This window comes from Phaseolus vulgaris, chromosome 8 (genome assembly GCF_000499845.2).
Source record: "Phaseolus vulgaris cultivar G19833 chromosome 8, P. vulgaris v2.0, whole genome shotgun sequence".
Classification (NCBI taxonomy): Eukaryota; Viridiplantae; Streptophyta; class Magnoliopsida; order Fabales; family Fabaceae; genus Phaseolus; species Phaseolus vulgaris.
Window position 1 is genome coordinate 49,358,956 of NC_023752.2, and position 72,089 is coordinate 49,431,044.

A 72,089-nucleotide genomic window follows, 5' to 3' on the forward strand; every position below is an offset into this window, starting at 1 on the left:
AAAAATGAAAAAAAAGGGTAATATTTGGTCTCCCTTTTGCATGATTTTTGTAGATTTGAGGTTTTGTTTGAGACTTTTATGATTAATTTTCTGACTTTGGAGGATTAGGATCCTAATGAAGATTAGAAAAGAAAAGTGTATGAGAAAGTTATAATTAATAACTTTAAATATTAGTAGTTATTTTAATTTATAAAATAATTTCCAATTTAATTAAATAATAATTAATTATTTTGTTTTCTAAAATTTGTAAAGTAATTATAGTTTATGACTTTTATGTTATACAAAATCAGCTAAAATCATGTTACTGTAGTAAAACTTTTACGTATATAAAATATAAAGTAAAATTATATATATTTGACTATTTTTTGTATGAAGTTGTATGATTTATCTAAATTTATAATATTATTTTTTATGTTCAAATCACATGTATAAATAAAATAAATTTTCAGTATAAAACTAACATTTCATGAATGGTAATGTTGCTCCAAAATAGACTTCAATAATTAAATAATTATTGTACATGATTTCGACATAGATTACTAGGTATATAAGTTAATTGTGTTAAAAAAAATATAAAAAAATTGTTTTACTATAAATTTTTTTATATTTTTATATTTATTAATTTTTATTATAAAGATATAATGAGAATAACTTGGTTAAGATGGAGGGAGAACCAAAAAATAATAGAAAATAAAAAAAATAAACATAATTTTAAACAACTACACAAAAAAGTAATAATGAATAATCATATTAATCTTCTTAACACATTGCATAATCAAAATTAACATATTTAAAAGTACTTTTTACCAAATAATTATATTTATTAAATATTTAAAAATAAAAATGTTAGAACAGGACCAATTTAAAAAAAAACATACTTAATTCTATTATTAGAAGTAGAGAAAAGACATCCTTTTCACTACAAATATTAGGGTGAAGTTTTTAAAAGTTCATTGATTTGATATTTTGGGGATTGATTTGATGTTTTGGAGACGGAGAGCTATTAATCATAAAGAGCGTGTGGTCACAACTTCTGGCAGTATATTTGACATCAATGACATCTTTCTTATCATATTTATTCATGTATCAAACTCACACCATGTATACCATCTCTGCCAATACTTTTCAACAATCATTCTCACCTTCAAACTTACTAATTTCTAGTTTACTTAACTTGTCTATTTAAAAACTAACATGTTGAAAAACACTCTACATAAAAGTATAATATTGTTAAAGATTAATCCCACTTGAACATTTGACTGAACTCTTTGATTATTTTGCTGCAAAAACATAAATGTAGAAAAGCATACTGATTACACAAATTTATATAAGTTGTTTGTATGCTATAGCAGATAGTTGAATGTATTTGAGAGAAATATTAGAAAATAAACTTATTTTTAGTCACTTTTATATATTATGAAAATAAATATATCTAATGAACGTGAAATCTACAAAGTGAACGTAAATATTAGTGAAAGATTGGAAATATAGTTAAAGGTACTTTTTGCATAAGTGAAGAAATATCTTGATGGATGCCTCCACGACACTATTTTCTTCAGTGTTGTGGTCCCCCAATCATAACCACCTGCACTCACTCACCTTTCAAAACTCCTATTCATTGGAACCTCACACACACACCACTATATTTATCTTTCCATCTTCACCATGCTAACTTATATTTCTTAAATGTTTTTGGCTTGGTTGCAGTGGCCGCTCTTCATTGATACAAACACTCCAACTAATTAAAACCACACTGTCTTACGGTGAAACTAAACAAAACAGAAGCAACTAAACTTTTTCAAAGGTCAAAAATTGCAAATGAAAATAGGATGCAGCAGAGACAAAACAAAAAATAGAAAAAAAACAGAGTTCATCAACAGCAGCACAAGATCCTTTCACACAACATCCAGAACATTTATAAGAAACAATGAAAAAAGATTGTACCGAGACTAATCAGTTCCAAGAGTTGTATTCGATCCTTGCGAAAAACTGGAGGCACGAACGCTGTATAAAACGCACCGCAGCTTTGGAAATGAGAAATGGAAAAGATGAAAATCAAATTTAAAAACTCAAATAGCAAAAAACGAAAATAAATACTTAATATAACAAAAACAGAGTGAGTAATGAACCTTCTATTCAGAGGAAGAATGGAGAAGCTGAAGATGATTTTTTAGGGCAAAAAGGAAGGGAAGAACAAAGGGAAGAACGGAGGGAAGAACGAAAACGTGAGAGAGCTGAAGGAGGAATCGTGAGCTGAAGAAAAGTGAGCTGAGGAAGAGGAAGAAATGTTTAAGAGTGAGAGAGGTGCTAAACTTTTGAATGAAAAAGTATTGGGGAAAGAAAAAATAAGAAAAAAAAAATTACTTTTGAGAAAACTTTAGAAACTTATCAGGGGTTTATGAAAACCCCATGTACTAATAGGGGTTCTTATAACCTCTTCTAAAAAACTGCCGGTAAAATTAATTTTTTGTGTAGTGTAGAGATAAATCTAAGTTGGTGAACATCATCTTCAAACAAGAAGAGCATGTGACATACGGAGACGACAACAAAGGAAGGATTCTTGGAAGAGGCTCTATAGGAGACAAGAGTATCTTGTTGATTCATGATGTTTTGTATGTGGAAGGACTAAAACACAACCTAATTAGCATTAGCCAACTGTGTGACAAGGGTTATCAAGTCATCTTCAAACCAAACTCTTGTGAAATTTGCCTTCCTAATTCAAAGGAAGTAATGTTGATTGGTAAAAGAATCAACAATGTCTATCTCTTAGATATCTCTTCTCCTTGTTCCATTGGTTGTCTTCTTTCTAAACATGATGAATCTTGGTTATGGCATAGAAGAATAGCTCACCTTCACATGAATTATTTGAACAAATTGATTTCAAAAGATCTTGTGATAGGGTTGCCCAAACTTAAGTTTGAGAAGGACCACATATGTGAAGCATGTCAAAAGGGGAAACAAATTAAAAATTCCTGCAAACTTAAAAATGTTGTTTCATCTTCAAAACCCCTTAAGCTGCTTCACATGGATTTGTTTGGCCCTTCAAGAACCATGAGTCTTGGTGGCAACTATTATGCTCTTGTTATTGTTGATGATTTTTCTAGGTACACATGGACGCTCTTCTTAGAATCAAAGAGTGATGCTTTCTTTGCCTTCAAAAAGCTTGTTAGAAGTTTACAAAGCACAAAAAACAACAGCATTGGCTCAATAAAGAGTGATCATGGAGGGGAATTTCAAAATGAGAAATTCATCAAATTCTGTGAGAAGACAGGGATCATGCACAATTTTTCTGCACCAAGAACTCCTCAACAGAATGGTGTTGTGGAAAGAAAAAAACAGATCTCTTGAAGAGTTAGCAAGAACCATGCTAAGTGAATCTTCCCTACCCAAATATTTTTGGACTGATGCTGTTAGTACCTCTTGTTATGTGTTGAATAGAGTACTAATAAGACAGAGAACGGGTCAGTGACTGACGTGTTGAAACTCAGGGGAGTTTTAACAAAGTCTTCAAAATGATTAAGAAGGCTGGTAGCAACTAGAGGTGGAACATTCAGTTCCGTCGACAGATTACAGAAGTACATGTACAGAGTTGAAGCGCAGGTGAACATTGTTTCGTGGCTTCAAGTGGGAGATTGTTGGGTACGAAGCTAAGACCAATTGGGTTGGGCTGACTAGACACCGTGTTTAGTGAGTGGGCTTAATCATTGTGTCCCCATTATAATTTCTATTTAAAGAGATCATTGTACTTGTAATTGGTGTGCAACAAGACAGAAATAAAACCTAATAGTTGCCTGTGTGGATGTAGGTTGCAGTTGGCGACCGACCCACGTTAAATCTTGTGTTGTTTATTTTATACAGTTGATTCTTGATTATGTGTATTGCTTTTGCATGCGTTTTTTCTCATCAGATTCATCCAAACCCCACCACGACGTGGGAGACACCAACTTTATGTTGGGTTCAATAGTGTCAAAGTTCAAGGGGGGGAGGGGGGGTGAATTGAGCTTTTAAAACTTTCGCATAGATTCAGTTTTTATCACAGTACAAAGAAAATAAATCGATTTATTTAACAACGAACAAATTTATTTTTATACTGCTTATGTACTTTAAGGCGTTTATCTCAGTTGAATGATTTTTTATTTTAAGATTGAGTTAGATGATTTGTAGGCAAAGTTCAAATTGATTTTCACAGGATAAAATCAGAGAGCTACAGCAGTTAATCACAACCTTTGAATACAAAATCAATGCTTGTTTTTAAAACAATTAACAGATTGAATTAACTTTCACAGAACATGAATTCCAATTATGTTTCACAACACATATAGATTTACACAGAAGTTCTTCAAAAGGTTTTCCAAAAAATCAAGAACAGTATACACGTACCCAGAAAGAACATATTCAAGCACAATTGAATAGATTTATTTCTTGACATATTAGTTTGATCAGCGATTATTGAGTGCAGAGATTAAGAGAGAATGAACACAAAACAATTATACTGGTTTACTCAAATGAGCTGCATCCAGTCTTCACCTAATCCAAGGTGAAATTCACTAAACCATAATTCAAAACAATTACAAAAGCCACTGTTCTTGAACCCTACAAGAACATGGCACACCTTGCTGAAAAACAGTATTCCAACACACACAACTCTTCAAGAAACCCTATCAAGAAGAGTTTACAACCACACTTTACAAGAAATTGAAGTATGAAACGAATAAACCTGATAGAGAATGCCGAAATCTACCTTAGACCAGTAGAACAGATTGCTCACACAGTGACAACACCTCTAACAAAGTCTTAGAACCAACCAAGAACAAGCACACTTTGTGGTTTGATAAATCTTTCAAGAACTCGTGTTAATCCTCTGAAATCTCTCATATCTCTGTTGTAAAAACCAGTTTTCTCAATTATGTCAACAACATTTTAAAGCCAGAACAAACTCTCTTTTTATAAGAAATGTTTTATAACAAACTTTCAAAAAATAGTTAAAGCTGTTACAAAAAGAACAGATTGAAAATAAAATGAACAGATTTATTTTCAAAGGCAGTGAAAGATTTTGTTATAAGTAGGAGACTTAGTCAAACACTCTAGTGCAAGGATAAAACTGTGAAAACCCATTTAAGAGAAACATGACACCAGACTAAAAAGAATCTATTCATTTACAGAAGAACAAATTTATTTTCAAAACGATAACAAGAACTCTATAACAAGTGAAACACTGTCATTTTGATGGAATGAAAACTTAGTTAAGATACTTGATGCATAAAACATGATTTTCAAAAACACTTAATCAAAGCATCAGTTTAAGAAAAGAATCTATTCATTTATAGAAGAACAGATTCATTTTCTATGCAGTAGAGGATATTTTGTAAAACATGTGAAAAACAGTTTCATAAAACTTGTGTTTGCTCTTATCACATGGTCAGGGGTTAAGAGGTGGGTTACCCAGCAGAAAGCCTACTTTAAACAACCTCTAATATATACCTAAGACATCCTTAAAGCAAATACAAATACTAAAGAAAAATTTCACATTTGGCTTCATCAAACACTTTGTCTTGAAGGGGCAACTTCCACCTTCAACACTTTACACCACAACCAACTTCAAGTTCCGCTACTGTTATGTCACCACCGATGGCAACACACGAAGCAGAATGCACATACTTATTCTTCTCACTCACTAGATGGCTACAATTCAAGTAAATCATGTGCTTCAAAAGACTATTCCAGTGACGACCAAATTGATTAGATTGGTATTGAGAGGTTAGGTATGGAGCCACGACGTCACCATGACAAGCATCAGTGAAATTGGATTTAGACAAGAAATAACGAGGAAAGGAGGAGCAACTTGGTTCTTCAACTCGCGGATAAACCACTCGGATTGTGAAATTATGGTATTGTATTAGCATTAAACTCAAAGTCTTCATCCATTTTATTTAGAAATTTGAATGGGTCAATAATTATTACCTTTAATTCTAGTTTTGAATGTCATTTATACTATGATTTTAAATGTAATTTATATAGGTTTCATGAGAGAGAAGGTAAAATTTGAAAAGTCTATTGTGAGACTATTTAGAGAGATTGTATTCTTATATGAAAAATAGCAGTGAAGTAAAAGTTATATTCTCTGTTCACAAATTGGTATTGAAGCTATGGTCAGTATAACCAATAATTTATCCCTGCCTCAATTAACAAAGATGGCCAATTATGACAATTGGAGCATCCAAATGAAATTCCTTATGGGATCCCAAGATTTTTGGGAGGTGGTTCAAGAAGGTTTTGAAGAACCAGAAAATACCACTGGGTACTCGGCAATCCAAAATAAAGTGTTGAAAGAGACACGATAGAAAGATAAGGCAGCTTTGTAGATGTTGTATCGAGCTGTTGACGAGGCAATCTTTGAGAAGATTGTTGGTGCATCCACTTCAAAGGAAGCATGGGACCTCTTGGAAAAGGTGTTCAAGGGTGCAGTCCAAGTTAAACAAATGCGTCTTCGAACTCGACGAGGTGAGTTGGAGGCCATGAAGATGAAGAATTGAGAAGACGTATCTAGTTACATCACTTGTGTGCAAACAGTAGCCAATCAACTTAAACGCCATGGAAAAACTCTCACACATGCAAGGGTCGTGGAGAAGATTCTTCGGTCATTAGCCGATGACTTTGAAAATGTTATATGTGCAATAGAGGAGTCAAGAAACGTGGAAGAGATGACCATTTATGATCTCGTGGATTCTCTTGAAGCAGATGAACAAAGAAAGATGAAAAAGAAATAAGAAGTCTTGGAGGAAGCCTTACAAACAAAGATGACCATCAAAGAAGACAAGGTGATGTACATGCAACATAATCGAGAAAGAGGACATGGACGTGGAGGTCGCGGTTTTCATCACAACGGAGGTCATGGTCATGGAAACAACAATGAAGAGATGGGACAAATGAACCAACAAAACTGGCATGGACAAGGTCATGATCGTGGTGTTGGTTCACATAATTCAAATGTTGAATGTTACAATTGCAACAAATATGGACACTATGCAAATGACTGCTATGCCAAGAAAACAGTGGAAGAAAATACAAATTTAGTGGAGGAAGATGAGACAAAAGATGAAGGAATTCTCATGATGGTCAATGAAGACGTCACTCTAGATAGTGACATGATATGATATCTAGACACTGGTGTTAGTAATCGTATGTATGGGCACAAACACCTATTTCTTGATATACAAGAGATAGAAAATGGACATGTATCTTTTGGAGACTCAACAAAAGTTTCAATCAAAGCTAGGGGAAAAATATGTTTTTCCCAAAAGGACGGAAAAGAAGGTACAATGGAGGACGTTTATTATGTACCCGATTTGAAGAATAATATTCTCAGTATGAAAGACCGGATTGTGCACTTGAAGGACAAAAATTAACGTGTTCTTGCAAATGTGGAGATGGTGAAGAATCGAATGTTTAAACTCAACTTAAAGAGTATATTGTCGGAGAAGTCTTTTTGTGATGAAAAAATTGAGCTTGAAGTTTTAAGAGCAAAATCAAGTAGTTTGGAACAATTATGCAATTTATCGACTAATGAAAAGCATAATCTTTTAAATGATATGAGTGTCCTGGTATCACAATTGGAGAGTGTTGAAGCAAAATTTCATAACCTAGAAAAAAGGTTTACAAAATTGGAAGAAAAATATGTTGATATGAAAGAAAAAGAAAGTAGAGTCAATCAAGTAGAAGAACTCCATTTGTTGCTTTTGGCACAAAAAGAAAAGGTGAATGAATTCTTATCCAAATTAAAATCCCCGTCTAATCATTATGTTCCAAGCTCATTGAAGCCAGAATCTTTCTTAAATCCTTTTAATTCAAAAGGTGAAAGTGGAGAAGATTTTGTTTGGAAAATTAAAAGTAATTCAATTCAAAATTTTGCATGGATTAGTGCAGTGAAGAAAACTATGGACACTACTGGAAAATATTGGAGGCAGTTGGCGTAAGGAAAAATATAAAATTGGAAGTTTGAGCGATGACAATCAGAGAAGCAATCTGAATGAAGAATAGGAAAGGTTTGAGTTTAAAGGGGAAATTTGTTACCATTAAACTCAAAGTCGACATTAGTTTTATTTAGAAATTTGAATGGATCAATAATTATTACCTTTAATTCTACTTTTGAATGTCATTTGTACTATCACTTTAAATGTAATTTATAGTATAAGTTTTATGAGAGAAGGTAAAATTTGAAAAGTCTATTGTGAAACTATTTAGAGAGATTGTATTCTCATATAAAAAATAGCCGTGAAGTAAAAATTATATTATCTATTCAGAAGTTAATTGTCTGCACATGATATTTTCCCGAGAACAAATACAACACGATAACATTATTTTCACAATCCAATTCGTACCATTATAAAAAAAACAACAATTTAGCATAATAGTACAACCGTGATAATAAAATGAAGAAGCAATAAAAACATCACGATTTTTCTCCTTCTTAAATATGTGAAAATATATCATATTAAAGTATAAATTTGAAGAAATTTAAAATTTGTTAACACATATTTTAAACTTCAAAATATAGAAGCAAGGAAGGGTAATACATACAAATCACATATTATAGATGAGAAAATGTTCAACAAAGTAAGGTGGATGAAAATAAATAACCATTCTACATAATCAAATGTTATTCTCTATTGCATTAATCAATTTCCAAAGAATAACTAGAAGAACAAGTAAATTCAGTTGCTATTGTTTGTTTAGAGTTTTCTGTCGCATCATATGGATATAAAGAAAAATTTGGAGGGATTTCCAATTTTTCAATGTCTCCTTCAAGCATTTCCACTACTTTGTTCATGGAGGGACGATCATCTGGATTCATTTGTATACACCAAAATGCAACTATGATCATCTTCTTTACTATTTTCTTTTCCTCCTCTGTGAAATCTCCCATTTCTTCCATTTCTATATCTTTCTCTTCTCTAATGTAATCATAAATCCAAGAGGGAAAATAAATTTGGCTTGAATGCTCTACATGGGAATTTAAGTTTTTCCTCCTGCTTGCCATCTCCATTAAAAGCATTCCAAAACTATAAACATCAGACTTATAGGATATTCTCCCAATATTTTTATAAAACAATTCTGGAGCCATGTATCCAATTGTTCCTCCTACTGTTGTCATGGTGACAATGCTATTATCTATCGGATATAACTTTGCCAATCCAAAATCAGAGACCTTTGGAATGAATTTATCATCAAGTAGAATATTATGGGGTTTTATATCAAAATGCAAAATTTGCATCTCACATCCATGGTGGAGATAAGCAATCCCACGAGCTACCCCAATTGCTATATTGTATATTTTGTCATAGCCAAATTCTATACTTTTATCTTTAGAAAATATAATTTTATCAAGAGATCCATTGGACATGAATTCATAAACAAGAGCATGTTTCGAACCTTCAACACAAAATCCAATTAATTGTACTACATTTTGATGATGTATTCTTCCAATGGTAGCAACTTCACTAATAAAGTCATGTCCTCTTCCTTTTGTTTTACTTAACATTTTTATAGCCACACAAGATCCACTAGACAACTTTCCCTTAAACACAGAGCCATAGCCTCCTTCACCCAATTTTTCCTTGAAACCGTTCACCATCTTCTTGATTTCCTTGTATGAGTATCTAATAGGCATCAAGTAATTATGTTCTAGATAATTTTCTATATTTTCATATATTGACAAATGCCTTTTCCTCCATTTGTATACCAAAAGCACAATAAGTAATGTCATCCCAAAAAAAAATCTAGCTGCCAAGAAAAATGGTAAAACATAGTGTCCTATGATAAAGGATACCATATCAAAGTAGTCAATTGCATCAAATCTTAGGTTTCCTTGTATTGTGCCCAACAGTACTGAAAATTAAATCAGAAATATAATTATATAAAGAATTATTAAGAATGAGATACGTAAGTGTAATGAAATATATGAATCTAATTCTTCTATTTGTCTACTAAAGTGAGTGAGGAGAGTGCATGCTAAAATATAACCTATGATATTAACAAATAAATAAAAAAGAAACTATATGAACATTTTAATTAATTTTGTAGTGTGTTATATGACTATTTGATTTTGTCATAATTTCAATGTTGAATTTTAATCAATTCTAAAGTGCACGATTCTAAGAGAGTGAAATGTGTTAGAGAGAGTTAGAGAGAGAGGGAGATGACAAATTTCTCGTTTTTCTTTTCTGACATGTGGAAATTTTTTCAAAGATGGGGCAGAGTGCTCAACGTTTTTATGCCTAGAAGATTAGATGCGAGAATCAAACGTTTTGGGTTTGTTAGGTTCCAATGTGTAAAGGATGTGGAGGTTCTGGAACGAAGGCTTGATTCAGTGTGGATTGGTTTATGGAAGGCTCAAGTCAATAAACCGAGGTACGAAAGGAGGGAGGTTCATATGAAAGAACGGGTTTCTTGGAAGTGTTCATCTGCTCTGAGGAAATTTTTGTATCAAAAGGTACAATTTCAAGGCGTCGACACTAAGGCGACCAAAAGCGGGAGTGTAAGCTATGCACAAGCGGTCAAGAATGGAGGCACGTCTGTTTCTCAAGAAGATATGGGTAAGGAGGATGTGGGTCAGGAGTCTCGAGTGCCTTTTTTCTTTGTTAAGTCAGAAGTTCCAAAATGGTTGGAACACAGTTATGTCGGGAGGTTATCTAAAGCGTCCGATATAAGGGTGGTGCAGGAGAGCTTTATTATGGGAGGTCTTAACTTTGTGCGCGTCTTGCTTTCCAGTTATACGGAGGGCTCGATAGAAAATATTTTAGAAGAACATAAGGAATGGTTGGACGACATTTTCGACTCAATTGTTCCTTGGGTTGAGTCCTTTGAGGTTACGAAAAAACTCGTGTGGATTCGCTGTAGAGGGATTCCTTTAAAGTTTTTGGAATACCCATTGCTTTGAGCTCGTAGGATCTCTGGTAGGGACACTTTTGGAAGTAGATGAAGAAACTGTCTCACGGGAGGTGTTGGAATATGCCAGATTCCATATCAGGATTCCGGAAGGGGCAAAGATTAACTTGGCTAAAGACGTGAAAATTAATGGTATTGTTTACCAAGTCGCTTATGAAGAAGAAAGTTGTTCAAATATCTCTCAGGTTGAGTGCGCTCATTGTAGGTGGGGTAGCGCGTCGGAGGAGGAATCGCAGCTGGGTAGGGAGGGCAGTGTAGGAGATGATTGTTATGCCTCGGATCGTTCTGAAGATGGCGGAGGGGGCGGTGCTTTGAGCAGGAAGGAAGAGTCCGCGCATTTTTCGACATCGGTGGAAGGGAGAGAAAAGGTTGGCGCATGTGTGGGTGTAACTATGGAGAATAATCATGCAAACAACTTTTTTAATCATCCATTGGGAAGTTTAGGCGGCTCTTGGGAAAAGAAGGAGAGAAATTCTGAAGTAATTAAAGAGTTAGGTGTTGAGGTATTTAAGGAGTTAGGTGATACAATATTTAATGAGATGCCCAAAAGTCTGGAGGGGTCCATAGGGGGTGATGCGGACTGCATTGGGGTGTGACCAGAAGATTCAATCTGTGTTGGGCCTGCCTTGGCCCACTCTCGTGAAGCAAGTTGGGTGAGTGAAACGTTGGGCTTAGGCCTTTCTCCAGACTGGGAAAATTTGGTTGGTATCGCAATTAGGGTTCCTATGGATGGCGACAGGTTGGGAGATAGCGACACAGAGGGGTTGCCGACACTCTGGACAACGAAGGCGGCGTAGGCGTTGATGTTGGCAGCGGAGACGTCGACGACGACAACGTTGTTCTCGGTGACGGGGAGGGTTTTGATGGCCGCTCTGGTGTTGACGGCTCTTCCCCTTGGATTGCGGTTCCCTCCTCCGCAAGTGTGGTGGTGCGCGATATGGAAGCGGAAGCGACATCGCTGCCGCCGTAGGGAGGCGCAGTTGATGTCGTTGCTGGCCGTGGGGAGCAAGGTGGTAGCGACATGGGTTTGGCAACGCCACTGGATAGAAAGTCGTGCGGTGACGCCGACGACAAAGGGGCACAACACGTCGACGTGGAGCAGGCAAAGGCAGTCGGATGGGGCTTGGAAAGGGTGGCAGATCAAATGTGCGATGAAATAGGGCCTCTTTCCAAGTAAAACGTAAGGCTCTTTTAGCCTAAAGGAAGCTAGACAGGTGTGTGGGTTTGGTTGGCCTTAACCTCAAACCTTTTCTGGGTAAAATTATCACGTCCTCAATACGAAGAAAGGTTTCGTCTAATTCCTCGGCGGACTCAGGGACAGAGAGTAGTAATCCTTTTATCTCTGAAAGTGCTCTTAAAAATTGCAATAGGCTGTTTTGGATGAAAAATGAAACGTCAGATTCTAGTAAGATATGGAATAACGGGAAGGAGATGGGTTTTTTGGTTTACGGAGAACAAAATGAGGTTCTCCATTCATTGAAGGATATAGAAGACCGGGATTCTAGGAGAAGGAAGGAGATTAAGATAATTAGCATGAATATTAGGGGGTTAGGGCTAGTGTCAAAAGAATATATCTAAAAGAGTTAATTCAGGTGGAACAAGTAGGTATGGTTTGTTTGCAGGAGAGAAAGTGTTATGAGTTCAGAGAGGAGAATTGTTTTCGTTTGTGGGGGCTCTAATGATATCAGTTGGGTTGAAAATGGAGTGAGTGATAACGTTGGTGGGAATATTACAATGTGGAGAAAGAGTAACTTTCAGTTGTTGAGATCCTTTAACGGGAAATATTTTTCGGTTATTGAAGGGGTTTAGAAGGTTGGAGCTAGAGTGCAAGTAATAATTGTGAATGTTTATTGTCAGGGGTCACTAAAGGATAAAAAGGTATTATGAGATGAGATTTGTGAAATGACGGAGAATCAGTCAAACTGAGTATGGTGTGTTGTTGGGGACTTTAACGTTGTTTGGATGAAGGAGGAAAGAAAGAGTTTGGTTTCCACGTCAGATTACAGCAGGGAAAGCAGGGAATTCAATAATTTTATCGAAAGGTCTGAATTGTTGGATATCCCGATGGTTGGCAGGAAATTCACCTGGTATAAACCAAACGACACAGTAAAAAGCAGGATTGATAGGGTGTTGGTTTCCAAGGAATGGCTGGATATTTGACCAAATAGTAAACAGTATGTCTCTAGCAGATCGGTATCAGATCATTGTGCTTTGGTAATTAAAGATGTTTGTTCTGATTGGGGACCGAAACAATTTAAAAGCTTAGATGTCTGGCAGAAAGATGGCAGGTTCAAAGATTTTGTACGAAACAAGTGGATCAATTATGAAGTGCATGGAAGAGGGTTGTTTGTTTTTAAGGAAAAATAGAAGTTGCTGAAACAAGAATTAAGAGTCTGGAACCGTGATGTATTCGGGAATGTCATTAACATTGGGAAAGAACTAAAAGAGAAGATTCAATTTTTTGGATGATCGGGATGATGAAGATACACTTGACGAGACTGGTAGGGGGGAGAGGAGGAGTTTGTTTGCCGAACATAGCAAACATTTGTTCAAGCAAGAAGCTTTGTATTTTCAGAAAGCTCGTCAAAAGTGGCTACAACAAGGGGACTTAAACACTAAGTATTTTCATTCTTCTGTTGCGTGGAGAAGGGTAAGGAACAACTTCAATGGTATGCCTATTGATGGCCAGTGGTGTGAGGACAAGGATGTGGTTAAAGATAAAGTCAGGGATTTCTTCAAAAAAAAGATTTGAAGATGTTTTTGGGCCTCAGGTTAGGTCGGATAATGTTTGTTTTAACTCTATTTCGGAATCAGATAATGAGATGTTGGTTGGTCCTTTTTCTGAAGAGGAGGTTAAGAACGCGATTTGGAGCTGTGACAGTTCGACGAGTCCTGGCCCAGATGGTTTTAATTTCAGTTTCATTAAACATAATTGGGAGGTGATTAAGAAGGATATTCTTTTGGCTGTTGAGGATTTTGCTTGCTCTGGTTCTTGGTCTAGGGGATCAAATGCTTCCTTTATTTGTTTGATTCCTAAGTCTGATAACTCTCGGTCGCTTGGGGATTTCAAACCTATCTCTTTGGTTGGCTATTTGTACAAGATTGTTTCTAAACTTCTTTCCCTAAGGTTGAAAAAGGTGCTAAGTGAGATCATTGATTCAAGACAATCAACTTTTCTCGAAGGTCGGGGTTTATTGGACAATGTTCTCGTCGCAAATGAGGTGCTTGAGGAGGCCAAGAGAGCAAAGAAGAGTTGTATTTTCTTCAAGGTTGATTACGAGAAAGCCTATGATTTAGTGAAGTGGGAGTTTATTTACTACATGTTAGGAAGGCTTGGTTTCTGTGATAAGTGGATCCCTTGGATTAGATCTTGCCTTGAATCCGCATCGAAATCAGTTCTTGTTAACGGAAGTCCAACAAAAGAATTTTCCCCGTCAAAGGGTTTGAGGCAGGGTGATCCTCTCGCACCTTTCCTGTTTCTGATTGTGGCAGAAGGTCTGGCCGGAGTTTCTAGGAATGCTGAGTCGCTAGGAATGATAGACAGTTTGGAAGTAGGGGGTAAGAAGGTTAGAGTTAATATGTTGCAATACGCAGATGATACTCTTTTCTTTTGTCATGTGAACTCTAAAAGTGTGTTCAATGTTAAGGCAATGTTAAATTGCTTTGAGCTTGCTTCGGGTTTGAAGGTGAATTTTTTGAAAAGCAGAATTGGTGGAGTAGGGTCGATGCGTTTTCTATTCGGGGTTTTGCAGCAATTCTTAATTGTGATACTATGAAAGTTCCTTTTAAATATTTGGGTTTGTCAGTTGGTGGTTGTCACAAGAGGGAAGCTTTTTGGGATGGTGTGTTGGATAGAATCAGCTCCAGACTGGGGAGATGGAAAGGTAGGATTTTGTCTATGGCTGGAAGGATTTTGTCTTATCAAGTCAGTTCTTTCGTCTATTCCCTTGTTCTATATGTCGATGTTTAGGTTACTTGCAGGAGTGATGAAGAAGATTGAGGGTATTCAGAGGAACTTTCTTTTGGGATGGGGTTCCGAGGGGAGGAAGATCGCTTAGGTTTCTTGGAAAAAGGTCTGTGAGACGAAGGGAGAGGGAGGACTCGGTGTGATCAATGTCAAGGATTTCAATTTGGCTTTGCTCAGTAAATGGATTTGGCGGTTGGGGTCTAATGAAGGGGGTTTGTAGGAGGAGGTTCTAGAATCTAAATATGGCAGCTGGAGGAATTTGAAAGAGGACAAAGGTGGCTATTATGATTCCCTTTGGTGGAAAGATTTGAGAAGGATCTAACATCTTGAGAAGTGGGACAACAATTTCGGAGATTGTTTAAAATGGGAGGTTGGTAACGGAAAGAATATTAGGTTCTGGGAAGACCAGTGGACTAGTAATAAGGATTTGAAGTCTATTTTCCCAAGGCTTTTTTTGTTATTCACTAAGAAAGAAGCGTTGTTGGATAATTGTGGTTACAAGACAAATTTTGGGTGGGAGTGGTCTTTGGGGTGGAGAAGAAATCTTTTTGATTGGGAGCAAGTACAACTAAAGAAGCTCCTTGAGGAAGTGCACAACTTGTGCCCTGTCTTGGAGAAAGCTGACAGGTGGATTTGGATAAAAGATTTAAGTCACGGGTTCTCTGTTAGTTATGCTTATATGATTCTAAGAGGTGGTAGAGGATAGGAGTGGTCTGGGTTGTTTAATTTCTTTTGGAGGATTAGGGCTTTGCCCTCGGCCCAGTTGACCGCGTGGAGAGTGCTGGGAAATAAGATTGCAACCAAGGTTAATTTACTCAGACGCAGGGTTGCGGTTAGAAATAGTTTGTGCAGTTTTTGCGGGGAAAAAGAGGAGGAATATTTTCATTTGTTTTTCTACTGTAGGTTATCTTCGTTGACGTGGAACCTTTGTTTTGCGTGGTTAGGTATTACGACAGTTGTTCCTTTTCATGCTTTTTCACACTTTTTGTAGTTTAGGTTGAGTAATGCTCCGGAGTCGGTAAATCTTGGCTTGGGTAATATTTGGATAGCAATGGTCAGTGAAATATGGCATCATAGAAATAAGATAGTTTTTAATGAGGGAGTTCTAGACTTGTCTAAAAAAATTTCTCTGCCTCAGTTGAAGGTTTGGGCTTGGCTCACATCTAAATTTCCCTCAACTAGTTTTTCATTTTTTGATTGGTATCTTGCCCCTTTGGTTTGTTTGTATTCGCTTTAGTGGGATGTCGGAGGAAGTTTTTGTCAAGTTTTGTCAGGTTATGTCAGGAGCTGCTCTGTTTTTTAGATGGTTCAAAGGTGTTTTGCAGTTAGGCTGCTCATACCTTTTTGTATAAGGGTTGAATCACCCTGAAGTGGTCCTTGTGTATATATATTCTTGATTGCTGATAAAAAAAGTGAGTGAAATGTAGTTTTTTAATATTCAAAGTTTTTTATTAGGTGAAATGGTAGAGACACTAATGTAAAAGACTCATTTACGACAATACAATTACAACGCCTTTACATATAGACATTGTCCTTAAAAAAGTAGTAATATTTTTAAATTAAATTGGTGTAAAACAACAGTTATTAATAAAGCTGTCGTTTTCCATTAAACGCTTTTGTGTAAAACGGCGGCTAAGACTAGTAGTCATCATTTTACATAAAAGCGTTTTGTCTAAAATCATGGCTTTAGATCATAATCTAAATTACCTTCTACAATGATATAGTAAAAAACTGGTATATAACAAATATTATTTCTAGCATAAAGAAGAGAGGAACTCACTGAAGAAAACATTCTCCAAAAAATCTGCAAGAAAAATATGATTGAATGAGTAAATAGCGTGAAAAATTGTTTGGTCAGGAAATTAATTAGCATCACATATAATAAGTAATATATTTGTTAAAATAAAACAGAAATGTGGTTTGTAAAATTTGATACTAACATTTGTTGGCAATAACATTAAAGGAGAAGTAATTTTGCTTTTAACTTATATCAATAAATTTGAAAGAGGAGACAAATACAAATCCATAAATATGATGTTTGAATATTCAATTATATATCTTTAGAGTTAATTAATTATATAAAAGTATATAATTGAATATTGAAACATCAAAATCAATTCATGTTATGATGCACAAAGCACAGGTAATTTAAGAGACGCTTACATGCTGGATAAGGTAGCAGCTGTGACCATATCCCTCTACCTGAAAATAAAAGAAAATATGATTTTCAGAATTCCTTTTACCACTCCGAGACCAAGAATACTGCATAATGCCATAAAGGTTATACCCATTAACAATTTTCAATTATTATTATTATTATTTGAATTAATAGAATTGCTTGGACATATCTCAAATTAGTTTTAGCAAAAGACAGATGATACATATTGGTGATAATTGGTAAATATAATGAAAATTGAAGAAATATAAACATTGACAAAGAAACTAAAGGAGATATATAAGGTTTCCTGTAATTAAAAATATTAATTTAAGTTGAATTTGAATTCCTTTACCACACCGAACTAGCCGTATTCCAAATATATCTGGGCATAAGAGCGCGCATTGAAGGTTAAGGCTGGAAGTGTTGAAAGAGCACACGTCATAAGGTGACTCTTGACATTGATCGTCACAGGCAAATTGCAACCACGACATCTCAAATCCATAAAGTAGCGCTCTGTTCATATCAGTGTAGGAAGATTCGTCCAAACCCCACCAAGACGTCGGAGACACCAGCTTTACACCACAACCAACTTCAAGTTCCGCTGCTGTTATGTCACCACCGATGGCATAAATGTGGCCTTTCGACTGCCACTTCACACACGGAGCAGCATTCACGTACTTATTCTTCTCACTCACTGGATGGCTACAATTCAAGTAAATTATGTGCTTCCAAAGACTCTTCTCGTAATTACTCAATTCATCAGAGATTTGGTATTGAGAGGTTAGGTATGGAGCCACGGCATGACCATGATAAGCATCAGTGAAATTGGATTTAGACAAGAAATAGCGAGGAAGGGAGGAGCAACTTGGTTCTTCAACTCCCGGGTCAACCACTCGGATTGTGAAATTATGGTAGTTGATTGCCTGCACATGATATTTTCCCGAGAACAAATACAGCACGGTAACATTATTTTCACAATCCAGTTCGTACCTGCTGTCGCCGCAGTGTATTGGATCACGTTTCAATCTGAATGGCCGACTTATGTTTGTGATTTTCCCGCAAGAAGAAGTGGGGCAATCCATAGTTTTCTCTCGCTCATGCGTAGCACATATTTGTTGGACTACAAACAGCAAGAACATCACCAATAACACCATCTCTCTCCACATGACCATGGTTGGAGGCTTTGGATTAAGTCTTCGACCATGGGATTGTTTGTTTGGCAATATTTAAAATTTCAATTGCAGGCTTAGATTTTTTACCAGGAAGCTCTCTATCTGGATTTCTACACTTACGATGAAATTAACAAATATAATAAAAACTGCAGTGCGATTCCATATGGATCACACTTTTTCCCTTTAAGAAAGTTGTGCAATAACATTTAAAAGTTAACAAACGCGGACTTGGATTGACTTTGACCGTGATTCCTCTCCGAATTCCTAGATTGAAGGCAACAAACAAAAATATAAAAATCGTGTAAACATAAAGGAAAATCCGTGGTCTGTGTCTTTCCTGCCTGTAATCACGTTCTTTACCCAAAAGAAAACCAACCACTGCAGTAGTGCCCTTCCAAGTTGATACAATATTGATCACGTTGTCCGCATGTACAGTATTTTTCTCTTTCAAAAGTTTTGCGATGATATTTAAAAGTTAAAACGCGGACTTACGCTGACTTTCACCGCAGTTTCTCTCTGGATTCCTGAACTGAATGTAATAGACAAAAAATTGTTAACTGTGTAAACATATATTGAAAACGCTACGAGTCTGGTTCTCAAACATAAGCTTCTTATTGCAGAAGAAAACAAACTCTTGCACTTGAGACTTAAGATGGCAACCTTTACGTAATTGAATTCACATCTTACATAACCCTTTTGAGCCAGAAACTTTTGTTATTAGTATTGCACTATATTTTCCTAAACATTGGCATATTTAAGAAAGAAGAATATAGATGCAATATATAAAAAATGGAATGGTTAGTTGTTTTAAAGTTTAAATATTTGAGTTGGTTGGAAATAGAAAGAATTTATTTCTATTATTCTTAAAAAAAGTTTATGTTGAAATTATGAATAAGTAGAAATAAAATGAGGAAAAGTGTTGAATATAAAGAAAATGGTGATTAGATAGCACATATGTACTTTAATATGATTGTAGGTATGTTCTTCTTCTTTTAAATGTTCATTTTGTTATCTGAAAAATCAATATATTTTGGAAACCCAAACTCATTATAACCCTCTAAAAGATCTTAAGATTCATGTTTTTTTAATATGATTGTGATGAAAAGATGAAATGAAAAGCAACTGTTATTTGTTAGGATCTAGTGAAAATAGAGAGAAACACTTACCTTGAGAATATAAGAAGAAATTCCTTGATGAATTTTCATTTTATTGTTTTGGTTTTATCTTAGAAGTTGATTGTATCTATATCTTTCTATATTTAAAATTGGAAGCACCATAAGTTTCTAATTCAATATGTTGACAAATGTCATTTTTCAGTAATATTTCTTATTAAAAGATAAGCACTTATGGTTTTTTATTGATAAAATAGATATAATTCAATCCTTAATTTAGGAATTTAAAGCTTTTTACATATTTTGTGATTATAAGATGAATGAGAATGATTTATTTCCAAATTTATGTTAATTTCGAAATTCTAGGGGAAAATGGAGATGAAAGGGCTAAAGGAGAATGAACAAGATGAAAAGGAAAAGTTGAAACATTGGAAACTCGCTCAAAACTCGTCCAAGCAAGTTTACTTCAGAGGAACTCGCCCAAGCGAGTCCACCCTAGTGAAGTTGGGCATTTTCTCGTCAAACTCACTTAAGCAAGTAATAACTCGCTTAAGCGAGATGTCACTTAGCCCAAGTCCAACTGGGTTTAATAGGAAGCATGAGGCATAACCCTAGACATCATTTGGGATAATAGAAAGAGATAGAAAACCCTAGAGGAGGTAGCCATCAAGGAGAAACATCTTGGATTTTCTTTTCTTGCTTTCCATGCTTGTAATGACCAACATGAGTGTATAATTCTTCCCTTTGAGATTGAGATTAATCTATTTAAACTTTTATGTGTTGAGGTTATATTTATCTGTAATATTTCATTTATTGATTGATAATTGGTATTATCATTTTATTCTCAAAAGCTTGAATTATTCATGATTTTGATCCTTAGATTTCACTCGAAAGTACTTCTAAAAATATGACCTAAATGATAATGTTTAACATATTTGAATGCTAGGAATAGATTTGAAATGTTAATTGTTTTATAACATATGTTCGTAATGATAAGGAGTTTTTATAAATATGCGAGGAATTGATATTTAGGAGATTGTCTTAATAATTTTGAATACGAGTAATCGATATAAATAATTTTTATATGTGCATAAATATCAATCAAGACTGAATATTATAATCTTTTGTAAAAATACAGACAAGTGATAAGGATCAACCCCAATCCCACTTTTTCCAATTGAATCACACAAATCTTTTACTTTGCTTTGTTTACATTCTTGAAATTTTATCATACAGAACAAACTTTCCAACAAAATTTTACATATTATTTTCTATTTACACTAGTGCATAAATTTTAAAAGATCCCGACTATTTTTTATTTAAGACTATGGCTTTATAGCCACATTTGTTGTACACGTAGTCGTAAATACAAGAGATAAGAATGTGGCTAAATAGCCGCCTTCTTAAATACCATTAATAAATGCGGTTATGGTAAATAACTGCATTCTTATTTAATTTTATGCAGTTATTTACCCTAGCCGCATTTATAAATGGTATTTAAGAAGACAACTATTTAGCTGCAATCTTAAATATCATTTATAAATGCGGCTATAGTAAATAACTGCATTCTTATTTAATTTTTTTTTATAAAAAATTAAAACTCTAAACCCTAAACCCTAAGGCAACAACGACAGAGGCAGTAGCAACAAAGCAATGGTGACCTTCATCAATACAAGAAAACAAACAAATAAGAGAAACAAAACAAATATATAAACCAATGGTGAAAAAGAAAGAGAGCTCGAAACGTACTTAAAATAGCACAAAGAAGACAATGAAGGGTCGCAGAAGACGAGAGGAAGCACGAGAGCAAAAACATAAGAGAAAACGAAGCGTAAGAGAACCCTTCGTCAATGCAAGAAAACAAACAAATAAATGAAACGAAAAAAATTTATAAACCATTGACGAAGAAGAAAGAGAGTTGATCGAAACGAACTTACAATGGCACGAGAACACACCAGAGCAGAAACAGAGAGAAAAGGCGAAGTGCCAAGAAGAAAGAAACTATGAAAGCGTAAGTGACACGCTTCAGAATTAGGGTAAAAAGTGATTTAAGAAGGCGATTATTTGTAATAGCAGCATCAAGCGCTTGATTTAAGAATGCGGCTATTTGTAATAGTCACATCTTAAATCAAAGCGCTTGATTTAAGAATGTGGCTATTACAAATAGCTGCCTTCTTAAATCAAGTTAATTTCAAAAATGTCACCGTGTTTTGAAAGACAACGTCTAACCCTAAAATCACATTAAATAATGGGTCATTTTTTAAACTTTTGTACTAGTGTTAGTGAATATTATACTTGAGAATTCAATTGTTCTTTGTAGATTCGATATTCGTTTTTATGGATAAATTTATTACTTCTGACATGGTATATTTATCGTAAAATAGTCATCAACGTACAACTTCAATGAAGATAATCTCTGTAAGTGAAGAAGTATAACTTTTTTCAAGGTTGCTTATACTTTTGTAAACTTTTAGTAATCAAATCTTTGATTGAGATTTGTTTACTTTGAATGTGCAAATCAAGTGGTTCTTTATTTTTTTCATAAAACAAAGAAAATTATATTTGATTTGTTTGCGTTGAAGAGAACTTAATCATGGTTATTGATTGATATTCTCATACTTATAGAGTAGAATTTTCTTCTTGTTACTGTTTTTACTCACTTTTCTTTTAAATTATGTTTCTAGCTATTTCATTTGTTTCAATTTAGATTTAATACATGGTTAATGCAATTCTAGTTTCAGTTTTCAACTATACACTATTGTTTTCTTATTTTCGTCAATTTTCTTTTTGAGTTAGTTTGTTGTAATTCTACTTTTTAGTTTCTTGTTTCTTTCATATGCGCATTTCATTTTAACTTCTTAATATGGTTTCAGTTGCAGTATCAATCATATAGTTTTTCAATTTTTTAGAATTGGTAGTTAATTAAGTATTTCAATTAATTCAATTTGTTAGGTTTTACATTTTTTCCAGTTATTTTTGTAATTACATTATTTCAATTTTGCTTTTCAATTCTAGTAATTTTATTTCATTCCTTCAATTCTTGCTGTTACATTCCTGTTATGCACTCCTCAATTTACATTTCAACAATTCAATTTCCTTACAATTTCATTTTTTTGTCTTATTGATTTTCCATACACTACAGTGGTTATCAAAGACAACTTACACAGTCAGATCAACATATAAGAGATTAAGAAGTGGTAATAGAGATTGTTTCTAGAAGATAAAGGCATTACCAACAACCCAACACTTTGCAAGACAATTATTAATTAATAAAGTGGCGACACTGAATAATCTACAAAGAAGGAGTGTGGACGTAAGATGTCAAGCATCCTTCGTGTTTGCTATTAATGATGAAAATTTTGAAGCTCACTTAATTTTCATCTGTGAGGTTGGGGATCGGTTTTGTATACCACACTAGGATAGATGTGCATTTCTGTTAATTTGAACACCCTGCAATTAGTTATAAGGATAACAGAGTATGGAATAACATTATCTTTAGGAATTTGAGAGTTGATTAAGAGGAAATCTTTGTTCGAGCACAAGTCAAATAATGAGCCTGGATTACAAATAGATATTTAAATACAAAAAATTCTCATATTTTGATTGGTGTATGAGTCCATTAACATGTGTATAAGACTTAGAAAAAATGTATGTAATGTCATTTGAGGGATTCAAGGTTGGAAAAGCCTTAATGAAGATCAATTGCTTTAATTTACTCATGTTAGTTTCTATATGACACTAGAAGAAAATCGCGAATTATATATAGATTATTACGCACGGATCAAAATCCGTATATAAAGTTAACATTATATACGGATTTTTACATACATATTTTATTATTCCGTATGCAAATAGATATTACACGGATTTTTTTCGTATGTAATTTTGGCACCATGAAGCGAAAATTAAATTATGTATGTAAATAGGTATTACATTTGGATTTTTCTGTATGTAAATGACAGATAATTACATACTGGCTATATCAATATGTAACTTTGGCACCATGAAGCGGAAACCAAGTTTCATCAGTGATCAAAGAAACTTTAACCACTACACCAGACAATTTTTTTTGTATTATTATGATTTTTATTATACTTATTATTAATAATATAATTTTTATTATTATTATTATTATAATTTTTATTATTATTATAATTTTTATTATTATTATTAATATAATAATAATAATTATTATTAATATAATTTTTATAATTATTATTAATAATAATAAGTATAAATTATATTAATAATATGTATAATAAAAATCATAATATGACCAAAGAACTTGTCTGATCTAGTGGTGATTTTGGTTTTTCTTGTAGTGTGAGTAGTTTCTCTACTAAAGAACTTTGAGTTGTATGATCTACAAGTATATTGTTAGTATTTTGAATAACTAACGATTAAATTTGAACTGCTTTTAGGACATACAAATCTGGTTTGGGCCTATAAAGTAACAATTCTCAAACTATAAGGTCGATAGTCTTTTATTTATTTTTAATGCAGATAATGTATCCAACCAACAAACTCATATGAATGTTTACAAGTATGGGCAAACACAAGGAAAAATATGAGGAATGGCATATGGCTACAGGGGAGCATAAAGAAACAAGACATTGGAAGTAGTTACTGCAATTTTTATCAAGTATCAAGAAATCTTAATTGAAGGATATTTGTTGTTGTGATGTTGTTTGTATGAACATAAGATCCTGTTTGTTATCACATGACTGTCATCACAACGAACAACGACTGGTCATATATGTAGGAATTTTGCTAGATATTATGATGCTTTTATATGCTTATATGTGTAGTTTTGGATGGTTTAATTCTTCTTATGAGTGTTTAGGTTGTTACCTATGGTTTTATGGTATGGTCATTGGTGAGTATTTAGTTACCTTTTGTAAATATTTTAGACTTTTGTATATGCTTGAATAGCCCAAGTACTCCATTCATCTATATATTATTTTTTTTATAAAAAAACAACGATTTAGCATAATAGTACAACTCCTGATAATAAAATGAAGAAGCAATAAAAACATCACGATTTCTCTCCTTCTTAAATATGTGAATATGATTACTCAGATTAAAGTATAAATTTGAACTAATTTAAAATTTGATAACACATATTTTAAACTTCAAAATATAAAAGCAAGGAAGGGTAATACATACAAGTCACATATTATAGATTAGATGAGAAAATGTTCAACAAAGTAAGGTGGATAAAAATAAATAACCATTCTACATAATCAAATGTTATTCTCTATTCCATTAATCAATATCCAAAGAATAACTAGAAGAACAAGTAAATTCAGTTGCTATTGTTTGTTTAGAGTATTCTGTCGCTTCATATGGATATAAAGAAAAATTGGGAGGGATTTTCAATTTTTCAATGTCTCCTTCAAGCATTTCCACTACTTTGTTCATGGAGGGACGATCATCTGGATTCATTTGTATACACCAAAATGCAACTATGATCATCTTCTTTACTATTTTCTTTTCCTCCTCTGTGAAATTTCCCATTTCTTCCATTTCTATATCTTTCTCTTCTCTAATGTAATCATAAATCCAAGAGGGAAAATAAATTTGGCTTGAATGCTCTACATGGGAATTTAAGTTTTTCCTCCTACTTGCCATCTCCATTAAAAGCATTCCAAAACTATAAACATCAGACTTATAGGATATTCTTCCAATATTTTTATAAAACAATTCTGGAGCCATGTATCCAATTGTTCCTCCTACTGTTGTCATGGTGACAATGCTATTATCTATCGGATATAACTTTGCCAATCCAAAATCAGAGACCTTTGGAATGAATTTATCATCAAGTAGAATATTATGGGGTTTTATATCAAAATGCAAAATTTGCATCTCACATCCATGGTGGAGATAAGCAATCCCTCGAGCTACCCCAATTGCTATATTGTATATTTTGTCATAGCCAAACTCTATACTTTTATCTTTAGAAAAGATAATTTTATCAAGAGATCCATTAGACATGAATTCATAAACAAGAGCATGTCTCGAACCTTCAACACAAAATCCAATTAATTGTACTACATTTTGATGATGTATTCTTCCAATGGTAGCAACTTCACTAATAAAGTCATGTCCTCTTCCTTTTGTTTTACTTAACATTTTTATTGCCACACAAGATCCACTAGACAACTTTCCCTTAAACACAGAGCCATAGCCTCCTTCACCCAATTTTTCCTTGAAACCTTTCATCATCTTCTTGATTTCCTTGTATGAGTATCTAATAGGCATCAAATTATTATGTTCTAAATAATTTTCAATATTTTCATATATTGACAAATGCCTTTTCCTCCATTTGTATACCATAAGCACAATAAGTAATGTCACCCCAAACAGAAATCTAACTGCCAAGAAAAATGGTAAAATATAGCGTCCTATGATAAACGATACCGGATCAAAGTAGTAATTTGCACCAAATCCTAGGTTTCCTTGTATTGTGTCCAACAGTACTGAAAATTAAATCAGAAATATAATTATATAAAGAATTATTAAGAATGAAATACGTAAGTGTAATGAAATATATGAATCTAATTCTTCAATTTGTCTACTAAAGTGAGTGAGGAGAGTGCATGTTAAAAGATAACGTATGATATTAACAAATAAATAAAAAAGAAACTATATGAACATTTTAATTAATTTTAAAGTGTGTTATATGACTCACTACAAGAAAAATCATGAACTAGAAACCCAATTTTAGATACCAAAATAATTAGTTGCAATTGTAACTAAATTAGAGATCATTTTAGAAACTAAAAAAAAAAATTGGTTTCTAAATTAGTTTCTATTATTGTTAAATAGTTTCTAAATTGGTATCTAATTAGCCAAGGTTTTTGCTACCAAATTTAGAAACTAAATAATTGGTAGTTAAAACCTTGGTTGTTAATTAGATACCAATTTAGAAACAACTTAACAATAATATAAACTAATTTAAAAACCAATTTTTTTTTAGTTTCTAAAATTGTCTCTAATTTAGTTACTATTGCAACTAATTATTTGGTATCTAAAAATTGATTTTTATTTCATGATTTTCTTGGAGTGACTATTTGATATTTTCATAATTTTCAATGTTGAATTTTAATCAATTCTAAAGTGCACGATTCTAAGAGAGTGAAATCTAATTTTTTAATATTCAAATTTTTTATTAAGTAAAATGGTAGAGACACAAGTGAAAAAGACCCATTTACGACAATACAATTACAACATTTTACGGATAGATGTTGTCCTTAAAAATGTGGTAATAGTTTTGAAATTAAATTTGTGTAAAACGGTGGTTATTAGTAAAACTATCATTTTATATGAAACATTTTTGTGTAAAACGGAGACTAAGACTAGTAGTCATCATTTTACATAAAAGCGTTTTTTATAAAATGACGGCTTTAGATCATAGTCTAAATTACCTTATACAATGATATAGTAAAAAATGGCATATAACAAATATTATTTATAACATAAAGAAGGAGACAAACTCACCGAAGAAAACACTCTCCAAAAAATCTGCAAGAAAAATATGACAGAATGAGTAAATAGCGTGAAAAATTGTTTAGTCAGGAAATTAATTAACATCACATATAATAAGTAATATATTTGTTAAAATAAAACAGAAATTTGTAAAATTTGATACTAACATTAGTTGGCAATAACATTAACTTATATCAATAAATTTAGTTTTAATGTTACTATATATTTGGGTAGGTTGTTTCAGGTTTAAGAGTAAAGATTAAAAACAATTTAAATATTTTTTTATTGGAGTGTTATAAAGATAAGACCGTAATACAGCTAAATTCCAAAGCAAATAGTATTTCGAAGATAAAATAATTAATTTAATAATAATATCTCAATAGACTTATGGTTATGTACTAAATTAATTTTTAGCAGTAAAAATTAAAATATAATTCATTTTTTTGTTGAATAAAGGGTTAAAAATAAAATGTTATCTCTATTTTAGGTAACAACTTCATATTTTACATATATTTGTTAAATTAGGTTAACATGATACTACAAAGTCATTGTTTAAAAATTGTGAGAAATGCGAGTGATTATACTAATTTATATTAAATATATTTTCCCGTATACAAAACATTTTGAAAGAAGGGACAGATGTAGATGCACTATTATCGAAAAATAACATATGCTTAGAAATGTTTTATTACATGATTAATAAATATGAAATTATATATATCTTTAGTTAATAAATTATGTAAAAGTATATAGTTGAATATTGAAACATAAAAATCAATTCATGTTATGATGCACATAACCAAAGCGCAGGTAATTTAAGAGACGCAATCCTTACATTGTAGATAAGTTAGCAGCTGTGACGATATCCCAGTACCTGAAAATGAAAGAAAATATGATTTTCAGAATTCTTTTTACCACTCCGAGACGAAGAGTACTGCATAATGCCATAAAGGTAATACCCATTAACAAGTTTTAAAAATTATTATTATTATTTAATACTTTTAATGACTATAGTTATATTTTTCTAAGTTAATGTAAGCATAAAAAGTAATTTAATTAATAGAATTGCTCGGAAATGTCTCAAATTGGTAAATATGTATAGTTATGATGTATAATGAAAATTGAAGAAATATAAACATTGAGAAAGAAATTAAAGGAGATATATAAGGTTTCCTGTAATTAAAAATATTAATTTAATTTGAATTTGAATTCCTTTACCACAGGGAACTAGCAGTCGTCCGAATAACATATCGTCGCAGAGCGAGCATTTAAGCTTAGGGATGGAAGAGTTGAAATAGCAGTCGCCATGAGTTGAGTTTGGACATAGATAATCACAGGCGAAATGCAACCACGACATCTCAAATCCATAAAGTAACGCTGTGTTCATATCAGTGTAGGAAGATTCATTTGCGTCCAAACCCCCCCAAGACGTCGGAGATACCAGCTTTACACCACAACCAACTTCAAGTTCCGCTGCTGTTATGTCACCACCGATGGCATACATGTAGCCTTTCGACTGCCACTTCACACACGGAGCAGTATTCACGTACTTATTCTTCTCACTCACTGGATGGCTACAATTCAAGTAAATTATGTGCTTCCAAAGACTCTTCTCGTAATTACCCAATTCATCAGAGAATTGGTTTTGGGTGCTTCGGTATGGAGCCATGGCGGCACCATGATAAGCATCAGTGAAATTGGATTCAGACAAGAAATAGCGAGGAAGGGAGGAGCAACTTGGTTCTTCAACTCCCGGATCAACCACTCGGATTGTGAAATTATGGTAGTTGATTGCCTCAACATGATATTTTCCCGAGTACAAATTCAATACCGCAACATTATTTTCACAATCCAGTTCGTACCTGCTGTCGCCGCAATGTACTGGATCACGTTTCAATCTGAATGGCCGACTTATGTTTGTGATTTTCCCGCAGGAAGAAGTGGGACAATCCATAGCATGCTCTTGCTCATTAGTAGTACATACTTGTTCGACTACAAACAGCAAGAAGATCACCAATAACACCATCTCTCTCCATATGACCATGGTTGTAGGCTTGTGATTAAGACTTAGACCATGAGATTGTTTGTGTGGCAATATTTAAAATTACAAACGCAGGCTTAGATTTTTGACCAAGAAGCTCTCTATCTGGATTTCTACACTTGCGATGAAATTAACAAATATAAAAACTGCAGTGCGATTCCATATGGATCACACCTTTTCCATTTAAAAAAGTTGTGCAATAACATTTAAAAGTTAAAACACGGACTTAGACTGACTTTGACCGTGATTCCTCTCCAAATTCCTAGATTGAAGGCAATAAACAAAAATATAAAAATCGTGTAAACATAAAGCAAAATCCATGACCTGTGTCTTTCCTGTCTGTCATCACGTTGTTTTCCCAAAAGAAAACAAACCACTGCAATAGTGCCCTTCCAAGTTTATTTCATATTGATCACGTTTGTCCGCAGGTACAGTATTTTTCTCTTTCAAAAGTTTTGCGATGATATTTAATGTTAAAAACGCGGACTTACGCTGACTTTCACTGCAATTTCTTTCTGGATTCCTGAACTGAATGTAATAGACAAAAATTTGTTAACCGTGTAAACATATATTGAAAACGCTCCGAGTCTGGTTCTCAAACATAAGCTTCTTATTGCAGTAGAAAACAAACTCTTGCACTGTTTCAGACTTAAGATGGCAAAGCCTAGTCTACTGTGTCTCCATGCTTATGGCATATTGATCACAATAATGCTATTCCTAAAGCTCATTCTTATCAAAGGTAGCAGCGATCATAACGAGTGCAGGGAGTTGTCTTGTGGGCCAAACCGAACACCTATTAGATTTCCCTTCCAACTCGTCAAGGGGACGCATGAATGTGCTCATCCTGGGTTTTGTCTGTATTGTACTCAAGAAAACAACACCATGCTTCTCCTCCCTACCATTAAATTCCACGTCATAAACATAGACTACGAAAATCGGCAAATTTCCTTGAAAGACCCGAAGAATTGCCTTCCAAAATATTTTCTAAACCACAACAATTCTTTTAATCATTATTACTTTACCGGAAGCGGCGTAAGCTTCTTTGACTGTTCTTCACTTGGGTATAGACATCTCAGAAATCAATATGGAAACTACCAAGATATGATCTCCTGTCCGATATACGCTACTGATTCTCAAGCAAGTATCTTGGAATGGGACCTGACATTCTGTTCTAAGATATCCGATGTCACTGCACCAGTCTCGGCAATCGAGATGCAGCAGAATGAGTTCATGTTGACATGGTCCAAACCAGCTTGTTCTGCGTGCGAAGCTGAAGGCAAAAGATGTAAATGGAAGAACAACAGCACCGAAGTTATCGAATGTTTGGATTGCTCTGACCACAAGGGCCTCCATAAAAGAATCACAAATTTCAGATCTTTTATTTTTTCCAGTACAGGTGAGACCAGATTCTTCCACACAACTTCACTTAACTTTTTCATTTCTCTCACTCTTTTTAATGAAGTCTGTTACAGTTATCGTAGGTTCAATTGTTTTTGGCCTGCTGGGAATTATGGCTTTTAAGATTTTCCGCTATTTTAGAGAGAAGGAAGAAGACCAAGCAAGAGTGGACAAGTTCTTAGAGGATTACAAAGCTGAAAAGCCTACGAGATTTACATACGCCGATGTCAAGAGAATCACCGATGGTTTTAAAGAAAAACTAGGGGAAGGAGCCCATGGAGCTGTTTTCAAAGGCAAACTTTCGAATGAGATTCTCGTGGCTGTGAAGATCATCAATAATACTGAAGGAGATGGGAATGAGTTCATCAACGAAGTTGGAATTATGGGAAAAATCCACCACATTCACGTGGTTCGTTTGCTAGGCTTTTGCGCCGAAGGAATCCATCGTGCTCTTGTCTACAATTTGTTTCCAAAGGGTTCACTACAAAGCTTCATATTTCCACCCGATGACAAGGAGCATTTCCTTGGGTGGGAGAAGATGCAACACATTGCTCTTGGTATAGCTAAAGGGATTGAGTATCTCCATCAAGGTTGTAATCATCCCATTATTCACTTTGACATCAATCCTCGGAATGTGTTACTTGATGACAACTTCACTCCAAAGATTTCTGATTTTGGATTAGCCAAATTGTGTTTCAAGAATCCAAGTTTGGTGTCCATGACAGCTGCTAGGGGAACCTTGGGATACATGGCACCGGAAGTTTTCTCCAGGAACTTCGGAAATGTATCCTACAAGTCTGATATTTACAGTTATGGAATGTTGTTGCTAGAAATGGTTGGAGGAAGGAAGAATGTAGACATGTCATCCTCAGAAAATATCCATGTTCTGTACCCAGATTGGATCCATAATCTTGTTGATGGAGACATACGTATCCATATTGAGTATGAAGGTGATGTTAAAATTGCGAAGAAGCTAGCCATTGTTGGACTTTGGTGCATTCAGTGGCAGCCAGTGAACCGTCCATCCATAAAATCTGTCATACAAATGCTAGAAACTAAAGAGGAACACCAGTTAACTGTGCCTCCTAATCCATTTCATTCAACGACTTCAACTCTCACTTCAGCAAGAAGACCTTTGGAGTTGGAAGCAATTCAAGAGTGATGAGTGAGAGAATAGTTCTGACTGTTAGACTAACAAAGATGTGTTTTATTGATTTATTCTCATCGGAAGATCCATGATTTGTTGAAACTTTTTGCTTGTAGATTTTAATATGGGATTTTTTTAGCTTTTCGGTGCAGTTGCAAAATTTTCAGTGTAAAGTTTGCTTTTCCTAATGTGTTAGTTTATATTTGATTGTGGTTTTGGTTTTTTATTATTATTCTTATTGATATTATTATTATTATTAATAATAACAATAATTATAATAATATTATTAATTATAATATTAATTAGAATAATAATAATATTAATAATATCAATAAATAATAATAATAGTAATCATTTTAATATTAATAATAATTACAATAATATTAATAATAATAATAATACTAGCAGTAATAATTATAATAATAATATTCATAATAATTTTAATAATAATAATGTTAATTTTAATATTAATACTAATTTTAATAATAATGTTAATATTAATAGTATATTATAATAATATTCATTCAACTTAATTAGTGTTCTATATCTATTTTCATATTCTTACAATCTCAATTTATTCTAGTCAAATATGTTCATGAATAATATAAATATTTATCGTAAGTATACTTTTTAATTGGATTTTCTTGACATCATTGCTATAATTTTATTTAAAATGCATTTTTGTATGCTTAAATGCATATTGCGATTAGCATTAGTATGAAGACTTTCATTTATTGAAGTACTGACCAATTGAACTCGAGTATGGTTGAGGTTAATGCATTGGTCATTCAAAAAATAGTTCAAGATGTTATGACCTGGTTTAAGTTTTTGTACAATGATCAGGGAGGATGATGAACGAGGTCAACTGAGTTTATTACACGTGAAATTTATTTATCACATGAAAAATGAAATCGATTACTTTAAACATTTTGACAAGTGGTAACAGAACCACTGACTAATAAAATTGTCCAACCTAAAACATAAATTATAAATATTGTACACAACTACACTTTGATTCCTCCACTACAATAAGTGTTCACCTTGGTGTCCTCCACGGGAGTCACTTCATATAGACCTCATGCACAACCCTATCGAAACATAATAGTAAGCTCTAAATGTTAAAAATTTGTTCAGTGTGCAGAAAGTTGATAGTATGTCACCACTTATTCATACACATGTCACCACTTATTGTGACTAACTACATTGATACTGAGATTAGAAAACTTTTCCTCGGTATCTTCCATTGAGGTCACTTTACACACACCTCATGCACCACCCCACCCAAAAACAACACAAAGCTCAAAATTTCTAAAATTACATCACAATACATAAACTTGGTAGTATGTTACCACTTTTTCCTACCTAGGTCACCACTTAATGTGTCTTTAACTAATTACATTGAAACTGAGATTATAGAACTTGACCTTGATGTCCTCCATTGAGGTCACTTTACACACATCTCATGCACCACCCTACTAGAGAACAACATTAACCTCAGATTTTCAAAAATTTGATAAGTGTGCAGAAACTTGATAGCAGGCCACGACTTATTCCTATATAGGTCACCACTTTTTGTGACTAACTACATTCACATTGAGAATAAAGAACTTGACCTTGGTGTCCTCCACTAATGTTCCTTTACACACACCTCAGGCACCACCCTACCCAAGAACAAAATAAAGCAAAATTTTATAAAAAGAAGTTAAAATTATAAAAAGCAAAGAATGCTACAATATTGGATTAATATTCTTAATTGGATATAAAATATTTTTATCTACTGCAGTGTGAGATAATAACTGTGTATATATTATGTAGCAACATAGATGCATTCATATTCTTAATTGGCAAGAAAATGTTTTTATGGACCATAATAAAAAAAAGAAATGAGAACAATTAAAAAAAAAAAAAAATCTTGAAGTTCTTTATATAATTAGCTTTTACCTTGAAGACTTTTGTCTCATTTTTCTCCTGGATAACCATTTTTCTCTTGGATAACGGATAATAATTAACTACACAGCATAATATATGATCTTTTAAAAATAATAGTAATATGAAATTAGTAAAATAAATAATGGCAATAAATAATGGTTTAAGAATGAATTTTACAAATTCTAAACTACCTAGAACTAAACCCCAAACACAGCAGCACGGGCATCAAGCTTTCTTTACAGATTTGGAGGCATCAAAGCTTCATTTTCAACAAGAACCCTTAGAAGGTTTTTGAAGATCATTCCTAAACTTCTTTATGAAACATATCAATTATTTAGAATGATTTGGTAATGAAAAAGAGAAGGAAGAAGTATTCCTAGGAGGCGCAGATAGTTTTGTACAAGTTAACATTATTGTTTTGGTTGTATGAGATGAGATGATGAGACCCATTTTGGTTTCACTTTCCTCACCTTTTTAATATTCTCTTTTGTTTTTCAGTTTTAATTGGTCCTCTTTAACTTCTTTGGGAGAAAGGGGTTTCAAGATAACCTTATGCCCTTGGAAGTTGAAAGAAATTTTATTAGTATGGCCATCATGTAATTTTTTTCTATCATATTGCCAAGGTCGTCCTAATAGAACATGCCATCTGCACAACATCACATAATCATATTTATACTTTCCTCTATCGAAAGTTATGAGGCATTGTTAGTTAACCTTAATTTCACCCTTTTACTAAGCCATTGTAATTTATAGGACTTTGTATGAGAGATAGTAGGTAATCCATGTTTCGCCACTACTTTTGCCACATTAGCACAACTACCCCATCAATGATCATGGAACATAATTTGTTGTTGATAAGGCAGTGGGTGTGGAAAATATTTTATCTTTGGGTTTCATCAAAAGGTTTTTGAATAGTCCCCAACATTCGCCTTACCACCAATAAGTCACCTTCACAAGGTATTGATGAACATATATTTATTCACATACAAAAGCCTTAATCACAAATTATTGGACTATAATAATAAATAAATCTATTGTTTTAATTAATATTCTTATAATTGGGTTTATTTGGACCTTAACAATTATTTTTGTTAATTTTGTATTTTTAGAGTAAATTATCCGGAGGAAGCATCTACCTTTGTGAATGGGCCAAATATGCAAAAGTCCAAGTTGCTTCTTGAACCAAAACAGGAAACAAATTCCGAGGGGAAGAAAGAGAAAATAAAATCTACAATATCTCAAAAACAAAATTGGAAGCAAATCTTTTGCAAAATACAAGAATTTTGGAAAGTTGGAAACTGTAAACAAAATATAAACTACAATATTTTCCTAAGATCCTTGGAGCAGAAAAGCCTATAAAAGGACACAAACATCAAGGAAAAAAGGGGGAGCTTCATAGGGTTTTCTTAGTTTCTTTTCTTCTTTGTAATTCTTTTATTTTGCCTCCGCATGGAATGCTAAATCTTTTTTATTGATTCTTTTGTAATTTCCCATTGAGCTCTGAGGTTTCGTTCAATAAAAAGTTTTATTTTTAGTTCTTTATAGCATTTGTTTTAATAGTCTAATCTCCTGGAAAACTAGTTTTTGTGAGAGGTTGTACTTGAATGCATGATTGAGAGTCTTCCTTATCTTAAACTTTGATTTCTTAGTTAGTTCACATAGTTCTAATTAATTTATTGGGCAGATGATTCAAGTGAGAGGAGATAAGCATTCCCATGGAGTATACACATGGAACAAAGTGGGTATTGATTAAACCAGTAGACGCAGGTTTTACTGGTGAGTTTCAATTGAATTAGATTGGCGCATGTTCAATCTGGTTTAACTCTGTTGGAGGATTGAGAAAGGATTAATCTTTAGAGAACCTGTGAAGAATTCAATGGTGAAAGAACTTGGGATCAATTGCTTTTTATTTTCTATTTCAATCTCTTTTTATATTTTCTGCATAATTATCTTAACCCCTTTTTATTATTATTGTTATTACTAACTTTTCATTGCTTATAGATAGATTTTGAATTCAGTTAACTGAATCACTATTGAATTCGTTGGGAGACGACTTAGGGTCATCTGACCACAATTATACTATCATCTCTCTAGTTTTATACAAGTCTACGCTAGATTCATATTAATTTGACAGCAAAACGACAACTATTAAATTTGGCACCGTTGTCGGGGAATCCAAATTGATTTTGGTTATCATGTTTAGGTTTTTCTTTTTATCTGCATAATTTTTTTTTCTATTTTATTTTCTGCATATTTAACCTGTGTTTTGTTCCTATTAGTTTTTATTTATTTAGTATAGCAATAAAAAATGGAAAAAAAATTAATTAAAAAAAACTAAAAAAATAAAAAAGCTAATATTTAGGATATCTCTTGTCTTTATTTTATTTTGACTTTTTTTTCTTTATATCTTTTATCTTTATTTTGTTTTTATTTTATTTGATCTCCTATATCTTTTATCTTTATTTTGTTTTTATTTTATTTTATCTCCTATATCTCTTATCATTATTTTGTTTTGATGTTTTTTTTATTTTATTCCTTTATATCTTTTATCTTTATATTATTTTGTTTTGCTTTATTTTATATATTTTCTTTTTTAGTTTTTTTTTTATATTTTTTTGTCATTCTTTATATATTTATGTTTTTTTTATTATTGATGTTTTTATTTTCATAATTTTTTATTTTTACATTTTTTTCTTCACATTTTTTAAGCATTAAGTCTAGCATTTGCCTTAGTTTTTTTTTTGTTTTTAGGATTTTGCATTTAGGGTAGACACTTCAGTTGCTACTCTTTGATATTTTTTTTTAAATTGAAAGCAATTTAGGGAAGACTATGGCTAGGAAAGACTTGGTTTTTAAGTTTGTCCACATGTGACTCACCTCTCTTTCCTGGTAGTTTACTTGGTTTGCTTTTAAATTAAAAAAAAAATAATAGGTGTTGGTGTCCATAATATATATCCCTTGTTTTCAATTCTAAAATGGAACAAAAATTAGTTGAACAAATTTACAATTATGATATTCATTATGAGCTATATTTGCAACAACCTTTATGAGCAACCTCTACAATAATGAGAACCATATTTTCAGCAACCTCAACATTTTAATCCATATTGTCAGCAGTTTTATGAGCAACCTCAACAACAACCATATTATCAACAATACTATTTTGATGAAAGTGAAACACCTTTTCAACCATTTTTGCAAACTGATAATATTACTCATAATCTTGAAGAGCCATCTTTAAAGGAGCTGATGAGACAATTAAAGGTAAATACAATGAAATCTCAACAAAGCATAAATGCTACTCTATCAAAATTAGAAGAGAAAGTTGGTCAACTGGCTAGACAAGTTGTTGATATTGCTAAGAATTTTGATGATACATGTGCAACATGTGTTGAGAGGAACAAATGCATATCGTCTGATGATATGATTTGCACTGCAGACGCTGGTATTACTACACCAACATTGTCTAATGAGTCAGAGTGCATATATGCAACCATACCAATTGTTTTTTATGTTGACCCAGTTGATTTGCAAGTTGTTAGGATCTCTGAACCATTACCAACTAATGTCCAACCTCCATTATTGGAGGAAAAATCATTGTTTAATCAAGAGGCATTAGACTCTATGACATATGCTGATAAAAATCATTTTGTGCATCACATAAACACTGAGGATGAAAATGTGCTTGAGTTTCTAGGAGATTTTAACTTCTCGAATCCAATTAAATGTACAGATGATGAGATAGATGAGTTCTTAGAATGCACTAACTCTTGTGATGCAAGTCTTGATAGAGAAGTTGTTGATGCTACTATACTTTCCGAATCTACTGAAAAAGATTGCGCACTAGTAGATGGCTCTAACATAGTTTTGAAGGTAATACAAGAAGAGGAAGAGCAGATGTTATCCATCTTTCAAGTAGACACTCCTAATGGAGAAGAAGATGATATTATTCTTCCATCCTTAAACCTTCAAAGAGTACAACCTCCACTATTTAAGGTGAAGCCCATATCACTCATTCCATCATCTCCATTGGCTACACCTTCTATCATAATTGGAACATTTGAAAGCAACCTCTACCAGCCACCTCCACCTCATAACTTATATTTCATTCCATCTCCTACCCGAACTAGACCGTCTACCCTAGCTAGACTGTCTAGCCTTAGACCACCACCATTAGACGATCCCCAAACAGTTAACCATATTAGATCGTTTATATTGAATAAATTTACATCTTCCACATATACTCTAGACAATACCATCATCCATCCATGGAAGAAACTGTACCATTTCACACGCCCTCCAGACCCACCCCATTTTCATCTATTAATTCAAGGCTTATTCGTCATAGCATGTTTGTTTCATAGTTTACCAAGGTACTGCATGCTTTGGTTAGATGCTCCAGCTGATAGTGTTTCTACACCACTGTGGATGAAGAGTCTTGGCTTATACTGTAGAAGGGATGGTTGAAACAGCTGCAACTGCCACTTCCCTCAAGCTAAATGAGGGATTACTTCTTCTCGCACTTTTATCGTACACATTTATTTATTGATTTTACATTGAGGACAATGTGTGATTTAAGTGTGGGGAAGAAGAATCATAGTTCAGGATTTATCTTTTGTTAATTTTTTTTGTTTTTCTTTTATTTGTTTCAATTTCTTTTTGCTTCTGTTAAAATAAATACGCTTTTTAGGATTGTCTGATGGCTAACATGTGTTATAATTCTTGAAAATCTTGGTTTCTTGATATTTTTTGTTTGGATTTTCTTAAAAATTGATAAATAAGTTGGTTATGAAAAATTTTGGGTTGAATCTTTTGATAAACAGTCCCTAGTGAGTTTTTTAGCCTTAATTAATATATCATTTATTTATTTTTTTAGTGTGTTTTCACTCATGTTTACTTATACTCTATAACTTAGCTTGTTCTTTGTTTTACAACTGTGATTTACGTGCATGAACTGATATGATATAGGCATTCTTTGTTTAAGTTAACCTACTAGCCATATTAGCCTACCTTTATCATAATCCATTTGTTAGCCCCTTGAGCCTATAACCTTTCTTATTTGTAACCCTCATTACAAGCCTCAAAGCAGAAAAATCATGTTTGTCCCTACCTTAGAAGATAAAGGAGCTTTGAAATTATTTGGGAATAGGTTTTTGAATAAGTGTGGGGGTGTATCTCATTTTCATAGTTTACCTCTTCAGTTTTAAAGAAAAAAAAATGGATAGAAAAAAAAGGAATACACAAGAAAAAGAAAAGAAAAGCAAAATAAAGAAAATAAGAGTGGATCCTGTAATACATTGGATTGACTGTCTACTATATGAAAAAAAAATGATATCTTGAAATAAAAAGAGGAGTTGAATTGTCATAATACTTACACTTGTTTTTAGACCTATCCTCTCTTGGTCCTTTGTTTTTCTATGGTTTTTAAGCCTAATTTCCACCTTTTACCTACCTTTACCTTAGCCTCATTACATCCCTTATGAAGTCCTCCTGATCTTTGATTGCATGTTTTTTCGATTGTTGTGAATATTAGATTCTTGTTAAGCATATGGTAGTGTTTGTTTGCATGGCTGATGACTGTAAATACAAACCCTAAACACTTGAGAGTTGGAGAGTGTCCAGTGAAGTTTTGTCAATTTTGATTCAAACTTTGATTTCAATTACCTGCTTGTATATTAAAATATAGGAATTTTCATTCACATTTTTCTTGATTCCTTGATTTCTTGAAACTATATAATGTTTGTCATTATGCGTTCTTAGAATTTGCTATTTGTTATTTTCACTATTTTCATTTTTTATTTTGTTTTTTAAACCTTAGAGTGTTTTGCCCAGGAGTGTAAAAGGATAAGTGTGGGGGTATTTGATGAACATATATTTATTCACACACAATAGCCTTAATCATAGATTATTGGACTATAATAATAAATAAATCCATTGTTTTAATTAATATTCTTATAATTGGATTTATTTGGACCTTAACTATTATTTTTGTTAATTTTTTGTTTTTAGAGTAAATTATTCAGAGGAAGCATCTAACTTTGTGAATGGGCCAAATATGCAAAAGTCCAAGTTGCTTCTTGAACCAAAACATGAAACAAATTCCAAGGAGAAGAAAGAGAAAATAAAATCTACAATATCTCAGAAACAGAATTGGAAGCAAATCTTTTGCAAAATACAAGAATTCTAGAAAGTTGGAAACTATGAACAAAATATAAACTACAATATTTTCCCAAGATCCTTGGAGCAGGAAAGCCTATAAAAGGACATAAGCATCAAGGAAAAAAGGGGGAGGTTCATAGGGTTTTCTTAGTTTCTTTTCTTCTTTATAATTCTTTTGTTTTGCCTCCGCATGGAATGCTAAATCTTTTTTATTGATTCTTTTGTAATTTCCCATTGAGATCTGAGGTTTCGTTCAATAAAAGTTTTTGTTTTTAATTCTCTATAGCAGTTGTTTTAATAGTCTAATATTCTGGAAAACTAGTTTTTGTGAGAGGTTGTACTTGAACGCATGATTAAGAGTCTTCCTTATTTTAAACTTTGGTTTCTTAGTTAGTTCACATAGTTCTAATTAATTTCTTGGGCGCATGATTCAAGACAGAGGAGATAAGCATTCCCATGGAGTATACACATGGAACAAAGTGGGTATTGATTAAACCAGTAGACACATGTTTTACTGGTGAGTTTCAATTGAATTAGATTGGCGCATGTTCATTTAACTCTGTTGGAGGATTGAGAAAGGATTAATCTTTAGAGAACTTGTGAAGAATTCAATGGTGGAAGAACTTGGGGATCAACCATTTTTTATTTTCTATTTCAATCTCTTTTATATTTTCTGCATAACTATCTTAACCTCCTTTTTATTATTATTGTTATTACTAACTTTTCATTGCTTATAGATAGATTATGAATTCGGTTAACTGAATCACTATTGGATTCGTTGGGAGATGACTTGGGGTCATCTGGCCACAATTATACTATCATCTTTCTAGTGTTAGACAAGTCTATGCTAGATTCATTTTAATTTGACAGCAAAACGAGAGCTATCAGGTATCTCACATTTATTTTCACTAGGGGTTTTTGAAGGGGTATGAGAGTTAGACCTAGAAGATTAATCACTATTGTCACTTACTACTATCCCCCTTTTATCGTCATGGTTCTTTTGTTAGGGCAATTTGCTTTTATATGACCAAAACCTAAACATTTAAAACATTTTTTATTTGAGGTTTTGGTTGGCGATTTAGTCTTTATAAGTTTTTGGGGTGGATTCTTTAGAGGAAGTGGAAGAATTATCTTGTTTTCGAAATTTATTTTTATCCTTCCAAGATGCGTTATTAAAGTCATCATTATGAGTATGTTTGAAAGATGTTTTCCTTAAAAGTTGTGATTCAACCTTGATGGCTAGGTGAACCAATTTTTCTAAAGATGTATACTCATAAAGTTCTACAACATTTTGAATTTCTCTTCTTAATTCATTCCCAAATCTAGCAATTTTTGACTCTTCATTTTCATGCACATTAATCTTAGTCAAAGTTACTTCTCCACCCACCTTATTTAGACTTTAGAATATCCTTCCAGAGTCCTCCCTTAGTCTGATACAAATGCCAAATCCAATTCCTCAGTAAAGCCTGATTAAACAACCTGATATTGAGAATGCTAAGGCCATCAACATCTAGTGGGTCACACACCTTATCCCAAGCAACCCAGGCAATTTTCCCCCCTCAGACCCTCAACCCCACAAAAAGTTCATTTATAGGGTCACAATCTTCTTCACAACCATTGAAGGCATCTTGAACAAGGATAAAAAGAACAACGAAATAGACGAAAGAACAGACTTGACCAAGCAAATCCTCCCAGCCATCGAAATAAATCTCCCTTTCCAGGTGCTCAATCTAGACTTGATTCTGTCAACTACACCGTCCCAAAACACGTTTCTCTTCTAACACCCCCCGACAGGCATCCCCAAGTACTTGAAAAGGGTTTTCATCACCTCACAATTAAGAATAGACACAAAGGGAAGAATGACATTCTGAGCGATCCCCACCCTTTCGATTCTTCTCTTCGAGAAATTCACCTTCATCTCAGAAGCAAGCTCAAAATAGTTCAACAAAACCCTAAGGTTGTACACACTCTTAATGCTAGCATCACAGAAAAAAAAGGTGCAATCTACGTACTGAAGCATATTAACCTTATCCTTTTTATACCTGACCTTGATCTCCGTTATCAAACTTTTCTCTGCCACTTTCCATGAAACACCGACTAGACCTTCGACTGCAATAAGGAACAAGAATGGTGCTAAAGGATCACCTTGCCTCAATCCTTTCTTTAGAAAAAACTTCTTAGTCGGGCTTCCGTTTACTAGAACAAACACCGTAGCAGATTCCAAACAAGACCTAATCCAGGAAATCCACTTCTTGCAGAACCCAAGTCTATCCATCATGTAGTAGAGGAAGTCCCAGCACACCGAGTCGTAGGCCTTCTCGTAATCCACCTTAAAAAAAATACAGCTAGCCTTTTTCCTCTTCACCTTCTCTAGCACTTCATTAGCTACTAACACGTTATCCATTAAACCCCTTTCTTCGAGAAAAAGCAGATTGTCTAGAATCAATGACTTTATTCAACACCTTCTTTAGCCATTAGATCTTGGAAATAATCTTATATTCCTAATCACCAATAAAAACCATTAACATATAAAGGATGAAAACAAGTTTCATTTTTTCCCTTTAACTATTTCAAATACAAAGTATATTAATGATGGCTTCTTTTAAGGTCTTTTTTCATAAGATAATAACCAACTATGGTGTATGATACTTTCCGGTGTTTATTTCAAACCATATAAAACTTTGTATAACCTGTAAGCTTTATCTTAAGAAACCTAAAAAAGCAGTCATGCTTTGAGTGTGATATATTATACTATTTTATTTAGATGCAATTAAGAATTCTCGTACTTTTAGATAAAAAGTTATTTAATTTTAATTTGTTGTGTTTTCTATTGTGAAAATGTAATATAATTGATATATGTATGCATTGTTTATATATATATATATTATAATTAATTGTTTCACATTGAAAATTTTAAATTATTAAATATAATTTAAATGCATACTAAAATTAACAACATTAATATGCATGTTTTAAGAATATGCGTGTTACCCACGGTAAATGGAATTTATTTATTTTACTAGTAAATTTTCAAATTATTAAATAAAAAATATGAATTATAAACTATTATCGTTGTATAACTACAGTGTGTTAACTTTTATAGCAATTACACGATAAAATCATACTCCACACCAACTTTAAAAAAAAATATTGATGTAAAAATCACTACGCTCACTTTATATAGAAATTAACTTAACTATATATTTTGGTATAATAATTATGATATATATTATGATTGATCAAATGTATTAAGTTCGATTAATATAGGATTAAAAATAGGTATAATTACTTTTTGTTTCTATATGTGAGAGTCAATATTAAATTTAATATAATGGTTTTTAGAAAAATGAATTTATTCTTAAGATTTTTTTTTAAAAGTTTAATTTGGTCTCTTTAGTTAAGTTTTCCCCAGCAACATTAATTATTGATGACGTGACGCACAAAGTGACATTGGTTTGCACACGTGCACTGAACGAAATTATAGTATTTAAATATTAGGAAAAGAAGATTGAAGGAGGGGGAGGCGGAGACGACCACGTGTGGTGGTGGAGCCAAAGCAATAAAACATTTGGTCTTTACAAAATAATTAAGACCCACTCACAACAACCTTGCAGAGGAAAATCGAACGAAATCAACGAAATTGATAAAAAGTTTTGGGAATTCAAACCTATCTGACTTTTTTGGCTTGTGGGTACTCATCGTTCTACCTTCTTTTATGAACATCACCTTCTCAACCTTCTCCTTCACTTCGCTTACTAAATCCCATAATAATCTTTGTTTCTCTGTTGCCGTCACCATCTCTTTGCACTTCTCCAATCTATTCAACATGTAAACCAACTCCACTATTTCTCCAAAACTCAGAAACCCAAAATGCTCTCTCAACTTGTTAACTCTAACCAACATCTTGCTCAGTGTCACAATCTCATCCTCTTCCATCAACTTGATATCTCAAAAACTAGCTTGTTCCCTATGTTGTGTCGCCCCTCCCTTGACTCCACCTCGCACCACCTCCTCCCTCTCCCTCAATCTACTTTTCCTAATTTTCAAACCCCAAAATTTTGTTTAGTTTACGTGTACAAACCAATGTCACTGTATGCGTCACGTTATCAACCGTTAACATCATTGGTGGAAATTTAACGAAAAATACCAAATTAAACATTTTTAAAAAATATTGTGACCAAAATGAATTTTTAAAAAATTATTATATTAAATTGAATATTGATCAAAGGAATAAAAAAAATAATTATAGCTTAAAAATAATATTTGATGAAGAAGTAAAATCAGAAGTTATGTTTCTTAAACTTAATGGACAGATTAGTCCTTATTTATAAGTTTTAGAAGATTGCATAAGGAGATATATGAATACATGAAGACAAATGCAACTTGCGAATGGCAAGTGGGACATTTGATGTGTTGTCAATTGGAGACTTCTGTGAATTAGGTTGAGATAGTTGTTTCTTTCGGGGCGGTGTTGTGGGCCTAAAATTGATACTTCAGTACTTTCTACAAATTATAAAGGCCTCAACACTACGTTGTCGGCTCCAATCAAAATCACTATTGTCAACTTTCGTTAAATAAGCCAATTTAAACACGTGTAGTTGAACTATCTAACTTTTAACTATTTCTTTTTCCCTATTTCTAACATGTCTTCGAAATAAATAGAAAAGCAACGTTACCGTATAAACTAACATTGTAGGAATACAAAATGGTAGAATACTTTTACTACGGGAGAAGTTTCAACAAGAAGAATGGGTACTTTTAGTTCATATTTATAGTGTGAAATTTAGATACTAGATTTTACAGGTAGTTTGCGTGGATATTTAAAAAAAAATATACATTCAGATGAAAAAAAAAAATCTCAAGTAGAGTCTCTTACAGTTTATTTTTCAAATTATATTTTGTTAGTGTACAATTTCAGAATTCGACTCCTGTGACCAAATTATCAACTAGAAATAGTTATTCCCAACGAAGAGAAACAGACTAAAATTTGTTTGTCTCGAAATTGAATTTTGACATGTTTTTTCTTTCGTTTACAATATTATTAATAAAAATTGTATAAAGTAATTTTTAAATTGGTATCTAGCAATAGTTATCAAGGTTTTATCTATCAACTATTTTAGATTCTAAATTAATAATAGAAACAATATATTAGGACGAATAATTTTTTAGGTTATAAAATAGTCTAACTTAGTCAATATAATGACTATAATTAATTGTTGTCTCTAAATTAGTTACTATTTAATGATTTTTCTTAGAATGTAATCATGATTAAATCCACAGTTTTAACTGAGATTCATCTAATTGAGTTTATTTTTGCCTTAATTGTTATTTTTGCTATTTTTTTATTTTTAGTCAGAATAGACGGTTTGAGTGGTCGGTATAGTGGTTACACAGTAGACAGTCTGATAGGAGCTTCAATAAGAAATCATAAAGCTTCAAAGCCTGATAGCAACGTTTGAAAAATAAAGCATTAGGGTTTTCCCAATTTTCTTTATTTTCTTCTTTGTAATTCTTTTATTTTGCCTCAGCATGGAAGAATAAACTCCTTGAATTGATTCTATTGTATTCACAATGAATTATAAGATTATGTGTAATTAAAATTTTTTTTTTCAATATTTTACTATGCTAATCTAGTCTTTTTCAAAGTTTAACTGTTTTGGGAATTATTTTTTAATGCATTTTGATAATTCAATTATGTCTTTAATTAAACTCTTGTTTATTTTTTTTAACAATATCTTGGGTGCATGATTCAAATGTAAAAGATTAAAAATAGATGCCTCAATTCAATTCTATTTTGATGATTGAATGAATGATATATTTATCAAATGAAGAAGAATTCATTGCTGAAAAAGTTTGAGATTCAAAACACTTTCTTTACTATTTTTTATCATGTACTTTATTTTTCGCTAAAACAAAATCAACCCCCATTTTACTTTATTGTTATTGCTAACTTTTATTGCTTGCAGATAGACTTTGAAAACTAATTTACTAATTTCACTATTGGATTTGTTGGAAGATGGCTTAAGGCCTTTTGACCTTATTTATTCTATTATCTCTTTCGTGTTAGACACTTTAACACCGCGTTAGACGATCAACACTGAAATCATTTCAATTTGACTACTAAAATGACATTTATCATAAGCCTAAGGTTGAGAAGATTAAAGGTTAAACATTATAGCAAATTTCATATGAAGGATCTTGCAGTTGTTAGGAAGATTTTGGGGATTGATATCACTAGACAACGTGATTTGAAGAATTTTTATAAGTCTCAAAAGACCTACCACAAGATCCTTTCAGTATGGAAAGGGAGGAACCTATCTTTCGCGGGAAGAGTTTGCCTTATAAAATCGGTTATTAGTGTTATACCCCTGTTCTTTTTATCTTTTTTTAAAGCCCCGATAGGAGTGTGCAAGGATATCACAAAATTACAGAGAAAGTTCTTGTGGGGTTGGAATGTGGAAGGGAGAAAAATCACTTGGACTAGCTGGGAAAACATTTGTAAATCGAAAGAGGAGGATGACCTTGGTATTAAGCGCATTGACCTGTTTAATAAGGCACTCTTGGCTAAATGGCTATGGAGAATGGGCTCTCCTGAGACTGGCCTCTGGAAGGATATCCAAGAATCGAAGTATGGTTTAGAAAGGTTGGAAAATTCCAGTACATCGGGTCGATTCGTGTACAAATTTAGATGGTGGAATGATTTGTCCAAAGTTAGCATCTCAGATCATGGAGACAGATGGTTCAACTCTAATATGGTCTAGCAAGTTGGATCTGGGGAAAAGTTCAAATTTTGGGATGATGAGTGACTAACCAACTCTCAACTCAAAGAGACATAGCCCAGAATATACAACAATTCCATGCTTAAAGATAAACCTATTGGTAGTTTCGGAAATTGGTTTAAAGAAGGGTGGGTATGGGCTTTTTGTTGGAGAAGAGACTGGTTTGAGTGGGAAAAACCTATGGTATAAGACTTTATGGCATGTATATCATCGATATTTTTATATCCAGATAAGGAGGATTTATGGTTGTGGAACAACCCCCCCTCATATAGTTTCTCGGTAAAATCGGCTTATAAAAAGCTAGCAAATCAGGGATCTGGGGGGGGTATCTGCGGTGTTTGCATATCTTTGGAATCTAAAGGTTATGCCCTCGACTCAGTTTTATGTGTGGAGAGCCTTAATGGATAGGATAACTCGATGAGTCACAATGAGTTGATTAATCATTTTGAACAGTTCTCTTGTATATGCTTTAATAAAGAAGGGAATAGATTGTGGAAAAGTCTTTGGGTCTCGGTGATATGGTGTATTTGGAAACATAGAAACAGGACTATCTTTAACCAAGCAAAGATAGACATTGAGGAAATTGTTACTTTGGCACAAGTCCATTCATGGGCATGGATGAAACATAAAGTAAAGAATGTCAAATTCTCTTTTTCTGATTGGATTTTATCCCCCTTAACTTGTATTAACATGACAACAAAATAATAGCATAAAAGTCCTACTTGTTCCATATTTCATTACTCTTTGCTTGGTGTTGGCATTGAAATAATATTTTGTTGCTTGTGTTCTTACTGTCAAATGTTGTGGGTTGGTATTATATCTTTGAGCTAGCTGAGAGGTGTGGAAGGTTGAGTTTTTTTGGTGCAGATTTTTTCTATAGTGGTGCAATGCATAAGAAGCTGCAGAGACTAAGTCTTAGGAATGTTTGTTGGTTAAGTGGGAAGCAAAGGCAAAAGAAGGAGCACCTTGATTGGCTTATTTGAGGAAGGATGGAGGAAATTATGGAGAAAGGAAGAGAGGATTTTATGAGGAGTGCTACTCTACAGTGTTAGTTGTTGTTAGCAATAAGTATGGTGCAGATTTGGAATATTAAGATTGGTGGAGGAGATGCTGATCGAGGTAACAATCAAATGTGCTTGGCAAGGATGTCACTTGAAAGGGGAGCTGATAGATGCAAATTTGAAAATCTGTAGTCGGGGGAAGGTATTTGAGTTATGCAGATGGTTGTTGTGTTCCTACAACAACCATAGAAGAGGTTGGTTAATATGAATTTGGGGTGCTGTTTAGTGTAGTGTTGTTGTATTATGCAACAATCAATGTTACCTCTTCACACTCCTCTTTTTTTGGCTTTGCTGTCAAGTTTTCCTTTATCTTTACGTAATTCTTGAATCTTGTATAAAGGTTGGGACACCATTTTTTTTATCAGCAATGAATAAATAAAATTAAAGGGGATACTTTAGGGGTATCCCAACCCATATACAGTGACCACCAGTGGACTTCTTATGTCATCCACAAAAGAAACCCTCCTTTATGGTTGGAGCAGAACAACCTTAAAGTGAGAAAAATATACCCCAAAAAAAAAACCAAACAGGTTACCTCAAAGCAACATTCAACTTTACCGAAACACCCAGAACCGAGACCACCTACATTCACCTCGCCACGCGACGAGTTGCCCATGCACGGAATAACTCGCCATGTAACTTGAACTTTCTTACCTAAAACTCCAAAAGCTTCAAATAAGCGTTATGGGGAACCCGACGATGTGTCTACCTCGGCGATTTCCAGTATCTGATCTTTTGTTCTTCGAATACGGCAATGATGCACAACTTCGGCGACCACCGACTACACACATATGGAGAACGCCGCTTCCTAGACCGGCGATCATGTTGACCTTTGCACTTCGATGACCACCGACTACGCACGCATGGAGATCGTCGTTTCATTGACCGACGATCATGTTGACCTAGCTTCGACGACCACCAACTACACACGCATGGAGATCGCCGTTTCATCGACCGGCGATTATGTTGACCTTGTATAACTTCGGCGACCACCGACTACACACATATGGAGAACGCCGCTTTGTCGACCGGCGATCATGTTGACCTTTGCATATACGGGGAACGCCGCTTCATCGACCGACGATCATGTTGACGACGACCACCGACTACGCACGCATGGAGATCGCCATTTCAGACCGGCGATCATGTTGACCTTGCATAACTTCGGCGACCACCTACTACACACATATGAAGAGCGCCGCTTCATCAACCGGCGATCATGACATCCTTCCCCATTTATTTGTAACTTCTGATGCAGATAAGGGGGTTCAACATCCAAACTGTAAAAGAATAGTTAAAAGAGGAGCCCCTGTGCTTTAGCCACTGCCAGGACTTAAGCTGAACTTTCTGAACAAACTCCTCCACACTTACCCCTAGTTCGACCAAATAGACATCTTTCACAGTCTCATTTAGCATTAATATTCTGTAACTACCAGGCTCAGATTTATTACTCCTTCATCTCAACTTCCCTCAACCACTACACCTAGGTTCGGCCATGTCCTTCTTCCTCCAGTGGCAGAGACTAGTGTTCTAAGGTGATGTGATTCCAATAGCCACATATAACAAGATTCTTGACACTTTGAGGAATCACCTTGAGCTGGAAAATATAGAGGCACTTTCTTAGAAGTTGGATCATGGTTCTAAGTCAAGAACTCACCAATAACAAGTACCAAATCCCAAACTCATTTGGTTGAACCAAATATTGTCAAATTGAATCAACAAAGGAAAATTAAAAAGAAGATACCGAACAGAATTGAATTAAAATCAATTGTACCGAACAGAAATAAGAAGCTAACAGAATATAGGTGCTGGAAAATTAGAAGAACCGAAACAACAACAACTCAAAACACAAGGCATCATGAACAAATTGAAGAAGAAGAAAGGAAGGAGAAGAGAATGCTCATGAAGATGGAAGATAGGTTGGATGATCACGCCACTAGAAGTATGGATGCTCCTAGATGAGTGTGCAAGCCGCCACTTGAGGAAACCATGGTCCTTCAAGATAAGACTAGAGTAGAAGCTCAAAAGCTCTCCAAATGCTCACTCCAATTTTGAGTATAGTTTCTTTAGATAAATTCAAATCTGAAATTTACAAGGAAGGCACCTCTATTTATAGCCTAAGGTGCTGAAAATGAAAGCTAAAACAATTCAAAATTCCCTCCCAAAACCATCTAGAACCGGCGCTAATTTGCAAAGCAAGGAAGGTGTGATCCTTTCCTTCACTTTGGCACCCCCTATTCTACTCCTACACCTATCTACTAATACACCCCCCTAAAGCTCCTAACTAAAACCTAAAAGATGCTATAACAAAAGAGGTTTCTAAGGTTTCCCTCTAAGCACCTTCAACTAAAGACACTACTAAAAGAGAAAATAAATGTCCTCTAGCTCCCAAGGCTTTGAACATGCTTCTTGTAATCCTTTGAGGTGGACTTTGACCTCCATGGGCGTCCTCCATTTGTGCCTCCACCTCTTCTTGAGCTTGATGAGTGGCCTCCATGTTCTCTTGGGCTTGATCTCCATCATAAGGACCCCTGCATCTGCAGCAAAACTGTGCCTACTTATAGCCTCTAATGCATAACATTGGGTTAAGAACCCAGTTGACATATGAGTAGCTAAAGGACTGCACATTATATTTTATCCAGAGCCAAGATTTAAGTTGTGCCTTCTGAAACACCTCTTCCGCATCAACTACCCCTTGCTTGAAGACAATGAGGTTCCTTTGATCCCAAATACATCTAATGATAGTTGCCCATACCCCTTTCCATATCAGATTTTGTTTATTACTGATTTGGCTCAGACAAAAGCTAGTGAAGTGCAGATTCAAGACATTTTGTTGAACAAAAGATATACCTATCCACTTGAGGCACATCAACCACACCCTTTGAGCATGTTTACACTCCAGAAAAAGATGTTGGCATGACTCCTCCTTGGACTGGCACATTGCATAGAGCGTGGTATTCACCGTGACACCTCTCCTACTCAAATTCATCCTTGTTGGGATTCTCCCCAGCAGCACCCTCCAAGCAGTGGTCACCACATTTGGGAATGCCTTAGCCTTCCAAAGGAGCTTGAAGACTTCTAAGCAAGGGCCTCTAGATTGTTTGTCTAAGCAATCATAAGCAGAAATCACAGAAAATAGCCCTGTTACTTCCTTCCCCCACACCTGTACATCCTTAACATTCTCTTTCATATTGGCCCCATTTAGCAGCATAAGAAGATCTGCTTCCTTTGCGGACTCCGATTCAAATCTGTTACGTCTCCATTCCAGGTTCCACCTCCATATTGAATTAACCTAAACACCTACCTCGCCCACTGTTTGGCCTTTATTTAGGGATAGGGAGTACAATCTGGGAAACAATGATTTGAGATCATTACTTCCAACCCACACCTCCTCCCAAAATTTTACTTTGTCCCCACATCCTAATTCCCAACTTAATTCTTCCTGAAACCATCCCTTTCTTCCTCCCTCCTTACATAGTTTATTGAGGTCTCTCCACCACCACGATTGAAGTTTAATGGGAGTTTGAGTGCTTTCGGTCTCCAGCCCATATTTTGATATCAAAATGTCCTTCCACCTTCCTTCCTCCTGAGAGATAAAACGCCATTTCCACTTTGCTAGAAGAGCATAATTACACTTCCGGATATCTCTTAAACCGCCTCCTCCTTATTCTTGCAAACATCTTTCCAACTTACCCAGGAAATTGGTTTATTTGCTTTACCCCACCCCCATAAGAATCTCCTTTGAATGCTAGTAATCTTTTTGCAGACTATGTCCGGTGCTCTGAATAGGGAGAGATAATACAGGGGTATGGCAGTAATGACAGATTTGATAAGACATATTCTCCCTGCCAAAGTCAAAAATCTACCTTTCCACACACTAAGCCTAACCTTTATCTTGTTAATGACAGGTTCTCAGAACTGTTCCTTCCTTGGATTTCCTCCCACTTCAATTCCCAGATACTTAAACGGTAACCTCATCTGTGTACAGTTCAGAGTCTTTGTGTAGCAATCTAGAGAACAGCTTTGAACATTGATGCCTACTAGTTTTGACTTGTGAAAGTTGATCTTCAATCCTGAGGCTAATTCAAAACCCCTTAGAATGGCCTTCAAGGTTATCACATTATTAAGGGAGTCTTCACACAAAAAAAAAGTATCATCTGCAAACTGAAGGATGCATACTTCCATCTCTTTCCGCCCAATCTAGAGACCCGATAGCAGTTTGGTTTTCATAGCTTGTTTTACCAATCCGGCAAGGCCTTCAGCTACAATAAGAAAGAGAAAAGGCGCTAGTGGATCTCCCTGTCTCAACCCTCTTGTTGGCTTGAATTCCTCCGTGGGACTCCCATTGACTAGCACAGACACAGTTGCGGATTCCAGGCATCCTCTGATCCATGTTGTCCACAGGGGGTGAAAACCCATCTTGAGTAGCATATCATACAAGAACTCCCATCTTACCGAGTCATATGCTTTTTCAAAGTCCACCTTCAGACACAGACCTCTTCTCCCATGCCTTCTAATTTCTTCTACCATTTCATTAGCCATAAGCACACTGTCTAGGATCCCTCTTCCTTTTACAAAAGCAGACTGACTTTCATCTATCAAAACTGGCAACAGCTTCTTCATTCTACCTGCCAATACCTTAGATATGATTTTGTATAAGGCTCCGACAAGAGAGATAGGTCTATACTGCTCTAGCAATGTAGGGTCCCTAACTTTAGGTATTAGAGCTATAAAGGAAGCATTACAGCCCTTCGGGATACTCCCAGTCTCATGAAACAGTGTTAGTGCTGCCAAGATCTCATCTTTTAAAAACTCCCAGTGTTTCCGAATAAAATTGAAATTAAATCCATCTGGTCCGAGGCTTTTGGATCCATCACATTGCCAAACTGCGTCCCTAACTTCCTTCTCCAAGAACACAACTGTAAGACCCTCATTATGATACGAGGATAAAGACTTGAATTCGACTCCGTCCAGTCTTACCCCTAGATCTTTCGTTGCTTTGAATCTGGATTCGAATAAACTCTTCGCCTCTAACTGAACCGTACAAGGTTCCTCACACCATTGCTCCCCCACCTGGACACCCTTCACTTCATTCCTCAACCTTCTCCACCTCAAAGATGAATGGAAGAATTTATTACATGAGTCCCCACTCTTGAACCAGTTTGCTCTTGCCTTTTGACAGCTAAGGGATTCAATTTTATTTTCATTCTCTTTTAGGCTGCTTAACAGCTCCAGTCTTCTCAACCTCTCACTTTCTGTTAACCCACCTGAGCAGTCATGACTATCAAGGGCCTCCACCTCCTATAAGATCCTCCTCTTGGAAGTCTCCAAGTTTCCAAATACATCCCTATTCCAAGACTTCAGATCGAGCTTGAGGAGTTTTAGTTTTTCTTTACATATAATGAACCCATTCCCCTGAATAGAATTAAACTGCCATTTGTCCTTCACCATCCTGCTGAACCCTCTCTCCAACAGCCACGCATCTATGGTTCTAAACGGTTTTGGACCCCAGTCCTTCTCCACTGACTTCACCACTAGTGCACAATGGTCTGACACTTCCCTTCGAAGTACATATTGTTTACTCTTGGGCCATAGAAGTAACCAGTCTTCAGTAACAAGCACTCTATCAATTCTACTCTTTGCCGTTCCATCAGGTTTAAACCACGTAAACTTCTTGCCGACCAGAGGTAAATCTAATAAGAAGTTGGAATCAATGAAGCTATTAAACCCATTCACCTCGCTTTTTTGTTCACCCCTGTCTGTGATACCTTTCCTCTCATTGCTACTTCTCACTGCATTAAAGTCTCCGCAGATGCACCATGCCAAAACATGTGATGACTGTCTTACTTTGGAGATGTCCTCCCAAAGAGTCTTCTTACCTCTCAAGGAGCAAGAAGAATAAACATTGACCACAACACACCTATAAGAAGTTTTAAGGTGTTGGCCGTAAACAGCTATGTAACCAGTTCCCATCACATGACTTTCATACTCAAAAACGTTCTATGCCACATTGACAACAAACTTCCACTACCTTCATCTCCTTTATTGTGAATCCAGCCCACATTGTTATCCCCCCAAATCACAAAACACCTAGCATCCGAGAGCTCTTTGGATTTTGTTTCTTGTATACAAACAAAGTCAGCTTCCTCCCTTCCTATAACATGTCTCATATATCTAGCTTTGGTACCTCCCCCCAACCCTCTGATATTTAAATTAACTATGATCATAAAAACCGATCCTTCCTTCCCTCCTCCACACTCTTAAGAATCTCCAAATCTCTTGCTTCCATGTTTACATATTCCTTGATTACCTCCTTTTCTTCCCCGCGACACATGGTTCCTACACTTCTACTAATCTCCCATAGCTTAGCCGGTTCGTCCTCCGATTCAGAGACATTTAATCGTATGTTACAGTTGCCTATATCCCCATCCGAAAGCGAAACTGAGGACAGTCCCTGTCTTGGTTGAGCACTAATCCTTGCTTGAGAGTATCTGGATATTAACCTTGCGGAACGCCTGGGATGAGAATGTGAGATCCCCAATTCCGTCAGGCCTTTCATCTTGCGCCTTCGTTGAGTGGTTTTTGTTGCCTTTCCCACTACCTCATCGTCGTCTCCTGGACAAAGTAATTGGCCTTCACCTGCGAGCAAAACCCCTGACCCCGATGCTTCTTTCCTGCAGATAGAATCCTAACCATAAAATGTTCTTATTAATTTATTTTTTACTGATAAAAAAGACAAACTTAAAAGTTATTATTTGTTGTGATGAAAGTAAATAATAAAATTTAAAAAGAACTATTTGAGACTCTAAAAAAATACACCCACCTAACAATCAACTTTAATAATATATATTATATAGTTTATATTAAAAAATAAATAAATATTTTTTATTTTTTAGTGATTTCAAATCGAATGTATTTTATGTTTTAGTGGTCGAATCACTGGAGAAATTAATGCTAGCTAGAGAGCTACTCCTACACCAATATGACAAAGTTTTCAAAGTCAAACTGAAATAAACTTTCTTCTTTAGATAACTTCACACTGTACTTCTTTTCCGAAATATAAAATATATGTAAAGCATCGAACTAATCTAAAACTGATTTATAACATTTTTGCCTAAAAGAACTTCATGAACCATGTTGTCTAAATTAAGAAATGAAGTTCCGTAAGGGCCAGAAGCAGCACTTTTTGCCAATTTCTTCCATTGTAAGGCTTTCTCCTTCATCTGCTTACCCTTTTCACCATCCATCAACTCCTTCACAAGGCTCTCTATTTTGTCTCTCTTGACATCTTCAATCTCCATCCCAATCCCCCACTCTTTGCAACAGAACCTGCAATTGGTTTGTTGCTCGGCAAAGAAAGGCCAACATATCATTGGAACACCTGCACACACACTTTCTAATGTTGAATTCCAACCACTGTGTGTCAAGAAGCCTCCAATCGCAGGGTGATTCAGTACCTGCTCTTGAGAACACCAACTCGACAAAAGGCCTCTATTTTTTGTTTGTTCCACAAATTCTGGAGGTAACACAACATTTTCTCCAGCCACAAGATCTGGTCTTATAACCCATAAAAAGGTTTTGTTGCTATTACCAAGTCCCCATGCAAACTCAACCAGTTGCGCACTAGTCACAACTGTGATGCTCCCAAAATTCACATAAACAACACTATTAGGCTCTTTGGTGTTGAGCCACTCCATGCACTCAGAATCCTCCTTCCAAAGATTGGACTCAATTGCATTCAATTCTTTGTCATCAACATTCTTCAAAAGTAAATTCAAAGGACCAATGGAATAAACTGGAGGCAAGATAGACGATAACGCTTCCAACACATCATGTTCTAAGGTATCAAACGTGTTCAAGATTATTGCAGAAGCTCTTGGAGCATTCTTGCACTCCGATCGAAAGTAATTGAGCATAATATCATCTGAATCTGTTGTTCTAATGAAACTAGGAATGTCCTTCAATTGAATTTCCTTGATGCCTGGTATCCAATCAATGGTAGTCTCCAAATACCCGTTTGTCACATCGCTTGAGTCTACATATCAAACTCACAAAAGTTAATTTATTAAATCTAAATAATATAAATACCAAACATATAAAAATCCACGTACATGTAAGAGTAATGATATTTTGAAAGTCTATATTTTGTACATTATTATATTACTATAATAAAATTGTCGAATAATTTTATAAGAAATAAGAATTATTAAAATATCATTATTTCTAATTTAATAAAATTCTATTTGACCTGCTTTGTCTTCCATGAATGGAAAAAACTGAAAATCTTTATTCATTTTATTTAAGAATAGGTTGACAACTTGGTCAACCGGAAATAAAATAAAATAATTCATAAAATATACCCAAATAAATAAGTTTAATTGAGAATTTAAAATTACTCTCTTGAATAAATGAAAACATTAATTCATAAAATGAGTATGGTACAAATCGTTTTTAATGGTAACATGGATCATCATTAAAACAAGATAAAAAATTTGTTGAAACTATAAACCGTAAATAACATATATTTAACACTGTTTATAATAACATTAAAAAATAAAATAAAATAAAAATGAATAAAATATTAATTTATTAAGGTGTGAATTTAAAAGAAATACAAGTGAAGGTAAATTACCTTTGAGAGGTGTTATGCCCTTTCGAAATAATTGTTCGTATTGGAGATAACACATGAAGCCACATGCACTAGTTGTCCAAAAGAGGACCTCAGGGAGACCCAATTCTTGAGCTGCATCAAGAGTGAAGGTCATGACACCGTCAGAAACTATGCAACTCACTGGAGGGCCATCTGAGTTGTTCAGTTTAGCGAGAAGCTTTCTGAAGTGAGGGAGGCAAGTTCTTACGGTGGACTCACAGAGGGAAGGAATATCCTGTGTGGCATCCACATCGGAGTCGGGTAGACCATCGGGGATGGTTTCAAAGCGAAATGAAGAGAGAGCATGAAGGGAAGAACTCCCTCTGGATTTCAGAAGGCGTTTCTGGTTATACTCAGAGTTAACGAAGGTGATGTGAAAGCCTTTCAAGTGAAGGAGTTTTGCTAGTTTAAGCATTGGGTTTATGTGACCCTGTGCTGGGTAAGGAATGCACACGGCATGGGGCTTCTTCGTTGTGCCCAAAGAACCCATCTTTGTTATCTCTTCCTTAGACTGTGGTTCTAATATCCAAAAGAATATGCAAGTGGTAGCTACACCTTACTCGGTTATCAAATGCTTCATTTTATAGAGGAGAGACGGCGGTGCTTGTTTTCAAATTAATGTTGCTATTTACTTCTACAGAACAACTGTGGGAGAGGTCGGTTATAAACGTCATTTTTTTAGTAATATTTTAAGAGTTATGATATTTTCATCTTACAACCACAATACATAATAATATTTATAATAAAAAAATTAAAGAAAAAAAATTCTTAATAAAAATACAAACAAAATACAAAATGTTTTAAAATTAAAAAAATTATAAATTTTTATAAATAATTAAAATATTAATATTTATTAGCGGTGTAGGTGAAGTATGACTGTAAAATAAATATTTTTAATACTTTAATACAGAACCAACTTTAAAATAATATTTTTATTTATAAATATCTATTGTTACTGTTAGAGATAATTTTTCGTATTGCTTTGTCAATTGTATTGTTTGAGATTGTTTTGGTAGATGATGAATACAGGTAGTATACATGCACAAAAGAATACTATAATAAAAATAATATAAAACATGAGGGTGGAAAAGAATATGCAAGTGGTATCTTCAGCTGATCAAATGTCTGATTTTATAGAGGAAAGAAGAAGGTGGTTGTTTTCAAATTAATGTTGTAGGTCTGGCTCACTCAGGACAAATATATGGGAAAGGTGGGGCTTTATGTCATGGTATTGATTGATGTACGAGCTGGAGGTGGTGGGTTTTGTGAATTTGTATAGGAAAATAATTGTGTAGATAAGAATTAAGGATTTAGAAAATAATTTTAGAATAAAAGTAGTCTAATTAGAACGGTATTTGATATTTGAATATTTTTATTAAAGTGAAAAATTTAAATATTTTGAAAAATTAATTATTTAAGTTTTAATTTTAATAATTATTATTTTTTTAGAAAAGTTATTTTGTTTTAATTATTTTAATAATAATTAAGACGGGTCACAAGTTTTAAAATTCTATTGCATAGTTTGTTTTGTTAATTGAAATAAATATTATTTGGTAAAAATAGTTTGAAGTTTAAATAATTGATAAGTAGTTGACTATTTAAATTTAAATTGATTGTGATATGTATTTCAAAGTTAAGTTTTGATTTTTATTTGTCAAAACACTATAAAAAATAATTTTAAACAACAATTAAAAATCTTTACTAGGCTTTAGACAAAAAGTTTCTAGTAGTGGTTTAGGTAGTCAAGAGTTATACTAATAAGCCACAGTTTTTTCACTTATGCAAAATTTAAAAACCGTTGCTTAAAATACGACAATGGACAACACTCTTAGAACCACTATGGTGCAATAATTTTTTGGTGTTGCTTATTCTTTAAGCCACATTGATAAAATTGTGTACGAAATTGTGTACGTTATGTTTAGGCAAGGATTATAAAACTATTGTCTATAGTAATATAGTAATCTATGAATCATAGACAACACTTTTTCAAATGTAAAAATATAGAATACAACAATTTAAATAGACTTTACAATATTATTTTAAATTTTGTTTATATATTTAGGTGACCTTATTCTAAATCATATATTAAAGTTTTTTTTAAAGATATTAAATAAAATAAATGTATTTTATTAATGTAGTGGAAATTAAATAAATTTGAAATTATTAATTAAAATACTTATACTGGAATTTAAAAATATTTGCAATTACTATGAATGTTATCAACAAACTGCTAAATGAAAGTGACACCCTCATAAAAATAAAAAAGAGATAATCCTATTTCTAATTGAATGGATATCATAAATAGTATATCAAGAAAATTCATATTCACATAGCTATTCCAAAACTATATATTTTAGTAAGTCTCAATGTATAAAGTCTCATTGTATTTGTTGTTGATAAAACTTTCTAAATTAGAGCTATTATAAATTCAATGAACAAAACATGCAACATGAATTTTTCTACCCCTCATCTCTTATTTTAATATCATCATTCTTTATCATGATCTTCATCCACAAGCAAAAAAAAAAAAAGTTGTCACGTTATAAAATAAAGAATTTAGAAATGAATAATTCCATATTTATGGCTTATGTCACTTTTGGGATTTGCTTCTTTCACTTATAGTTTTTCTCTTGGTTTCCTATTATGATTTAAAATGATGTATCTCACATATAACACACTTATGATAAATCGTGGCCAATTAAAAATCAAAATGAGATCGATCAAATTATTAGGAGTAATTATCAATGGTACAAGTCATTCATTGTTCTACCAAAGCCATTGATAAAAGAGAGATTCTTTAATGTAAAAATACACTACCTCTTAATCTTAAAATGCAATGAAAAAAATAAAGCCACTTCTCTCTTCATACACACAACAAATATTTAGTAGTATTTGTTAGAATAGTTAGCCAAAAATAAGAGGGGTGAATTGTTTTTCAAAAATAACAGTTTTAAAAATAAACCTTTTTAAAACAGTAGAAAAGCTTAACTAATTTTAACATGTTTCTATGAATAATGCATTGTAAAGAAATAAACCAAAATACATCAAAATCTACCTAGACACAGATACACACATATTGTGCCTTCTAATCTTCAATGTAGAATTTGAGAACATCAAACAAAGTAGTGACTTTGATCTTTGAGGTTAACAAACTCCCCATATTTGATAAAGACAAATCTTGAGTGACAATGTGACATATTTTGATGAGAAAACCCTGCAAAAATAAAAGAACATGCAATCAGAGAACCACAAGACCATACAAATCATATAGTATAAAACCAGTACACTGTAGCATAAAAAAAAATACAAAAACACACAACACATATTACTCCCTCTTTGTCTTCAACAAATTGAACACAAAACAAAAGAAAAAGAAACAAACATACCAAAAAGCATAAATATTAAAAGTGTTCTTAGTGCATAAAATAAAGAAGGAAAATGTTGGTTGAACATCCGCTTATCTAGTTGCTCAAGTGTACAACTGCCCAGGTGGCAAAAAAGTAATATTTAATTGTTGTGGCAGGGCCCACAATTTTTTTTTGAAAATGTTTAATCTTTGGTCCAAATTTTCATTAGGGTTAGGGGAATTTGGGATTTACATTTAGTTGTACTCTCCCTCTTCCAATTTCTTCTTCTTTTGGTCTCGTGGTTCTCTAGTGCAACATTCTCTCTTTCAATTTCTTCTTCTCAACGGTCACATGGTTCTCCAGTGCACCGTTTCCTCTTTCACTTTCTTTTTCTATTGGTTTCCTGTACCGTGGTTTCGTGCTCTTCTTCTTCGTCGTCGTCGTGGGTCGGTGTTTGCAAGGTGGACGCCCTCCATCTCTTTTCACGGTGGTTAGGTGATAAAGGTAATACATTTTTTATTCAATGGATTATGAAGTGAAACATTGTTGTTGTGTGATTTTGATGATGTTTTGTGATTTTGATGTTTTTCTAGAGCATTGACTAGGATTGTCATGTTACAGCAGTTGTTAGAGTAACAATAACATGTACTGTGGACCTTTAAAGTATGGTTTGATGATTCAGTTTTAGTTTGAGTTTCCTGTTGAAGGAAATTTGAAGCTTTTCTCCCTTAAATGCTGAACTGTTAGTATTATTGGTATTACTAGACACACTGATATAAAATTGATAAATGTTTTTCACAGTGATGAAGTTAGAGCATATAAATTGTATGCTCTAATCGTTGAATAAACGAGTTTGGTAATTGTTGGTCACCAGATATGATAATTGTTAAGACAGATGAGTTTTCCAATTGTTCCCCAAGACGTTTTAGGATTTCATTTTGTCTAGGATTGCTTTGCTAACTTTTGATTTGGACCGATGGGGTTGTGAATGAGCTTACAATATATTAAGCTTGTTTTTTTAGGGTATCCAAGGCATAATTTCTCAATGTTTTCCTTGGATTGAGCCATTTGTATTGCGATGAAGTATTTTATCCTTCTTCCTAGGTGGAAAAGTAACCACAAAATTAAGTCAACTGAGACAGTGACAGTGTCAAGTAAGGTTTTTAGAAGGCATGAATGCAGGGCAGTGTCAAGTAAGCACAAAATTCACTCAACTTAGGGACTGGTAGTATGTGGTTAGCTTAGTAGGAATATGTGGTTGGGGTGGGCATGATGTGGGCAGAAAGTGAATTAGATTAATTGAAACAGCTTCGTACAACTAGATTAATTGAAAATAGAACACGATAGGGTAACCTCATCATAAAAACTACACGCAAATTACCTATTACCCCAACTCTGTGTTCTGCACAGATATGTATTAGGTCTTTCATGCTGTTGACAACCTCCAAAATCTGTCAAGCATTGTAGCAAGTAATATAAGGGTTGAGAAAATACATAACATAACAAATCAAAGGTTTTCTCTATAGTACTCAAAACTGTACATACATTTTGAGCTAGAACTTAATACCATACTTGCAAATATCTCACATATCTTTTAGAAAAACCCAAGTCATTAAGCGATTGCAACTCCAAAATCTTTGGAAGCTGGCGCCATGCTGTCAATACCCTGATGCAAAATAAACATTACATTAAGCTTTGAAGCTTGAGTCTAGTGTCATTATAATTGTTTGTTACCTAGATGTGACATAGACTGTTCTAAGCAGCGAATACTTTTTAACGAAGCATTGTTATAAAATGCTCAAAAAGAGAGTGTGGTTGACAAAAGGGAATGAGAATCTGAATTTGTAATCTATATTTAAAAAATTACCATGGGATGGTCTTAATTTTGAATAACATCATTTAAAAAATATGAATGTGTGACTTTGCATTTCTGTATGTATAAAAAATGTTATTTCTGTGAAGCAGGGCACCAGAATGCAACCAAACATGCCCACGGGGTAAAATCTCATACTACAATAAGATCTTTTTGTTTCCAATTTTAGGTTAATGATTTCCAACAATACTTTGTTCCTGTTGCCCCTAGTTATATATATTTGGATAGTCGTTCAATAAACCCAATAAATATGAAGAAACATAGTTTGCACCATATCCTTTTTGTAGAGCTATTTTTATCCATCTATATACCAAAATCACAGTATGCAGCATGAGTGTAGGGCAGTGTCCAATGATCACAAATTCACTCAACTTAGAGGATTGTTGTATGTGGTGACCCTAGTAGGAATATGTGGTGACCACATTAGACTTCCTGCACAGTTCCTTTGCAAACTTATTTTGGAAATGTGAAGTGCGTGTTGTGTTGGGTGGGCATGATGTTGGCGGAAAATGCGTTAGATCAGATTTTAGAGTCCATGAGTGTAGGGCAGTGTCCAATGATCACAAATTCACTCAACTTAGGGCATTGTTGTATGTGGTGACCCTAGTAGGAATATGTGGTGACAACATTATACTTCCTGCACAGTCCCTGTGTAAACTTATTATGGAAATGTGAAGAGCGTGTTGGTGTTGGTTGGGTTGGGCATGATGTGGGCAGAAAATGTGTTATATCAGGTTTTAAGAGTCCATGAGTGTAGGGCAGTGTCCAGTGATCACAAATTCACTCAACTTAGAGGATTGTAGTATGTGGTGACCCAAGTAGAAACATTTGGTGACCCACATTAGACTTCTTGTACACACCCAGTGCAAACTTCTTATGGAAATGTGAAGTGCGTGTTGGTTGGGGTGGGCATGATGTGGGAAGAAAGTGTATTATATAAGGTCTTTAGAGGGCATGAGTGCAAGGCAGTACCAAGTGAGCAATAATTCACTCAACTTAGAGGATTGCAGTATGTCGTGACCCAAGTAGGAACATCTGGTGACCCACATTAGACTTGTACAGACCCAGTGCAAACTTATTATGGAAATGTGAAGTGCATGTTGGTTGGGGTGGGTATGAATAAGGAAGAAAGTGAGTTAGATCAGGTTTTGAGAGTCCATGAGTGTAGGGCAATGTCCAATGATCACAAATTCACTCAACTTAGAGGATTGCAATATGTGGTGACCCAAGTAGTAACATCTGGTGACCCATATTAGACTTCTTGTACAGACTCAGTGCAAACTTATTATGGAAATGTGAAGTGTGTGTTGGTTGGGGTGGGCATGATGTGGGCAGAAAGTGAGTTAGATCAGTTCTTTAGAGGGCATGACTGCAAGGTAGTGTCAAGTGAGCAATAATTCACTCAACTTAGAGGATTGCAGTATCATGTAGGAACATCTGGTGACCTACATTACACTTCTTGCACAAACCCAGGGAAACTTTTCTTGGAAATGTCAAGTGAGTGTTCGTCTTGGTTGGGGAAAGGCATGAGTTGGGGACAAACTGAATTAAATTATGTGTTCTTGCACACACACATTTTCAGAATACGTTGTCTCTTAATTTGTTTATTTTCTTTTGGATGAATTGGTTGATATATTTTCTTTTGGACAATTTTGTAAAGGCTTATCCTGGTTGGATAGGGAAGTATGACAGTGAAAAGTTTGATCATGAAGGAAGCAAAATGAAGGTTTGATTTATTATATTACTAGGTTGATAACTGATAGTTAATTATGAAATTGTGTAATTATATTCAATTTAAACATTTCCCTTGCACGTTTATTTTGTAGATTCGAGTAAGACACAAAGTGCAACTTGAACATATTGTTAACATCAATAGAAATTTAACTTCATTGCAGCGGCAAAGAATAGAGGCAACCCCCTTTAAGTGGATGCTCCACTTAGAACAAGAATTGGACATATCAAGTCCCTTTCTTCGTGAATTGATTAGTAGGTGGAGTGTTTTAGGATCAGACAACATTTAGTACCTTTTAAGGTTGTTGATGTGTGTTTCGCGTTGGGGTTGCGAGTTTCGGGTGAAGAATTATGTTTGCAGGATGATGGTGGTGGGTTGGTGAATAAGGTCTTTGGAGGAGAGGACATAAAGATGAATATTCTTTTGGAAAAATTGGGGAAAAAAGTTTATAGGAAGAAAAAATGTTGATGAATTCTGCCGATTGTACATACTTCTTTTATTATATGTTTTCTTTTTGCCTAGGACTTCTAGAAATTTTTCTTCATTTCCTTTTAAGGTTTTAGATAATTTAGATGCATTGGATGGATACAATTGGGGCGGTGCAATGTATGACTTAATAGTTTCCAGTTTAACACGGTCATCCGAGGTATATAACAACCAAACGAATAGCCGTGAAATTTATTTGGCTGGTTGCGTTCCTTTTCTTCAGGTTAGTGGTAATTATGAAAAATAATTATGTACTATAACTTTATTACATTTATTTAGTTTTAAATTACTAACATTAATTTTTTGGGAGCAGCTTTGGGTTGTTCATCATGTTTGCCTTAGCATCCCTATAGAAACCCATACAATATCTTTTCCGAGGTTTTTGCAGTGGCCGTGTGTAAAGATTCGATCAAGCAGTTTAAATGAATCGTTCTTTGTTGCTGAGGTATCCAATTGGGTGTTTAAGACCTTCACTAACATTCGTGTATTTTTATATGTTGATCATAACAAAGAAGTTGTTATTGTAGATTGTATGGGATTGGGCAGTGACTGAAGTCGAGGAAGGACTGAACATTGTTAAAGAAGCTGTCAAAATTGGAAAGGAACATCATGAATATACTGGCTATTCTCCAATTGAGTGGGAGAAAGTTTGTAATGAGCATAATATGTGCGAATTTGTACTGCTTCAGAACAACAAGAGGATACGTGATGTTGAGGACCAATTACGAGTGGTGAAAGAACTATTGCACAAACAAAACCATTCATCATGTTCCACACCTGTACCTAAGGACAACATGAGGTCACGTCCTCGAAGGTCACCTCCTTCAGACTCAGGTGGTCGAAGCCCACATCCTATTAACATGTTTAAGATGTATACAACGTTGTGTTCGTTGGTCGGGATTGCTAGAAACCGATAAGTTAATATATTGAAGAATCACTAATTTTTTATTTTTTGTATGCTGACAAATTTATCTTTTTGTTTTAGTGTTGTTGTTAACATTAAAAGCAACATATTGACCGGTTTGGACCTACAATTTTTATCTCCGGAAGCCAGAGTTCACAACATGGTATAATTAGAAGTGATAGTTGTGTGTTGTATTATGTAATTGTTTGAAAACTTAATTCGTTGGAATTTGTTTTTAGGTGATGTTCTTTGCAACGGGGTTGTTCATGGTTGATCAACTTCAAAAGAATGGAAGGGTCCAACATTTTTCCTTTAACCCTTTTTTTGCTGTGAGTATTGTAGAATTTAAGTTTTTGTTTTGATATGTATAGTTTTTGTTAATAGCACTACATTTTTTGTTGCATAAAGGATTGTTTTATTGAAGAAATGAAAACAACTTCAGAAAAGAAAGAGTAGGACACGAAGGATTACTGTTCGTTTGCAAAAGATTTGATTCCATTTGAATCACTATCATATTGCGATTTTGTAAGTTTGTATTATATAATTTTCTATAATGGTTTAGGGGCATAATTTTTTATGTGTTTAATTAAGTTATATTATTGACTTTTAGGTATTCATCCCAATGGTGCACAATGACTATTAGTGGGTCTACGCGTTTAATTTTCATAGTAGGGAATTGCATTCTTGGACCCCCTCGGTCATAGAAGGGGACAACGCAACAAAATTGATAAAGCCATGGTAAAGAGTAAAAGATGTTTAGTAAAGAATGAAGGTATGAATTTGGTATTTGATTTCTGATTTCTTGTATTGTAAGGTGCAGGCTGTGCAAGTTGACCATGTGTACAAAATTCTTGACAAGTTCGGTGGAGTGAATAGTCCCCCCCTTCAGAGTAGTCAAACAAAAACTTTCTATACAGCCAAATGAGTTAGTATTGAAATGAAAACTTTTGTTATTTTTATGCATATTCATATGTAATTATTTTTATGTGCTTTCCTTTATGTAGTTATGATTGTGGAGTTTTTGGTTTTGAAATATATTGAGGTGTGGAATGGTATGGTTGACTACGAGGGGACGACGATGCCTGAATACAACAACGTACATATTTGTTCCCTTCACTATTAGAGTACAAGTTATAAGTTTTATTCTGCACTAAAAATTGTTTTTCAAAATTAATTTCAGGACGAGCTTCAAGCATTCTGTCAGGAAATGGTTTGTAATTGGGTCCTTGATGCACGTAATGCTGAACGAGAAAATGTGTTGAGAGAGTTCAACTTTCGTGGAACTTCACAATGATGGTGGTTGGGTGTGCGTTGGATGTGAAGTTGCATGTTCTGCAATTGTGTAGTTATTCATTACATGTTTTAGTGTATCCTAGGAGCATTCATAACTATAGAACATAATGGATTACATACACTTCCATTGAGTTAAACAATGTGCGGACTTTTTAATGCTGAGAATTAAAGACGAATATTGTTGTACTATATGATGCAACAAACCTTCTAATTATACTTAATATTAGTTTCCATCGTTTGTAATTATGATGACAAGTTTTCCACAAATGATTTTATTCATATTCAAACCCAAAGGATCCATTAGGAGGTTTCACATATTGTGGAAGGTTAATTTAACAGTCGTTCGTGGTTAAGTATGACTTCGTTCTTAGTTCGTTGGACTCAGTAAAAAAAAAGTTATAAATATTTACATTTGCCCATTTTGCTACACTAAAATAAGTTTAAAGTTAACAATATTAAGTTAAAGTTCAAAATTTGGCAACTTTTTTACCAAGTCTTTGGGTAAAACATATACAACTACGATCCAAGCGAGGAAGACAAAATTTAATGATACTATGCCTAAGCAACATTCCATTCAAAACTTGTACTCAATGTTTCTCAAAAATTGATCATACAATTTTAAAATGGAAAACTGAAGAAAATTGCAGTCAAATGTTACGGAATAAGTGGTGATCCATGAAGGAAAATGTGATCAGCTGTAACAAAGTTTATGCACACATACTACACTTTCCTAGGTTGTTAACCCACATAGAAATGTGCATTCTCTGGGAAGGGCGGTGCATGACCATGATGTTCGTGTCAAGTAAGTGAGGAGGGGGCCACCTATAGTCAATAAATTTAGAAATTTAACACTCATTCAATTCAAGAGTGTTCTGAATTCAACAATTTGGAGGAGTAAACATACATTAAAGCATAAATAGAAGTAAATCATGTAATAAATAAACACAAGTACAAAGTGTAATAAAGAAGCATAAGTGCACAACATGTTCATACATCGCAAGAATAAATTATTATATATGATTGACGCCATAATAATATTATTATACATGTAAAATAAGAAAGATAGGTACAAAACGAAAATAACATATGTAATAAATTATAGAATGAAAAAATAAAATGAAAGCACAAAGCACAGAAGCTGAATATGTGATTAATTAGTCTACATTTATATGCTTTTACTTCACATCTTTCATTCTGAATTATGTTGCAGAAAGAGTTAGAGAAACAAAAATAGAAAAAAGTGGAAGACAATAAATTTTGAAATTTAACCCTGATTCAATTGAAGAGTGTTATGAATTCAACAATTTTTGAGGAGTAAACATACATCAAAGCATAGGTAAAAGTAAATCATCTAATAAATAACCACAAGTTCAAAATGTCATAAACAAGAAGAAGTACATAGGCTATTAAGCAAGATGAAATTAATGTTGTCAAGGAAATTCATCCAACATTGGTGTTGTAGGTGTCATCTTAATCGTCATGAATTTCTTCATGACTTTCTTCCGATTGTGCAGCGAAAACAGTTTTGTCACCAGGCCATTTAACCAAATGCTCAAATTCTTCAGCGTTGGGCCAAACAATTTGCTTTCAGCCGAGTGATGTAAAACATATGAGTGGAACGACCCATTCAAGCTGACCATTGCTATGTGGTTTGTTGCTTGTTCCATTTGAATATGTTTCATGTGAGACTCTAAATTTTTCATGTAATCAACCATATTCATTTCAGGCACAGTGGGTGAATGCAATTGGTTTATTGGGGGTACGACTGCTTCGTCCTCACCTTCTTCACTTTGTTGTCCTTGCGATTGTTGTTGGTCCTTATTTGAGCAGTTCCTCTGTATAAATTTTTTGTCCATTGGAGGTCTGATTCTGGTGGAAATGTTTATTTGTATACCATTTGCTGCACATAACGAAGTAATAAGAGATGGAAACCCAAGCCTTTTTTATAATGAGGATTAGTCCCACCTTGTTGAAGAACAAAGTGATGAATAGAGTTAGATATCAGGGTTTCCACGTCCACCTCATACTGTTTCAGTAAACAGAGCACAATATAACACTTTCCCATACTCAAGTATGAATTGTGCTTGTTTGGGATTACATTAGACAATAAGAACCATGTCCGTATCTGGGTCAAAGTTATCATACTCGACCAAATAATTCTGAGTGCCTTTCCATTGTTGTTAGTCTCATAGGTCTGGCCAAGAATGCATAATAGCTCTAATGTTTCCCTGTTACTGAACGAAGTAAAGTTAGTTCTCTGTTTCAGCATACCATATGTACACAACCCATCTTCATCCAGTTGAAGGGGATTTCCCAAAAACTAATTGATGGTATTCCTATCGTATGGAATCCACATGCCTCTTACTTTGGATCTGAGCTCCGTCTCACCCTTTTTCACAGGCCACGCATTGGCATAAAATTCAAGAACAACATGTGGATCGTATTTGTCAACTGGCATAGCTAGTTGTCCCCATTTCCTCCGTGTTAGTTCTTCATCAAAATCAGAGTATTCTCCTTCCTCTAGTTTAACTTGTCTTTCTGGAATAATCGTCCAATGCTTTATGGCTTCATATTGTTCCTTGCGGAACTCGTCCCTAAACAATTTATGTCTGGAGGGTTCGACCATTGGTTGCTTTCCTTGAGCGTGTGATGTGGACGCCTTTTGTGTACGCTTTACTGTCTTTGGAGCCATCTGTGACAAGTTCCTTCATCAAACAGTGCATATTTTCCAAAATAGACAACATTAGAAAGCCATAAGCAATATATGAAACAGTTACTGTGCATTTAAATTTGGCACATATAATAAAAGGCATCCATATGTATGTCACATATAAAAGCCATCCATAACAATGGGTGCATATTTTCCTAAATAAACAACATTTGAAACACATAAGAAATATAACAAACACTTAGTGTGCATTAAATTTGAAACGTATAAAACCCATCCATATGTATGTTGAATCATAATTTTGTGTAGAATTGAGGACATCAACATAGTTATGTTCATGCACACATGGATGTATAAATTACCTCGTCCTAGTGTAGGGATAATAGTCTGGAAGAGGGTAGAATGTAGTTGAGGGGGAATGATCCTTGTGGAAGAATGTCCTTGGGTGAACGGTGATTGCTTGGAGCACAGTCGGCATAGAGAATATCCCCAAATTCTTTGGTGGACCCTAATTTTACCTTCCCACTCTATGCATGTGGGAGAATCTAGTGGAGAAGGAAACCAATTCTTGAGTCTAAAACGAAAATTATTGATTGAGAGAGAGAAGGAAGCATAACCTGATTCAGAAATATTGGCTTAGTCCAATATTTTTAGTGTAACCTAAAAAACACCTCCTTCACCACTGCATATTTTGGATCAATGAAATATTTGTAGTGCAATCTAAAGTGGACCTGTTCCAGCACTTGACCTTTTTGGCATAATCCAAAATTTTTGGTGCAAGCTAAACTGGACCCATTGACCACTGGCCCATTTTCGCTCAATCCAAATATTTTCGTGCAAGCTAAAATAGACTCCTTCAGCACTGCCCTATTTTCGCTCAATACAAATATTTCCGTGCAAGCTAAAATGGACCCCTTCAGCACTACCCCGCTTTCGCTCAATCCAAATTATTTTTATGCAAGCTAAAATGCACCCCTTCAGCACTGTCCCGTTTTCGCTCAATCCATTTTTTTGTAGTAGAACCTAAAGTGGACCCCTTGAGCAGTTTACGATTTTGACCCAATCCAATTTTTTAGTAGAAGCTAAAGTGCAACCATTGAGGGAAAATGCATGACTACTAAGACTACTCACATAATTGATCGATTTAGAATAAATTTTCCACATTTTGAGGATAACCATGTACATTGTAATCTTACAAAATATTTTGAATACGGTAAAAAAAACTTTCATACAAACATATACAACCAGTCATTGCATGTGGGTGGTTGAACATGTACCACAATTGTTCAAGATTACATAACAAAATTGTACATGTGTCATTCATAAACTCATCCTTAATACATTGTTCACATCCGTCAAAATTTACTAAGTGTGTTGATTTTTACCTGCAACGGAATAACAAACATGACTTCAAAACATCTTCATGTATAACAAATTTACTGAATAACACATTCGAATAAGTTATAGTACAAATAACCGAATGACCTGAGGTGCACTTCAGTGGTGTCAAATATTCAAATTACTATGTAATGATGTTAATAGCGAAACAAATCTAATAGAAGGACTGCTTGAGACGTGAGAATGGATACAATAACATTAGTTTTTTGTACATATTATTCAGAGATATACATCATATGCAAAAGTTCAGTTCTTCAACAATAATCATATTTTGTACGTACCCCCTGATCTGAATTACGTATCTCATTCACTTTTACCCATGACCCTAGAACACATAACTTTTGAATTCGCATCCTCGTCTGTGGCCTATAACAAGTACAAGTAACTTCAATTTAAAAAATTTTGTGCATAGTTATATGGATAACAACTATTTTAAGAAATGTAAATTAAGTCGAAGGTCAAATATTTTATGCATTTTACTAACCGTAGTGCAATCAATGGGAATTTGGCATGCGATAGAATATTTTTTCCGTTTTTCGCCCTTTTCAGAGCATGATTTCTTTTGTGTTGAGCATGGTCTTCCCTTTCATTTGACAATGATGGGGCTACACACTTCATTCACCGGGTTATTCAAAGTTGTAGGAGTAGGTGACATTGGTTGTTCATTAACATCACACACACGTGGCTGACAATATTTTTCTTTGTTCTCCAATTATGGTGTGTTGGTTGAACATGTATGATGACAAAATCATCAAGATGCTTGTGCCAAAGTTCTGTTGTATCAGTTGTCCCATTAGCACTTTCAGTTATATCATAGAATTTCTTGCACAACCCATCATATCGTTGAAATTGTGGATCTTTGTCCTTGCTCCCATATGAAGCTCTTATATATGTGTGCTTGCGGCGGACATTTTTACTCCACCTGGTCAAAATATACTTAGTCGACACTTCTGCCACTCTTTCTTGTGCAAGGACAACCAAGCAATGTCGACACAAGATCCCCCTAAATTCAAATAATAAACATGTGCAACAAACATGAAGGTTTTAGCGGTCAAATAACACTACCCAATTTGAGTGGTTTGTTCGGCCATCCCGGAATGACTCTTCGATAACATTGAATCGACAGGTATGTCCATCAACAAAAAAATTATTAACAACACAATTCATCTTCCCCTTGAATTCAGCTTGAACTTCGTTGAATTTTGCATGGGTGTATTCTGCTTGAAACTGTCTTTCAATGGCGAATTGTGAGTTACAAGGAATAACTTTGTTGAGAGAAGCAAAGTCCATTTCACACTCCAATTCTACCTTATGTTGCAGTGCATTATCATATTGGTGCAAAAATTGTTCGGGACATGTCATAGAATTAATATACCAATCGAAAAATGCATTCACGCTCTCACTTCGTTGTGTTGTGGACATGCCTGCCCAAAAAAACCCTTTAAGCTAACAAGAAACCCACCGTGCCCCTTCTTCAAATAACGTGTCCAACCAATCATTGTTGCATAACTCATATTCACTTATGAAATTACCCCACAAGGACATAAAAACATCAACAATTGCCGACTCATACACTACATTTTTTAAATAACGTTTCATATCTTTATATTGTGTATATCCTTAAAGCTTTTATGGTATTTTCTTCATTATATGCCATAAGCACCACGTGTGTCGCGGTTTGGGAAAGACAACTTCAATAGCATTTTTCATTGCCCTACATTGATCTGTGACAATGCCTTGGGGTGGTCTGTGTGACATACAATGAAGCCAACATTAAAATAACCTCACGAATGCATCAGTGTCTTCTGAAGAAAGCAGTCCACATCCTAACAAAATGCATTTCCCGTGATGATTAACACCGAGAAATGGTGCAAATGGCATATCATACTTATTCATCAAATATGTTGTATCAAAGCACAAAACATCTCCAAAACTATTGCATGTTGCACGACTTCTTGCATCTGCCCAAAATACATGACGTATGCGATTATAATCATCTAAATCAATGTCAAAGTAAAATTGGGGGTTAAGTTCCCTCATGATAAAAATGATTTAAGAGTGCTTTGTCATCTCCTTCCTTCCCAAACGCTCTTCTACTTTTGGCAACATAATTACGGGTATCTCGTTCAACAAATTCCATATTGTCATACCCACTCGCTGCAAAAACAAAAGATCAAAAAGTCTTATTTATCCGAACTCCAGCGTCGTTATTTATATCAACCACTCTTTTTGCGTGTAAACTTATTCTTCTATTTCCCCTAAACAACCTAGACTTGGTTGGGCTCATGTCGTGTGAATGTTCTTCATTCATTGACATGATATACCACTCGTTGTCTTTGATGCCAACAATAATACGAGCTAGACATTGATGCTTCTAAGTTGG

The 72,089-nt window shown here is 34.2% G+C and overlaps 6 protein-coding genes across 6 annotated transcripts; 2 read left to right on the forward strand and 4 right to left on the reverse strand.

Moving 5' to 3' along the window:
- Positions 1 to 8,553: 8,553 nt before the first annotated feature.
- Positions 8,554 to 18,965, reverse strand: LOC137826206 (LEAF RUST 10 DISEASE-RESISTANCE LOCUS RECEPTOR-LIKE PROTEIN KINASE-like 2.4). The gene is made up of 4 exons (XM_068632091.1): positions 17,422 to 18,965; positions 17,075 to 17,113; positions 16,692 to 16,715; positions 8,554 to 9,885 (listed from the first exon to the last, which is right to left on the reverse strand). The coding sequence occupies exons 1-4, from the start codon at positions 18,239 to 18,241 to the stop codon at positions 8,672 to 8,674; spliced, it is 2,097 nt and encodes a 698-aa protein (XP_068488192.1). The 5' UTR covers positions 18,242 to 18,965; the 3' UTR covers positions 8,554 to 8,671.
- A 5,551-nt stretch (positions 18,966 to 24,516) lies between these two features.
- On the reverse strand, positions 24,517 to 29,035 carry LOC137827002 (LEAF RUST 10 DISEASE-RESISTANCE LOCUS RECEPTOR-LIKE PROTEIN KINASE-like 2.1). Its single transcript, XM_068633173.1, has 4 exons — positions 28,060 to 29,035; positions 27,677 to 27,715; positions 26,854 to 26,877; positions 24,517 to 25,832 (listed from the first exon to the last, which is right to left on the reverse strand). The coding sequence occupies exons 1-4, from the start codon at positions 28,883 to 28,885 to the stop codon at positions 24,619 to 24,621; spliced, it is 2,103 nt and encodes a 700-aa protein (XP_068489274.1). The 5' UTR covers positions 28,886 to 29,035; the 3' UTR covers positions 24,517 to 24,618.
- A 437-nt stretch (positions 29,036 to 29,472) lies between these two features.
- LOC137827087 (rust resistance kinase Lr10-like) lies at positions 29,473 to 31,630 on the forward strand. Its single transcript, XM_068633300.1, has 2 exons — positions 29,473 to 30,278; positions 30,355 to 31,630. The coding sequence occupies exons 1-2, from the start codon at positions 29,537 to 29,539 to the stop codon at positions 31,440 to 31,442; spliced, it is 1,830 nt and encodes a 609-aa protein (XP_068489401.1). The 5' UTR covers positions 29,473 to 29,536; the 3' UTR covers positions 31,443 to 31,630.
- An 18,279-nt stretch (positions 31,631 to 49,909) lies between these two features.
- On the reverse strand, positions 49,910 to 50,545 carry LOC137825290 (uncharacterized). Its single transcript, XM_068630965.1, has one exon. The coding sequence runs from the start codon at positions 50,543 to 50,545 to the stop codon at positions 49,910 to 49,912; it is 636 nt and encodes a 211-aa protein (XP_068487066.1).
- A 3,801-nt stretch (positions 50,546 to 54,346) lies between these two features.
- On the reverse strand, positions 54,347 to 56,641 carry LOC137825897 (7-deoxyloganetin glucosyltransferase-like). The gene is made up of 2 exons (XM_068631699.1): positions 55,988 to 56,641; positions 54,347 to 55,390 (listed from the first exon to the last, which is right to left on the reverse strand). Exons 1-2 carry the CDS (start codon positions 56,493 to 56,495, stop codon positions 54,444 to 54,446), a joined length of 1,455 nt encoding a protein of 484 aa, XP_068487800.1. The 5' UTR covers positions 56,496 to 56,641; the 3' UTR covers positions 54,347 to 54,443.
- Positions 56,642 to 62,179: 5,538 nt separating this feature from the next.
- LOC137825291 (uncharacterized) lies at positions 62,180 to 65,641 on the forward strand. Its single transcript, XM_068630966.1, has 14 exons — positions 62,180 to 62,234; positions 62,495 to 62,601; positions 62,886 to 62,951; positions 63,052 to 63,057; positions 63,216 to 63,401; positions 63,514 to 63,666; positions 63,757 to 63,888; positions 63,971 to 64,314; positions 64,429 to 64,510; positions 64,587 to 64,676; positions 65,020 to 65,085; positions 65,168 to 65,237; positions 65,352 to 65,443; positions 65,528 to 65,641. Exons 1-14 carry the CDS (start codon positions 62,180 to 62,182, stop codon positions 65,639 to 65,641), a joined length of 1,563 nt encoding a protein of 520 aa, XP_068487067.1.
- The last annotated feature ends 6,448 nt before the right edge of the window (positions 65,642 to 72,089 follow it).

Excerpts from the sequence above, each read along its gene's own strand:
- LOC137826206 (XM_068632091.1), bottom strand. The coding sequence starts at position 18,241 with ATGGTCATGTGGAGAGAGATGGTGTTATTGGTGATGTTCTTGCTGTTT. Across the intron at positions 16,716-17,074 it reads GCTGCTACCTTATCCAGCAT|ATTTTTTGGAGAATGTTTTC; the intron begins GTAAGCGTCTCT and ends TTTTTCTTGCAG. Across the intron at positions 9,886-16,691 it reads TTTGGAGAATGTTTTCTTCA|TACTGTTGGGCACAATACAA; the intron begins GTGAGTTCCTCT and ends TTTAATTTTCAG.
- LOC137827002 (XM_068633173.1), bottom strand. The coding sequence starts at position 28,885 with ATGGTCATATGGAGAGAGATGGTGTTATTGGTGATCTTCTTGCTGTTT. Across the intron at positions 27,716-28,059 it reads ACGACTGCTAGTTCCCTGTG|GTACTGGGATATCGTCACAG; the intron begins GTAAAGGAATTC and ends TTTCATTTTCAG. Across the intron at positions 25,833-26,853 it reads TTTGGAGAGTGTTTTCTTCG|TACTGTTGGACACAATACAA; the intron begins GTGAGTTTGTCT and ends TTTAATTTTCAG.
- LOC137827087 (XM_068633300.1), top strand. The coding sequence starts at position 29,537 with ATGGCAAAGCCTAGTCTACTGTGTCTCCATGCTTATGGCATATTGATC. Across the intron at positions 30,279-30,354 it reads TTTTATTTTTTCCAGTACAG|TTATCGTAGGTTCAATTGTT; the intron begins GTGAGACCAGAT and ends AGTCTGTTACAG.
- LOC137825290 (XM_068630965.1), bottom strand. The coding sequence starts at position 50,545 with ATGAAAGAGAATGTTAAGGATGTACAGGTGTGGGGGAAGGAAGTAACA.
- LOC137825897 (XM_068631699.1), bottom strand. The coding sequence starts at position 56,495 with ATGGGTTCTTTGGGCACAACGAAGAAGCCCCATGCCGTGTGCATTCCT. Across the intron at positions 55,391-55,987 it reads GGGCATAACACCTCTCAAAG|ACTCAAGCGATGTGACAAAC; the intron begins GTAATTTACCTT and ends TTTGATATGTAG.
- LOC137825291 (XM_068630966.1), top strand. The coding sequence starts at position 62,180 with ATGAGTGCAAGGCAGTACCAAGTGAGCAATAATTCACTCAACTTAGAG. Across the intron at positions 62,235-62,494 it reads ACTCAACTTAGAGGATTGCA|ACTCAGTGCAAACTTATTAT; the intron begins GTATGTCGTGAC and ends CTTCTTGTACAG. Across the intron at positions 64,511-64,586 it reads AAGCCAGAGTTCACAACATG|GTGATGTTCTTTGCAACGGG; the intron begins GTATAATTAGAA and ends ATTTGTTTTTAG.